General features: G+C 40.9%; 1 protein-coding gene across 1 annotated transcript; it reads right to left on the bottom strand.

Annotated features, from left to right (window-relative positions):
* Nucleotides 1–20,379: 20,379 nt before the first annotated feature.
* Nucleotides 20,380–62,765, bottom strand: LOC149524194 (potassium/sodium hyperpolarization-activated cyclic nucleotide-gated channel 1-like). The gene is made up of 5 exons (XM_089779543.1): nucleotides 62,228–62,765; nucleotides 29,021–29,444; nucleotides 26,118–26,126; nucleotides 24,659–24,724; nucleotides 20,380–20,529 (listed from the first exon to the last, which is right to left on the bottom strand). The coding sequence occupies exons 1-5, from the start codon at nucleotides 62,590–62,592 to the stop codon at nucleotides 20,380–20,382; spliced, it is 1,014 nt and encodes a 337-aa protein (XP_089635669.1). The 5' UTR covers nucleotides 62,593–62,765.
* Nucleotides 62,766–72,089: the final 9,324 nt, after the last annotated feature.

Genomic DNA, 72,089 nt, shown 5'->3' with positions numbered 1-72,089 from the left:
CCCCGGAGAAGGGGGTCGGGGTGCTTTGTGGCTGCATGTTGTTCAAACAGGCAGCTCCCAGAAACCAGCCAATGGGATTGTACTGGGGGTGGGAGCAGTGCATGAAGCCTTCCTCCCTTCCCTCCGGGCTCACGGTTTTAAAGAGAAACCACACCGCAGCTGTTTTTCTGAGAGGCATACAGGTATGGGAAGGCAAGTGGGGAACCTGCTTGGCGCTCCCCACAGCATCTGCAGTCCAGATTCAGTGGCTTGCATTTTTTCCAGGACTGCCTTAACCTTTGAGGAGAGGACAAGAAGCAATGGGTTTAAACTGCAGCAAGGGCAGTTTAGGTTGGACATTAGGAAAAACTTCCTGTCAAGAAGCCTAAGCAGTGGAATAGTTTTCCAGGGAGTTTGTGAAATCTTCTATCGCTAAAGATTTTTAAGAGCAAGTTAAACAAACACCTAATGAGGGATGGTCTAGATAATATTTAGTCCAATCCTTTGCAATTGTGGCAGGACTAGATGACATCTTGAGGCCACTACCAGTCCTATGATGATTACTATTCAACTTCCATTTGTCTCTTTTGTTTTCCAAGTATACGTGGTTTACTGCATCATATTTTGAAATGGAAGGTTAAGTCACCAAAGTCCTTCACTGACATCTTATTAATGGTGCAGACTGAGCACATTATATTATAAGTTAGATAAAATAAAATGTGCGCTAACTGGCAGAAATACTATATAATCACTAGTTTAAAAATAGTAACATCTATCAGAAGAGCATTTAATTTAGATGGACTACAAACTACTACCAACATATGCAAAATCTGATTAGTTTGAAACGTGTTTGTATGTTAAAAGGACTTGTAATTGTTCCACCACATAAATGTGTCAATATTATGAGGGCCTGTGATGCTGATAAACCAATTCAGTGTGATGCTGACAGACCTACTCAAATCAAAGCCATAGTCCAAATCATTTGTGTATACTACCAAAGAAATGTTAATGTTATTGTCGTCATTACCTACAATCTGTTTACTTAATGCATCTGAGGGAGTTGGCAAATGTCATTGAGGAGCCTTTGGCCATTATCTTTGAATAATCGTGGTGATTGGGAGAGATCCCGGATGATTGGAAGAAGACAAATGTAGTGCTCATCTTCAAAAAAGGGAAGAAGGATGATCCAGGGAACTATAGGCCCTGGTCAGTCTTACCTCAGTTCCTGAAAAATCCTTAAAGAATCTATTTTGAGGCACTTAGAAGAGAGGAAAGTGATTAGGAATAGTCAGCATGGATTCAAAAAGGGAAAGTTGTGCGTGACCACGACTGCAGAAAAGGATCTGGGGGTTACAGTGGATGAGAAGCTGGATATGAGTCAACAGTGTGCCCTTGTAACCTAGAAGGCTAATGGCATATTAGGTTGTTAAACTGTCACTTGTTTGGAACTTGGGTGCAAAGATAACTATTCTAACAATGAGGGGGGAGGGGAGAGCTAAAAATCCAGTGATAAATTACTTAATTTCAATATTTCTTGATAATCAGTCATTTATAATAACTTAGTTATATCATTGTTAAAGCACCAACAAATCGTGGCATCAGGAGAAATCTTCACCCTTGCTCTACCAACTTTATTCCAGGTAAGACGACCACAGGAGCATAAAGGGGCCCAAAAGTTCTAGAACAGGTCAGGGGAGGACTTATTTGGCATAGAAACTGAGGAAAACAGCTATAAGACCATAGCATATAGTGGTAAGGAAATTCCAGGCAGTGCTGCATGCCACAGGGAAGACTAGGGAGGCTGTTGAAAGTTAAGTCCCCTGTGAAGTCTAGTTTCCGTTAGAAACTGTACCAACCCACAGAGCAGCCCAGGGATAGTTGTGTTCAAAGGTGCCTCAAAGCCATCTGAGTTCCATTCTCCCTATTCCTGATCACTATTCTTGTGCTGCACCATGTGCACAGAGTCATATTCAATGATGCTCCCTGCCCCCAAGGGAGCTTGCAGTGTAAAATTCCAAACCAGAAAACAATTATGTGGATGAGCAGCTTTACATTCACAAGTAGCACTACTGAACTCAGTGATCAAACTGAATAAAAGACCAATCTCTAATTTAAGGCTCATACTCTGCTAAAGAAGAATTCTATGACTTTAGCCAGTTAGTTGTAATGATAATTTAGATATTATTAATGGATCATATTAGGCCACTGATAAATTACACCAGGGTCCATCGTGTCTCTACTTCCTTGAGAGTTGTGTGATATTAAAAAGAATAAACTTATCAGGTGAAATAGTATTTAGAAATAAGTTGATAATATGAACACCAAGCACCGGCAAAAAGATTAGAAGTATTTTAGATAACTTTTTAATTAATTGTCTCATAACTTTATTGAAGTGTACAAAGACTATAATTATTCTACAAGTTAATTACATTTTGTAATGGTAGATTTTCAACAGATATAAGCTAATTTAATATTAGAAATGTTAATGTCCCCATATCATATGTGAATAACTTTTTCATACACTTTGTACTACATTTGTTAGTATAAATAAAAATTAAGCCGAGAATTTCTAAGACCACTTTTCGGTGTTCTGGCAGTGAAGAGAAACTGACAAACAATTTGTTTTTCCACGCAGTTCTGAAAAATTGAAAAAAAAAGATTTCAGGTGAAACTATAAATAAACTTTCAAAGTTTTCAGCAGATCAAACAACTATTAAAAATGGTTTTGCATTAGACAAAAATGTTTCATTTTGGTTTTGACCATTGAAAATGTTTTTTTTAAGATACAATTAAAGGATACTGTATTTTGAATTGAGTTTGTCAAATAGAAATTACAATTTTTGTTTCAACAATTTCTAAGCAACTTATTTTAAAATATTCTTAAAAGTGTACCAGACAAAATAATTCAGAAAAAAACATGGATTTGTAAAATATTTTGGTGTCACTGAATCTTCATTTTTCACTTACAAGTTTAGTGCAAAAGTTTTTCACCCAGGTCTAGTGAAAAGTGATTGTAAAGTGAACTCTTATAATAGCTTTCTTATCAGAGCAGTGTAAAGTTGCCTTAGAGTAAATAAGAGTCTTTTTTTAAAAATAGCTATCATCTGAATTCTTACATTATGAAAAAATTATGCTGATCACAAGACGACATTGGCCTGTCTTTAATTCTTGTTATCCTCATCAGCCATTATAGCATTTGGCTATAATTTATAATAAAAGGTGGGATCTGCTATTTTAATATAAGGTGAACTTCCTCAAATTAAGGAATGTTTAAGTAATGCCTTGAATTACAAATTACTTGTTAGTAATTACAAATATTTGTTAAGGTTGGCTTAAAAGAGGAAAACCTATTTGTAGAGAGAAGCTAATTTGGATCAAGGGTCCTAGAATTTTTACAGATTTAGATACAAGCTTTGTCTGTTCAGTACATAGTTATAGCATCAAAAGATCACCTGGTTCTCAAGAATGCATAAACTTTGTAACTTTGTAACAACTAACAGACACACAAAAGTACCTAGAATATAAAAAAGGAGTAGGTATACATTGTGATTTTTAATTCTGCTATACAGAATTTAACCAAGGGGGTTAGCTTCCCACCTATCGAATGAAGGAAATAGGTTCCCTTCCACTCAATTATACTTCTGTTCTTATATTACCTAATGTTGTGATGGAACAGGCGTTTCAGGCTATGAAATCTATAATCAGTTGGTAAACTGCATAAATGATGTCTCATCCTTATCACAAGTGTAGCAGAAAAATTCAGTTTAGGTAGTCATGCAAAATGGGTGCTCATCCGAAGTCGGGAGGCATGCTCTTATAGCTAGAAACATTTATTTTCAAAAATGATTCTGATATAGTCATATTAATCCAGAATCTGAGACCTTAAGAAAAACATCAAATATCATGAAACACTATAAAATAATGAGAGCTGGCAACACAAGCTAGTTATTCAGAAAGAACCAAAAAAATGACCATGTAGTTTGTGCTACTTGAATATTAATTGGGGAGACTTCCAAAAAATACTTAATGAGGAACTAAAATCTGTAATGAGTATCTAATATGTGATACTATAAAAAGGACAAAAGAGATGCAAACATTTATAACAATTTGGATTTGTTTTGACATGGGCAAAATAAATAGAATGCAATAAAAGACAATCCGTATATGACTCATGCTGAAGAAAAGCCAGCATTTCTTTAATAGATTGGAAAGTAACTGTTCAAGAAGAGAGTAGCTCATCCTTGTGAAAACAACTATAGTAATTCAAGCCATAGGTCTGCTGAGAAAATTGCAATCAGGAAAATTCATTCCCTTTGGGGTAATATCTTAACATATTTTAGAGAAATTAAAACATGTAGCCTACAGGAATATTGACCCTTTTCTAATAATCACTTCTACTTCACTGCCACAACATAGAATCATAGGGTTGGAAGAAACCTCAGGAGGTCATTGAGTCCAACCCATTGCCCAAAGCAGGACCAACTCCCAACTAAAATCATCCAAGCCAGAGTTTTGTCAAGAGGAAACAAACTCTCAGGATGGAGATTCCATTGCCTCCCGAGGTAACCCATTCTAGTGCTTCAGCACCCTCCTAGTGAAATAGGTTTTCCTAATAACAATCCAGACCTTCCCTATGGCAAATTGAGACCATTGCTCCTTCTTCTGTCATCTGTCACTACTGATATCAGCCTTTCTCCATCCTCTTTTGAACTTCCCTTCAGGTACTTAAAGACTGCTATCAAATTCTGCCCTCATTCTTCTCTTCTATAGACTAAATAACCACAAATCCCTCAGTGTCTCCTCATAAGTCATGTGCTCCAGCTCCCTAATTATTTTGTTGCCTTCCGCTGGACTTTATCTAATGGGTCCACATCCTTTCTGTAATGGGGAGCCCAGAATTGGGCTCAGTACTGCAAATGTGGCCTGATGAGAAATGCTGAAAAATGGGGAATAATCACTTCTCTAGATCTGCTGGCAATGCTGGCAACATATGTGGTATGTTTCCCAAGATACAGGCAAGGATCAAAATCATATTGTTCCAATGAGAGTTTTCCCTTGAATACCATCTTTTAGTACAAATTACATGAAAATTAGAGAAGGACAATTAGTCAGGCAAAGAGAAGATTTTTTGTATTTAAAGAGAGTAATATTGACACCCTATTTCTCTCTGCATAAAACTGCATTCTAACCATTTCAAATGCACTAAGAAATATATCTAATGAAGGAAGAAGCATGCATTAAAATAAGTAAAAATTGCCTCATAAGACCACGTCTCCCTTTTTGAACACTAATGGGAGAAAGCATTCTGTACTGCTATCATATCCTGTCAGATGGAGTTCAATTAATGTTTTGTTTCAACATACTTGTTGATCTCTGTTTTTCATGTTGGTTAACCTGTAAACGATTGCTCATGTCAATAAGGGAATGTCTACACGAGGACATTTTTTTAAATAACTTATTTTGAAAGAATAACTCCCAAAGTAACTATTTTGAAATAAGCTTATTCCCCAAGGAAAGCAGAAGTTACTATTTTGAAATAACCAGTTCCTTATTTCAAAATAACAGGCTTGGTAGTGTGGACACTCTGCCTGTTATTTCAGAATAAAGGGAGTTATTTTGAACTACTACCATAGTGTAGACCAGGGCTAAGAGATCTCTGTGATTGTGGCATAACAAGGCTGGTTAACTAAAATGAACACTGGATTTTCAAGGGGGGATGAGAAAACTCTGAGTGGGGGAAAGAGGAATAATCACTAAAAATCAGGAAGCCTGTAATTTATTTTCAAGACTGTTTGAAGTTTTACTCATTCACTTAATTAGACTGTGATCCTTTTGGGACATCTTATCATGTTACTGTGCATTTCCTAGCATAGTTACGGCCCCAATCTTGATGGGCACCTCTTCAGTGCCATTATTGGTATATTATTAAACTATGATCACAAAAGTGAAGGATTTCTTTTTCTGAAAAATCCTCTTATTAACAAGCCAGTTTTCTTCAGGGTTGTTTTGCACAAATTATTTATTCTTTATTCTGGCTGTGTCTAGACTGGCAAGTTTTTCTGCTAAATCTGAGGATTTTGCGGAAAAATTTGCCAGCTGTCTATACTGGCCGTTTGAATTTCCGCAAGAACACTGATGGTCTCATGTAAGATCATCAGTGTTCTTGCGGAAATACTGTGCTGCTCCCGTTCAGGCAAAAGCCCTCTTGCACAAATCATTTGCGCAAGAGGGCCAGTGTAAACAGCACAGTACTGTTTTCCGCAAAAAAGCCCCGATCACGAAAATGGCGATCAGGGCTTTTTTGCGGAAAACCGCATCTAGATTGGCCACGGACGCTTTTCCGCAAAAAGTGCTTTTGTGGAAAACTATCCTGCCAATCTAGACATGCTTTTCCGAAAATGCTTTTAATGGAAAACTTTTCTGTTAAAAGCATTTTTGGAAAATCATTCCAGTGTAGAGGTAGCTTTCGTGTTCTCAAGTTCTGGAATAAAAGCAAGGGATGTTTGTTTTGGTGTGAATACATTCCTGTTGCACATGGAACAGTGTTCCACTTGTATTCCACTTGCAAATAGAGATGTTTTGCTTTTAATGTCTAGTTGTATTAGTACTAATCTAAGTAGCATTAGATATATTCTTGCCAGCAAGTTAAGGGATTGTGGATTGGATAAATGGACGGTAAGATGGATAGAAAGATGGCTAGAAGGCCGGGCCCAGCGGGTAGTGATCAATGGCTCGATGTCAGGATGGCGGTTGGTTTCTAGCGGAGTGCCCCAAGGTTCGGTTCTAGGACCGGTTTTGTTCAATATCTTTATTAATGATCTGGATGAGGGGATGGATTGCACCCTCAGCAAGTTTGCGGATGACACTAAGCTTGGGGGAGAGGTAGATACGCTTAAGGGCAGAGATAGGGCACAGAATGACTTAGACAAATTGGAGGATTGGGCCACAAGAAATCTGATGAGGTTCAACAAGGACAAGTGTAGAGTCCTGCACTTGGGACGGAAGAATCCCAAGCATAGTTACAAGCTGGGGACCAACAGGTTAAGTAGTAGTTCTGCAGAAAAGGACCTGGGGGTTACAGTGGATGAGAAGCTAGATATGAGTCAACAGTGTGCCCTTGTAGCCAACAAGGCTAATGGCATATTAGGTTGCATTAAGAGGAGCATTGCCAGCAGATCCAGAGATGTCATCATTCCCCTTTATTCAGCTTTGGTGAGGCCGCATCTGGAGTATTGTGTCCAGTTCTGGGCACCCCACTACAAAAAGGATGTGGACGCATTGGAGAGGGTCCAGCGGAGGGCAACCAAAATGATTAGGGGGCTGGAGCATATGACTTATGAGGAGAGGCTGAGGGACTTGGGTCTGTTTAATCTGCAGAAGCGAAGAGTGAGGGGGGATTTGATAGCAGCCTTCAACTTCCTGAAGGGAGGTTCCAAAGAGGATGGAGAGAGGCTGTTCTCAGTAGTGACGGATGGCAGAACAAGGAGCAATGGTCTCAAGTGGTGGTGGGAGAGGTCCAGGTTGGATATTAGGAAAAACTATTTCACTAGGAGGGTAGTGAAGCACTGGAATGGATTACCTAGGGAAGTTGTGGAGTCTCCATCCCTAGAGGTGTTTAAGTCTCAGCTTGACAAAGCCCTGGCCAGGTTGATTTAGTTGGAATTGGTCCTGCCTAGAACAGGGTGCTGGACTTGATGACCTTCTGAGGTCTCTTCCAGTTCTATGATTCTATATTTGTTAAGTGTGTCAACTTTTATGTCTTAAGTGGATTCTTTTATACCAGTCTGGAAAGGCATATGATTACATATTTACACTGAAAGTATATTCTTATTAAAAAAAAATCATCTTTATTAATTTTATGTGTATGTTGTTTCTTAGGACCCTATAACTCTGACAAGCCTTTGTTTCCATCTGTTTTGGGGCTTTACTTACTAATATGAAAGTTAGCTCACAAAAGAAATTTTCAACAAACATTAAATCTGAGATCAGCCTGTGTTTTCCCTAACTCTCTCCATCCTATGAATTCACTCTCTTAAACAGATCCTGCTTGTATTTTACTCTCATATGATTAGCCTGCAAACCACATTCACTTAGGATATCACTGGGAGACATATTTCCCAGAATGGAGACCTTGGGGGTCAGCAAGTTAAATTTGCAACACCCATTAATGCAAACACATCTGACTGGTATGAACAGGAGAGTGACCTGTTTTGCTGGTCCCTGATTCAGCAGGATCATATACCTGGCTGCTAGCCTAATTCAGTACCATCCTGTACCATATCAATAACCTTTAAATCACAAATTGATTAAAGAGATACATTCACTGAATATCACCTCTCAGGAACAATAAATGTTCACTATGCCATATTTTCGTTGTGTAACTCTTTTAAATATTTTATTATTTCATGTGGACACTTCCTATTGATTAGTGTTGTACATTCCTAACTACTCTCTTTGCAGCATAATTTGTTTCGAACTAACAATTTTAGGGATTTACACCAGGTATGTGAATGTAACATTTTACAGCTTTTTACATTTTACAGTTTCTAACACCTTTAGGATGATTTGTGCTGATGAAGCACTTCATACACATGATTTATGCCTAATATTAAGTATATATTTAGGTGTGCTCCTGTAAGTTATTCACACCCAGAAAATGCCCCCAGGCATTAATTCTCCTGTAGCCTTTTAGCCACTCAGTGCTTTTTTTAAAAAAAAAGATTTTGTCAGACATATCCGAGACAATATAAGGCATCCTGCTTAAAGGCAAGAGTTGTAATATGTCAGAACTGATGTAGGGCATGGAAAAACTTAAAAAACAACAAATAGTCTTGCAGCACCTTAGGGACTAACAAAACATGTAGACGGTATTGTGAACTTTCGTGGGCACAACCCACTTCTTCAGATGAATGTTACTGATATAATTGTTCTGGGTCCTTCCTCAGCATGGAAACTGGAAGATTTCAGGTGACAACTATTTGACCAACAATATAATAAAGGTTTACTAACAAGGCATGCTCATTTTTATTTTTTTCTATTAGCTGTCAAGAGAGCGGATTAGATTCTCTTTTATATCTAGAAAGCAATCTGGATTTACTAGCATATTAGCTTCAACAAATGAGATATGCATTCCAGATGAAAGTGTACCAGTACAGCATTCAATACTTAGAGCTATCACAATTTCCCCAATGTGAATTCTCTCAAAAAATGGCATTGTTTCATCAGACTAGTATAACTGATTTTACATTACTCAATAGCCAAACAACAAGGACTTTGTGTCCTAATTTAGGCTATGTGTATGCTAGCACTTTTGTCAGTCAGAGATGTGGGAGTGGGGAAAGAAACACATACACATCACACACACACTTGACCAAAAAAACTACACATGCAGAAGTGGTAATGTGAACAGCACTACATCAGCAGGAGATGCTCTCCTGCTGACACAGGAGAGCAGCACAGAGTACAGCAGAGCAGCTTCATCGGTATAGATGTGCCACTGTACAGTCTCTGGTATAGAGACAGCTTAATATACTGTAGATATTCAGGTTTTCAGTGAAAACTTGCTCGAGTCTAATCATCCCTTCCTATGGAAAAATATCAGATAAGCAGTGACTATAGACACATTCAACTAAAAGGGGTACACATAAGAGGGGGAGGGTGCCACGCCATTAGAGCTAGAAAATTTTTTTTCAAAAATGATTCTGATGATTCTGATATAATCATATTAATCTAGGAGCTTAAGAAAAACACCAAATATCATGAGACACTATAAAAAATGAAGAGTTTGCAACAGAGAATGCTTTCCAAAAGAACCATAAATACACCCACCTTACTTGTGGTACTGGAATGTTAATTATATCCCTATAGGACAGGGGATGGCAATAAGAGGCCTGTTGTAGGAAATGTTTTTCCCTTTTGGACCCTTCTGCTCCCAACTTTCCAGCTGGGCTACTAAGTACTGTAGCAGGGATGTGAACATGCAGTTGACTTACATGATTAACTGATAAGGCTAGGATTATCCATTAAGTCTATCAACTACACGCACCACCCCTCTCCACTGCCTCTGTATCAGAGGCCGCAAGGGGAGTGGGAGGTGGAAGCTGGTGCTCATGGAGCCACCTACCTTCCCACCCCCACACTGTTGCCTCTGACAGCAAGTGAGCAGCACAGAAGGTAAGGAGGGCAGATGGGAGCCAGCACAGGTAGGGAGTTGGCTTTTAAATTACCTCTCTGTACAGGCTGGCTTCATGGAGCCACCTACCCACCCCCCTTGCTGCCTCTCACAGCGGTAGTGTGGCAAGCAGGAGCCAGTGCTCGGGAGGAGCCATTTTAAAAGCCAGCTCACCACAAGCACCAGCCCACCTGACTTCCCGCACAGCTGCCTCTATTAGAGCTGGCTCTATCAGAGGCAGTGCATGTAGGAGGGCAAGGGAGGCTGCCACATAGCAGCCTCTGTCCAAGGAGGGCCAGGACTCACCACAGACAGAGGCTGCTCCATGGGATGGAGGAGCAGCCTCTGTCTGCAGGGAGTTCAGACCCACTCCAGACAGAGGCTGCTGCTGCTCATGCTGCTCCCTCTGTGTCTGCATGGGTAGCTGTTTTTTAAAACATAGGCAGCAACCCACAGTCGCTGATACAAATGCAGCAATGCGGAGATAGGGGGCTCCCCGAGAATGGGGCTGGGAGCACGCTGGCTGCCAGCCCCAACCCCGGGGACTACCAAATATTTGTGTAACCAATAATGTTTTTGTGGGTACATTCAATTACACACTATCTAACGCCCCTATTAAGATTCGCTTCTGGAGGTTTATCACTGTCCAATTGTAGGCCAAGTCCCCTGTGGCATATGGAGAATGGGGGAAACTCAGGCCTGCCCACTACTCTGAGTATAAGTCCAAGGACCTTAAGAAAAGCAGTCATGTGCCTTTAAAGAAACTGCTTTTAGTTCCTAGCCCCCTTCTCCAAAGCCCTGGACATTTCAATGTTTCACCCTTACCTCTGGGCTCTTGTATGTTCAACCCAGCAGCCAGCCAGGATCTCTCTCTCTCTCTCACTCCCCATCTCCCTGCCAACAGTGAGCTGTCCATGGTGTGCAGCTCTCTAGCCAGCCAGCCAGGAACACCATCTACACCCGTGATGGACAATCTGTGGCCCATGGGCCCCACACAGCCCATTAGGGTAAGCCACTGGCAGGCCACGAAACTGTTTACATTGAGTGCCTGCAGCCACAACCTTCCTCAGCTCCTAGTGGTTGAGGATCCCCATTCCTGGCCAATGGGAGCTGAAGGAAGTGGCACTTGAGAGGGATGTGCTAGCCCCAAATTTGTGCAATTTCCATTGGCTGGGAATGGTGAACCACAGACACTGGCAGTTGCAGGTGGCAGTGCCTACAGACACCCAACAAAAACAAATGTCACGTTGCCTATGCCAATGGGCCACAGGTTGCCCACCACTAATCTACACTACAAGCTCCAGTGAGGAACTGACTCTAGTCCAGTAATGGGTAGTCAGTGGACCATATATATATCTCAATGAGCTGCAAGACTATTGTAACCACAGGAATAGGGTAGTTCTGCTAACTGCACTTGTGTGCCTACAACTGCAGATAAGAATGTGAACTGGTTACCCAGCCCTCCTCCCGCCCTCCCATCTGCCCTCATTTAATCAGTTAAACAGTTAAACTTAATGTTTTACATCCCTATTTGCAGGGTGTCGATTGAACCTTTTTGCACTTTGAGAGGATGCAGAGGGAGTACACAGCTCTCACAGTCAATGTGTGCAATCAGCATGCACCTTGCACTCTGTGGGTGTCATTTTAGAATACCAGTAATTTGTCCATGACTGCGTGAGTATACAATGTAGCTCCTTGTATAGTCTAACACTCTGATTGGATTACCCCTTACAGCCTCCCCTCTTGATTGGCTGCTTCCTGTGCAGTCTCTTAAGTCCTCCAAGCAACCTTCACTCCACTGCTCCTTTCCTGGGATGGCTGTGGCAAGATCCTGAGGCTTCCAGTAGTGGCCTCTGGGCCTAATCTGCCCCACCACACTAGCCCTCATGGCTGTAGAGAAAAGTTTACAAAACAAAAAAAGGTTGAAAAATAAGGTAATTTCTTATTTTTTTCAACATCTGAGGTTAGCAAAGCTGCCTATGATGCATCTTCCCCATCTATACTGTGGCAGTATCAACAGAATAAATGGAAAGAGCAACTTAATGCCCCAGAAGTGGCTGCATCATGTCACACTGCATTAATACATTGTCTATAAATACCTGTGTGCCAATGAACTACTCATCTGGCAGGAGCAAAAGAATAAAAGAAGATGCTTGCTGTATATAATGTTCTATTTTCTGGCATGGTCTTAAAAAATATCTGGGCTGATATTGGAAACATTTTTAAATGATTATTGTTTAAACTGAATCCATAACATGACCTTACATTCTTGAAAAAATTGGGAGAAATATAGATTAATCAATAAGTTGAGTGTGAAGTATTAAATGGAGAACAGTGATAAAACTAGGGATATTAAAAATTGTGTAGTAGGGTAACGGGATAACAGCTGAAAATCTCAGCAGTTATATTGTTACCCACGCTGTGGGCTCTGCAGTATAAAGCTTAGCCAGGAGTCGGGCCACCATCCCCTACCAGCCCAGCTCCAAGGGTAGAGACATGGCTGCTACAGTGAAACCTCCTCCCCAGGAGCCGAGGCAGCAGACACACTCCCTGAGGCTCCCAGGGATGAAGCTTTGCTAAGTGTAAATGACACTGATGCTTATCGGTTAAATGATTAGTCATTTTCACTCAAATATCCCTAGATAAAACATCACACTGACTAGATAATATATTCCAAATATTCATTGGGACAAATTGTGTTTGTGAATGCAAAGCCTAAGACTTGTGTATCTGAGTGTATTACAGTGTATGCACAAGTTAAAAGTGCAGGCATATGTATGTGCATGTGCAATCATGTGAGAAAAAAAGATAGTTGAAAAATATTGTGTCTAGGAAATAAAGCTACATGCAAAATTAAAACCTGGAGGGTGTGAACTGAGCAGCAACTACCTGTACACTGAATTTGGCACCATTTAATTGATTGATTTGCTTGATAGTGACGTGCATTTTTCTACCACAGACAAACTTTGCCCCCGATTTTCAAATCTGAGGCTCCCAAATCACTCACATTCTTTGATGGTGGAGATATGCAGTTAGATTAAACAGGTGCAAACTGTACACAATCAGGTATTGTCAAGAATCAATAACCAAGCAAAACTATAAATAATCTGAACACACATTCACCCAGTTTGCAGTCACATGGAAATTGCATGCACAATTTAGGCATGGAATTATGCATGCATTTGTATAATCAGTTGTGCATAAGGCTATGAAAAAATAAGGAACTAAATAAAGATCTCCATGCTAATAATTTTCATGCACATAAGTTAAGCGTTGTTTCCCAGATCATTGAAAGTTATGAAGAAATCTGGTTTAATAAAACAAAACACATATGTACATTACAGTTATCCTAGTTGCTATAATGCAATTCAAACAACGTAAAATATGCTTCTCTAATATCAAAAAGACCATTAAACTTTCATATGCAAGTGTTAAAGTATGTCTAATTTCACTCACCTTGATAGTGCCCCTTTAACATTCAACTGAAAAAATAAGATAATCATAAAATACATTGTCTGAAAAATAAAGTATGGTTCCTTTCTCCATCTCTAGCCAAGCTAGGTCTACTCTGTGGGGGGAAGGTTGGCTCAAGATACATTATTTACATAGCTCAAGTTGTATAACTGGAGTCGACATACCTTAAGCCAAGCTTGACATCAACTTCACAGCGGGAAGTCGATGGGAGAAATGCTCTCATCAACGTCCCTTACTCCTCACAGCAGTGAGAAGTACTGTCACCAATGAGGGTACTCTCAGCATTTGGTTTAGTAGGTCTTTATTAGACCCACTAAAGTGAACCCCAGAAGATTGATTGCCAGAGTCTCAATCCTCCGATAAGAAAAGATGTATGTAGCCTAAGGCATGGAATATATTTTGGTATTAGTGTAATAAGAGTTGGAGCACCATTGTAGCATAATATTTTGTAATACTTTCTCCATGGAAGCAAGAAAATGGTGCCTCGGTGTTTTTATTTTTTCTAGACAGCTGATTGAATTATTGTAATTCATTAAGAAGCATTTTTACAGGAAATCATAAAATTTCCACAGAGGTTATTCAAATATAAGTCACAGAAAAACTTTAGGTGACTTCTCAGTCTGTTTCTTCTCATTGCCATCTACATAGAGCAATACTATGGAAATAAAATGAATTAACATGTAGACCATTTCACTGAATATCTAAATAAAAAGTCAGTACAGACCTCACTGGCTCTTGCCAACTTATTTAATTTAAATCAGCTTAGCTATTAAATGGGACCAATGATCCAGTTTCAAAATATTTAGCAGAATTTGAATTTGGTCATAATTTGAGTCACTAGTTAATGAAAAACAAATGTATTATTTGAATTCAAATGACATAGCAATTCCTGTGCTGTCTGATTTTAGACAAATTGCTGGTGTTCTGAAAGGTGATCAAGTCCTTCGGACAACTTTGATGTTTGCCTCAGGGGTTTATCTTTGCCCCCTTATTTGATATATATGGCTCCCCTCTGGACTGACAGTCAGACCATGTTCATGTAGCACAATGTGTGAAATGCTTTAACTATATGACTACAGTTCAAAGTACGTTTTAGAAATTTAAAAAAAAATCTGAAATGGTCAACATGGAATATAACTAGGTGACAACAGCAGTGCATTTGTACTTTATATGTCATATTGTGAATTGTTTGGTGAACATTTTATTGCTCAGGCTTTCCATTTTTTAAGATCCTATCACATTTCTTCTCTCATATTTGTGGGCAGGATTTGCGAAAGAAAGAGAAAAATACATAATCAATTGAAAGATCTTGTTACAATTACAATATACAAATTTCAATCCTGGATGAATGTAGGCTCCAAAATGTGTATTTAGGTACCTAGGACCAGATTTTCAAAGGTGCTTTAGAGTAAAATTTCAAAAAGCATCTAATATTAATAGACAAATTCCCATTTTCAAAATGACTTAGACACTTAGGAGGTATCATAGAAAGAAGCCCCTTGCTAACATAAGGTTCACTGTTGTGTAACAGCAATTCCTAACAGGTTTGACAAAAATCACTATGCCTAAAAGTTGCTACACTTAGGGTATGTCTAGACTGCATGTCTCTGTCAAAAAAGAGAATCTAGACTACAACCAGTACTGTCAACAAAGCAAGCCACTTTTTCCAAAAGAGAGTCTAAACACTCTCTTTCAAAAAAGCACAGTCTGCATGCAATAACGCCTTTTTTCAACAGAGTACTATCGAAAAAAGGCATTATTCCTCATAGAATGAGGTTTACCATGGTTGTCAAAACTGCCACATTCTGTCAACTTGAAGTAGGAATAAGAGATCCTCCGGAAAAGGGCTTTATTCCAGAGGATCGCGCCAGTCTAGACGCTTTTTTTCCAGCTTTTCCCCAAGCCGGAAAAAAAGCGGCGGACATGTTTATTTAAATCCGCGGGGGATATTTAAATCCCCCGCGGATTTCCCTATGCTGACTTACCTGATTTGCATCCCTTTTCCGGAATTTGTGGCCAGTCTAGACGTAGCCTGGGAGTAAAGCACATCAGCACTTCTGAAAAATCCTACTAGGCACCTGTACACATCCTTAGATGCCTGACTACCTTGATAAATACAAATAAGTTAAATGATTTGCCTCAGTTCACTCAGCAAATGTATGCCAAAACCAGGAATAGAACTGACATCAACTGATTATAAGGCCTATATTTTAGGTACCATCTTCTGGAAAACTAACATCCTTAATCTTGCCATAACAAAACACAACAACCTCATGGCTTTGCCAGTCACCGCCATAATTATATTTCTAAGTTTAGCCAAGACTATTAGAATTAGGTAAATATTCCTCTGTCTGAATGCTCCCAGAAAGGATGCAGCCTGGGGTGAAGGGGCATAGCGAGGGGCAGCCAGCCCTCAGTGTCACCAGGGCCACAGCATGGCCACTTACCCTTAGCCTTCAGCACTGCGTGGAGCATTCCACATAGCACTCCAGCTGTGATTTAAGAGGCCCAGGGCTCCAGGCTGTGACAGTGTCCAGGAGCCCCAGGCCCTTTCAAACTGCCAGACCCTGTGGCAGTTATTCTGTTCCCCCCCACCCACCTGCATTGGCAGGCCTGGCTACTCTAGGTAAGATACAAAGAGGCAGTGTAATGAACCCATGACTGCAGACAACAGACAATATTAGTACATAAAATCACACAGTCACACATTTGGGGGATGAAAAGCGCTACTGGAACCCTCATCCTTCAATTGCCAAAACAGAGATTAAAGGGAAATTCCCATGGTTGCTTGTATTATTGGCCCTTCTCCTTTGTGGCTCAGCTATTGGAGATGTTATAGTTTTACAAACATATACAAATTATAAACTAAAGGAGGCCCAGTTCAAATAATCAAAATGTAGCATAAAAAGATTATGTAAGAAATTATTATGCAATAATATCTCATATTCAATATTTTAATTTTGAGGAGTAAAAGGAGGTTTCTTTCCCCCTCAGAAGAGCAATTATGCTTAGATCAGTTCTGTGAAAGGTATTAAAAAAAACCAACAATTTTATTGGTCTTTCCAGCATTTTATTAACTCCTTGCTACAAAAACCAAGCTGTGTTGTGCCTTTTTTAAATCTGTTATTTCATCAAGGGGATTTTCATGGATCATAAATAAGAAGGCTTCTAATTCTATTTTCTAGCTATGTGGGTTTTCATGAATTTCAAAAAATACAGTTCACGCCAAAGAACATTCCAGTAACTCCATAAATCATGAGTGTGCATTTCTACTTCAAAACTAAATTCTCCTTTTGGTTAGGCCAATGTAACTTCACTGATGTCAATGGAATTGTTCTGGTGTAACTGGAAGAGAATCTATTCCATAATATGCAAAATATGATCAGTTTCCCAGAAGACCAAAATAGTTGAAGAAAAGAAAAATTATGATTATGTCTCATTTGGAACACTACCAGATTGTTGAATACGGCAGTATATGTATTTTATGTAATTATATATAAATTAGAGTTCTAAACCATAAAACACCAAAATTTAACACAGCGGAAAAGGAGTTAAGATTTGCATACTTTTATATTTAGGGACTGATTATTATTCATAGAGAAACTGTGCATCTTTTGGATTCCTCCCATTCTATGATATTATATTTATAAATTTGTGGATTTTTAAACTATACCTACTCTTTAAGGGTATGTCTGCACTACGCTCCTAGTTCGAACTAGGAGGGTAATGTAGGCATACTGCACTTGCAAATGAAGCCCGGGATTTGAATTTCCCAGGCTTCATTTGCATAAACCGGGCGCTGCCATTTTTAAATCCTGGCTCGTTCGAACCCCGTGCCGCACGGCTACACGCGACACGGACTAGGTAGTTCGGACTAGGCTTCCTAGTCCGAACTACCGTTACTCCTCATTCCACGAGTAACGGTATGGAATGAGGAGTAACGGTAGTTCGGACTAGGCTTCCTAGTCCGAACTACCTAGTCCGTGCCGCATGTAGCCGCGCGGCACGGGGTTCGAACGAGCCAGGATTTAAAAATGGCGGCGCCTGGTTTATGCAAATGAAGCCTGGGAAATTCAAATCCCGGGCTTCATTTGCAAGTGCGGTATGCCTACATTACCCTCCTAGTTCGAACTAGGAGCGTAGTGTAGACATACCCTAACTCTGCGCACACGTGGCATTTAAAAACATAAGTGAATCATACTAACTAAACCAAAAACACAGTCTGAACTGTCCTTAGCCTTGCCACCTATGTGGCTAAATAAATACAACCTTCTTTTACTCACTTATAACTAATCCAGCTGCTCCATAAATGCCCAGAAAATAAGATGGAATTTGTACGTAACCTCACATTCAACAGATTCTGGTTCTGTAGGATTGAGACTGGTGGATTTCAAATGCTGTAAATAGCTGAGAATCTGTCAAGACCCAAAATCCAATAATAGATGAGTAGTACTGTAGCTTGCATCAAGAAGTGAACTGGCAATTACTGCAGAACATGAGCAATTTTTTTCCTTACAGGAAATACTGCTAAGTAAGGCTAAACAAGCTGGCTCCTGCACTGTGCACTCCTGGGAGCTTCTAAATAATCTTTTGGGGTAGCCCCAGGTAGAGTATAGTAATCTGATCTTGATGAGCACCTATGACAGAATATACCCTGTATTCACAACCTACATGCTATTATAATAATCTTTGTCCAAAGTATGACTTGTAAGGTATCATCCGAAAGTCAGGATTATCCTGGTACAGTATGTGGCCATACTATATAGGAAGTTATAAGATCCCCTTGTATGGTGTTATTAAATGTGTTCCAAATCCCACAGCCCTGTCCATGCAGAAGTCAAATCTCTCCTAAAAGAAAGGAAGGAATGTGTGCTTGCCCTTAATTTGCATTTAAGTAGTAAACGGAATTACGAAGCAGGGAGGAAAAACAAAGGTAGCTAGTACAGGTGAAAAAAAATCAGCAGAGAATACTTCCACATATACTTTGTCTCCTGGGTGTCAGATGGAAACATTTTACAAGATGGAGACTTAAAACTATAAAAAGGAGGACAAGCAACCCAAAGGCATTCCTCTTTCTCCCCTGCCTATTGCTTTCACTTCACTTGAAGCATGAAAGGAAGCAGCTTTCATTCTCTGGAGGAGCAGTCCTGTCATCAAGAGTATGATGTAGTCATAAAACTTTGCTTTTATCTAATTTAGTTTTATTTAGGCACCAGTTATTTTATCTTTATTTTTGTAACCATTTTTTACTTTTTTGACTCAGTTCTATGCATTTAAAATATCTCTTCATAGTTAATAAACTTGTTTTATTGTTTTAGCTAATTTAATGTATTCACTTGCTTCATTTGGGGTAACAAATTGTACAAATATAATTCCTTTACAGGAATATTGATTTATTGTGTTTATGCTCTTCAAGGGGGGGCTGAACATTACATTTCTGGGAGAAGATCCATGAACGGGGTATTGAGAGACAGCAGCGGGATATAGGGCAGGGCGAGCAGGGCAGCCGCCCTGGGCCCCGCACTTCAATAGGCCTCGCGGGGCAGACTGGCCCTGCAGGATCCTGGGAATTTCCCAGTGGGCCGTCTGCCGAAGGGCCGGCAGGTGGCTGCTGGAGGAGGAGGGGGATTGTGACAAAGCGCCACAGCCCTGCACTTTAAATTCCCCAGCGCCAGCCAGTAAGGGCCATGTGGGGTCGGGGGAGTGCATGCGCGGTGTGCTGAAATGCTGGGCAACAGCTGAGAAGGGAGACGCTCGGGCGTGGCATGATGCCACGTCCCGGAACTTTAAAACCACGCAGCCCAGAATTGCACTGCTCAGTTCGGCACATGGTCTGGAGCCTGGGCTGGGGTTGCAACCGCCCTGCAAACTGAAAGACAGAAGGTGGATGGCAGAGGAAGGGGCTTGTGCTGAGAGGAGGGGGGCAGGTCAGGAGAAGAAAGGGGAAGGCACCAAGGGACAGGGTGGAGGAGAGACAAATGCCAGGGGGGCAAGTGGAGACGATGAGGAAAAGGGCAGGAGGGGAGGTGTCAGTCGGAGCGGGGACAGGGTGATGCTGGGAGAGGAGAGGGTAAGGGCATTGGGGGCTAAAGGGAGGAGGGGGAGGTGCTGGGAGAAGACTTCAAAGGAGGGGTGGGCATGAGTAAGGTGGGGATGGAGCAAGGCATGTGTGAGGGCACAGGGACATGAGAGGAATGGGTGTAGAGGGTGGTGAGGGGATGGGCATCATGGAAAAAGAGGGCAAAGAGCACAGGGGCAGTGAGAGAAGGGGGAGGCACCAGGACGGTGCAGGGGTAATGGAAGGTGCAGGTGCCAGGGAATTCTGGGGGTGAAGCAGAAGGGCAGACACCTGCAGGGGAGGAATCAGCACCAGAGGAGAGAGGCAGGGCAGGTGTGTAGAGGGAGGTGTTAGGGAGAGGGGATGAGGAGGGGTAGCTCACATGATCAGAGTGGGGCTACTGGAGGAGTGGGCACAGGAGGAATGCTTTTTTTCAATTTTTTCTCCAAGGGGGGCCCCACAAAATTGTGCTGACCTGGGCCTCTCAAAACTCTCATCTGCCCCTGTTGAGAGGTCATTCTGCAGCATAACCAAGGCTCGTGAGAGCCAAGGTCTGGAGTAGCTGGATACAGCACTCACAGAGACATTGCTGAGGGTAACATATATGATGAAAATTATTTGTGAGTAGTCCACATTGAAGCTACAGCAGCAAGGCATTGTAAATGGCATTCCAAGTTATAGGGCAGGCATGACACAGCTATTCGTTAGTCTGGATTGTATCCTGGAATGTCTCACAACCACCATAACCAGGTGGTTCACATACTAAAAAAGGCTGAAATCTTCTAGCCAAATACCCATACAAAAGTGGATTTTGGTGATACATGCTACCTGAACATTCAGGCTTGGTCTACAATACAGCAGAAGGTTGAATTAAGATACACAACATCTACGTTAATTATGGAACTGGAGTACATGGATCTTAAGTCACATTTCCATGCAGCGCACACAACAGAAAGTCAATGGGAACAAATGCTACTGTCAGCTTCCCTTACTCCTCGTGAACTCCTGGTGCACTCTGAGTTCAATTTAGTGTATATTCACTAGACCCACTAAATCGAACCCTGGAAGATTGACCACTGCAGCATCGATCTTCCACATAATGAAGCCATGGCCTCAGAAGCTTTGGGGGCGAACTGCTCCAAATCAAGACAGTTTATTTTGGGTCTCTCAATACTTCTGAATGCTTTTTCTAGACGACAAGCATGAGCTGTTTCAAATGTGGACACCCCACTATCATGCAGCTTATAAAAATCAGCTATTACAACACTATGGCAATCAGTAAAACAGTAAGATATTTTGTGAAGTTGTGATTTGCTCTGATATATTATTAGCAAAAGGTAGAATTAAAATAATCCTCTTGACTCATCTGAAGAAGTGAGTTGTACCCATGAAAACTCATGATACCGTCTACACGTTTTGTTAGTCTTTAAAGTGCTGCTTAGACTATTCATTGTTTAAGTTTTTCCAATTACTGACTAACTTGGCTACCCCTTGAAAGCTTGAACAGTTCAGGTAAAATTTAAACCAGATGTGATCCATATTTTATTTTGGCTTTACTTAAATTTAGTTACTTTTGGTATCTGAATTTTACAAAACACAGCCTTCTTTGCCCATCCCCACTCAGCTGAAGTTAGCAGTTGGTTAGCATTTTAAAAACGTGTTTATATCCCGAATAAATGAGATGTTTCAACATCACAGATTTATGGTGTATTTCTGGGAGTATAGTTTTATTTATTGTTAGTCTGGAAGGTATTAACACCAGCCATCAAGTGGGTTTTTGACTCATAAAAAATCACAGACATGGTTAAAACTCAATGGGTGTGCTAGGAATTTTTTTTTCTGGATACAGGGAAGGTAATTAAGTTCCTTAATGTACTTCAATCACCGGAAACAACAGAAGCCACCTCCCAAGTCAATGGACCACATAGCAAGAACTGAGCAAATGCAGAGGATAAAGGATGGTTTGGCATGTTTTATGAACATGTTAGGGGGGAAAAGGCAGGAGAAAAAGTGAATAGACAGCAAGTGAAGCAATCATGAGCATGGTACTGAGAGGGAGGGACTAGACAGGCCTTGGGGGAAAGTCCAATCCTCGCCTACAGACAACTCCCTAACCTCAAACAAATTCTCTCCAGTAACCACACAACACACCTCCATCATAATCATGCAGGAACCCACCCCTGAATTAGCCCTGGTGCCAACTCTGCCCACACATCTATACCAGCAATTTCATCACTGGACTCAACAACATCAGCCACCACTTCAGGGGCTTATTTAACCACACATCCACTAATGTGATCTATGCTATCAAATGCCACCAATGCCCCACTGCCAAACTGGTCAATCTCTACGGGAAAGAATTAATGGACACAAATCAGATATCCATAAAGGCAATACATAGAAACGTGCTGGAGAACACTTTAACCTGCCCGGGCACTAATTAGTAGATCTCCAAGTCACCGTGTTGTTTCAGGCCAATTCCACAAGCCAAATACATAGGGAAGGTATTAACTACATTTATAGGTTTAATTCTTATGTGAATGGAATGAACAGAGACATCTGCTGGCTTGCACACTACCTTCCACATCCTAATGACTTAACCAAACAACCAAACAATAAAGGTGCTAAATGTTCTTATCAGCCTCTTGTAACTACTTGAACAATCTACTCACTGTCTCCTTTTTTCCCCCTGTGTCTCTTTTTTCCTCCTTCCCCTCTTCCCTTCCCTTCCCTTCCCTTCCCTTGTTTATTCTTGGATCTGGACTTCTAATACTCCAGTCATCTGAAGAAGTGGGATTTGCCCACAAAAGCTCATGATACCATCTACATGTTTTGTTAGTCTTTAAAGTGCTACTAGACTATTTGTTGCATTATAGGCAAGAACTGCCTTATATTGTTTGTTTCTACTATGTTAAAGGAAACACTGTTTTATATCTTTTTGGTAAATAAACTGCCTTGATCACAAAAATATACCTAATTTGCATCATAAAATTTCTCCTCTTAACTGAAACAAACCTAAGAGGACTCAAACACTGCCTAAGCTTTCAGCCTAAAGGAGCATATTATTGATGCCTGTTCTGTAATTACAAGTAACAGTATAAAAACAGACGTTCCTATGTCCATTACAAATCATGTTTAGAAGTACCTTGCTGAAGAAAGAAGAAGTTTGAAAGAAATATATCCAACCAAAATAGCTGAATAAAAACTCAAGAATAACATACCAGATTCACAATAAGAACTGAAAGTCTTGTCAGTAAAGTAGGAATTATTCAGGAGGGGGAAAAAAAGTAAAACCACAAGCCAAACTACATTATACTCTACTTAACAGCCCATCCCTTTAAGCTGACAGAAAATTTTCTTTAGTAGCTGATTAGTCCATACAAAACTCTGAACTATTCAAAGTAATCTGATCCAACATACCCCATTTTCTACTGGACATTTTACCATAAAAATAATAATTTTAAAATTTGTTTATTGAAATTTTGTGAATATTTTAGGTGAATAAGTTTTCCCCATCAATTTGCTTCTGAACTATTCATTGTGACAACTGCATTTGATTATTCACTTTCCATGATTCAAAATCTGTGCTGTGTGATCAGTCACTTAAATTGCATAGTATTTAGTCCTGGGGAAATTCTGAAATTGCTGCATTTGGGGTCACAATAAAATTGCAGAATTCCCTCAGGACTGAGTATTGATCCTTCTGTCCAACTCTTTTAATTCTGTGAAGTTATACTAGGTAGAATCCAAGAGAGCTACATCCAAGATACTACTTGTATGGCCCTGTGGATGTCACATGGGCCACTGTTGTGGGGTGTTTAGGTCACAAGCAGCCCACGAGCTGCAGGTTGAGAACCACTGATCTAACTACTAACATAACTTGACATTAACTATGCTCAGGTGACAGGGTGTGCTGAGTCAGGAGCAGGATGTTAAAAATTATTCAATATGGTTACCATGGAACTACTGAAAATCTTAGCCTACACTGCAGGCTCTGCAGTATTAAATGTTAATACTGCAGAGCCTGCAGTGAAGCTGCTTCCCCAAGAGTGGAGCCAGCAGCCCCTGCCCACCCAGCTCTCCAGAAGGAGGCTTAGCTTCCCTGCCACAGCAAAGTCTCACCCCCGGGAGCCAGTTGAGTTTAAATAATATCATTAAGCAATAAGTCTCAGCTTATCGGTTAAACCATTAATCCGTTAAACTCTAACAACTCTAGACGGGAGCTGTCACTCAAATCCCCATTAATATTGGTTAATTGGGACCTAACTGGAATGTCTATCAACACAGAGTTACTGCTAAGGGGTTAAGTAGAAGGGGAAGAAATCCCAGCTGCTGAGAGCTGGAAGAAGGAAAGGGCATAGGTGGTGGAAGACAGAGCTGGCCTTGCTAGCACCATTGTGTTTTCAAGAAGAAAGTGGGAAGTACTAAAACAACAAAATACAACACAGTGGTGGTTAAGGTGACCTGAAGTATTGTGGCCTGTACTAATTCATGAAGGACTAAGGAAATACCCCATGACAGCTAATTGGAATTTATGTAAACTATACTGCAGGCTGCAGCTGTTTTCCTTTGTAATAGTTAAAGTTTAAAAGAAAAGGTTCAGGACTACACACATTGCTGCCTCAAAAATTGTTGAATGTGGCTATTAGAACTGGATACTAAATTATGTAAAAAAAATCAAGAAAGAGAAAGAAGAGTAGGTGAACATGTGTGAAAAATATCCCATAAAAATCCTTTTATAATAGCAGCCTATTCATCTTAGAGTTCTGGAAATATCTCAAACAATTCTGATTTGTCTTTTGTAGCTTAGTGCTATAAAAGAAATCTCATCAGGATAAATGTTATTATCCAAGCTTGTTTGTCTATTACTGTTATCCTGAATGTATTCTGTTGGCAGTTTATTAAAATAAGGACTCACTTATGGCCCGTCTAGTGTTTTTGGTCTAGTATTCACCATTCTTGATAGAAATACATACCATTTCTAATTTTTCTAAATCACATTTAAAATCCCACATCAGCCCATCTGCACAAAGGATCAAATCCTTTAAACGGTAAACAGAGAAACAAATTTTTATTTTGTGTCATTAACAAAGTTAACAACTGTTCTCTCTCAGGCGTGCTTTTAATGCAGTGTAAATAAATACCAGCAAAGGTCAAAGAACTGATCACTTTGGGACCATACAGCTAATGTTCTTTCAAGCACAGCTCATCCTACATTTAAACTATTTTTGTTCCCTTTTAAGCCATTATCTTATCCTAATGTAGTCTATAATCTGTAGCTGAGATAATGATGTAGAACACTGTCAAAGAGTTCACCAAATTTAAAATAGCAATATGCTATTAGAGGACATGAAAGCAAAGTATGAAAATCCATAAGAAAGTTAACTAAAATGTCAAAAATGCATACAATGGAAAGAGAAATATTTTTCATTGTATACATTTCATTCTTGCATTCGTCAGTACTTAGGGTGACAATTTCTGATTTAGTCCACATTGTTAATACATTTGTACATTTTCAAGGTCACTGGGGTCTTCTCAAAAAGTGAAGTGTTTGTTTATTAAAAACCATTAATAGGTCATTTGGGTTTTTTTTCCTATCTTCCTGGAGGTGCTCAGATATCAAGATGATAGAGAGGCATGGTAGAAACTCCCAAAGAAATGGACTGCCATTGCCTATACGTCCAACAAGCACAACAACTATCAACTCAAAAACATTTCTGTGGTATCAACAATGGAGTTATGATTTGGCAGCCCAAGGGTGAGCTTGTTTGCCATGGGGATTCTCAATGGCTGCCAGTTGAAAATGGAATGAAGCATCTACTCAATTATCTCTGCTTTGAATTCGTTTGTTGTTGGTTTTGGGTTTTGTTTTGAGGGATTTTTTTTTTTTTTGGGTGGGAAGGAATGTTGTTTCTGCCATTTTAGTGGCCAAGATAAATGGCACAAAAAAGTTGCCTTTTGAATAAGAAACCTTTCTGAGTACAAACATTGTGGGCCCATGTTGGATTTGAGATCTCACTTCCAATATTAACGGAATATATATAATATATATGTCATTAACTCATTTTGGTCTGAAGCAAGATAATGCCATTGAAAACAATTCATAAAGATGTCCATCTAGAAAATACTGCAGAGGTAAAAGCAAAGGTTCATGGAAGGTCTGAAAGAGTTTCTTAATCACTTACCGTAGCTAAAGCACAGTGTATTGTTAATATATAAACAGTAATTACTCTGTAATTTGGCGGTCATTAGAGTTGCCAGGTGTCCAGTTTTGAACCAGACAGTTCAGTATTTGAGCTTTCTGTTCAGGAAACAAATTGAGAAAATATAAACGTCCAGTATTTTCTAAATAAGATGTAATGTAGATTGACGTGTAATGTCAAGTGTGTCCGGTATTTTTGTTGAAACAATCTGGCAATCCTAGTGGTCACCTACCATGTCATTCTAGAAGGTAGAAATAACCAGATTTCATAAAGATAATTTAGGGACTGATTTCAAATGGAAATGCATCAGCAGTTCCCGTAAACCTGCTTTTTGTTTTCCAACCACCACCATGGACCTGAACTAGAGATTTATACTCTGCACTTCTCAGGGTCAGGCCTGATTTGCTTGCTGGATATTATGAACAAATTCATTGTTTAAAAAGGAGACTTTAGTATATTTAAAAGGATACAGCTGATAAACATATGAGATGGAAAAGGCACCAAAATATCCTACAACAGTGGTTTCTAATCTTTTTGATACTGGGGACCAGTAAAACCCATTCACAATTTTTTGGAGGACCAGTAATATTTATTTGTGTATTTGCATATTCATTAAGCAAATGATGAATATGCAAATAAATTGTTTCTGGTCCTCCCAAAGCCCCCAGTGCCCACAGGAGTGGGCCGTGTCAATGCCCTGGGCAGTTTCCCGACCCCAACCCTGAGGTATCTACTTTACTCCCGTTCGGGACTGGTAAGGTTAGAAGGTCCCTCTCAGGCCTGCCGGGTGACTTGGCTCGTATGGGCCCTGGAGGCCGGGTGAGTAGCCCTGTGTCCTCTCCCCCACTCGCACCTGCGTTCTGGGTGAAACCACAGGCCACACCCTGCCCGGGGCATGTCGCTGGCCTTACCTATCCAGTGGGTTGTTCCGTCCCCTCCCTCCCTGGAACCCAATCCCGGCTGCTTTATCGGCTGCATCCAGCATTCTGCGTTGGTGCACACGGCCTTCTCCTTGGGTCCTAGCGCCTGCCTAATTTAGACCCACCACCTGGGAGCATGCCCAGCAGAGACACTGTGGCAGCGGGCTCTCCCCCAAGAATTATGCGTGAAAATTTTTCTGAGGACCGGTATCTTTTTTCCGAGGACAAGTGCTGCACCGCAGACCACACTTTTGGAAACGCTGTATTACAAGATTCATTTCAAACAAATATTCTTTAGAAACAAAACCTTCTTCATGTTTCTTGCTTAACAGAAGTCTTAAAAGCCAACAGTTATGTTTTGCTGTTACTTTTAGAAGTTCCCCTCACACTGGGAAAAACAAAACAAAAACACTCATGGTTTGCAATTTCAGAAATGGAGATAAGCAAGAAACTAAATGATTGATTTATAATGTGTGTAGAAACTCTTCAAATACTTTTGCTGGCTATGATATTTCCTAGCATGCCAAATAGTAGGGGAATTCCTTCATTCCAATCATTCCTGTAACTCTGGAAATGTAACCTCTGCCAAGCTGGCAGACAGCATGAGATCATTCCTTAATATATTATGTTAGAAATAAGTAGTTGAGAAAGTACTAATTCAAGATTGTGGCAATCACCTTTTCACAACCAGGTCAGTAATCAAAATATTCAGTCTCCACAAAAGCCTTCAGACATAGGGATGTAATCGTGCAGTCGATTAACCAATTAACCGATAAGCAAAAGCTTACAGGTTAATACTATAGACTACATGCATTCCTTCCTCCCTTTTCCAGTAAACTTTTTAGCAAGCTGGCCAGCAGCCTGACTCAGTCCTGGCTCATGCCAAGTCTGGGACTTCCCCCTCGGCAGCTCTTCATTTAAAATATATTAGGAGCCAGGCAGGCAGGCAGATGGGCTCAGTTTTGGCTCACCCCAGATTCATGATCTCAGCCCCCAGAGGCAGTTGCCATCCCACGCTGCTGCCTCTGTATCAGAGGCAGCAGTGTGGAGCAGCAAGCAATCAGTCTGCGAGGGGAGCTGGTTTTTTAACTGGCTCTCATCGCAGACCAGCTCCCGCCTGGCACTGCGCTGCTGCCTCTGATACAAATGCATCAGCATGTGGAGTGACAGGGAGCTGCTCAGGAGTGGGGCTGCAGCACACTGGCTGCCAGTCGTGCCCCCGGGGACTATAGAATAGTCAAGTAACTGATAAGAAATCATGAGGTTAAACGACTATTCAATTAACCAATATTTAACATCTTTATTCAGGCATCTGTATTCTAAAAGACCTGCTAGACTGTAAATGTCTTCCATTTTCAAGGTCATAACATGGAAAGTTTATAACACAGCACAAGTAAAAACTTTTGACATTAACAAAATGCCTTAGTTGTGCAGGTCCTATTGATTTTTATGGACATCAAATCACAGTGGGCGTCTCTACTGCATCTGAAAGCAAGTCTCCCAGGATTGGTTGATAGACTTAAAATATCTGTGTAGATATTGTAGTTCAGGCTTGAACCAGACAAGAGGTAGGATGAACTTGAGAGTCCAAGTCCAAACTGAGCAACAATGTTTATGTAATGACAAGCGGAATCTAACCTGGGACCTTGAGAAGCTTAATACATGAGCCTCTAACTTATGAGCTAAAACCCCTCTCAGCTAGGCTGTAGAGCAGACTCATTATTCTCTCTGTAAGTGGTCTTGGTGCCACTAAGTGGGACAATACACCACACCTAGATTGTGTGTTGGTTTCATCTACACAGCTATTTTTGGTGTGCTAGCATAAGCCCCACTAATGCAAATCTGTCAACCTAAGCTGAGAGGTTCGTTCCCAGATGCCATGTAAACATACCCTAAATTGTTTGAAACAAACAAATGGGGATAGTGTAAAGAAACAGTTTTACCAACTGGACCCTGAATTTTACAAAAGGTTCAGACTTTCTGCCATATTTAGTCCACACTTCTCTTTATAGAAGGGACAGAAACTGGTAACACCACTATGCCACCTTCATACAAATTGGCACATCAACTAGCCCTTATGTGTATGGGCAGTGAAGATGCCTTTTTCCGATTCATTGATTTCACACTTTGTTTATTTATAACTCTTTAAAGAGTTCTAATTCTTTATTTTTTAAGGAATAAAACCACAGTGAATAGATATAAATATATGCCTTACCTCCTCCCACTGGTGTATGTATCGAATTAATCTTGAAAGTCGTAATAAACGTAACAGGCTGAGGATTTTTGTAAATCTCACAATGCGAAGTGCTCTAGCAGTCTTGTAAACCTCTGAATCCATCCCTTTTTCTACAATGAGAAAAATATAATCCACTGGTATTGATGAGATGAAGTCAACTACAAACCAGCTTTTTAAGTAATTCATTTTGATGACTTTAGGGTCCAGTATTATTTCAGAGCTGTCTTCATTGACAGTCCCAGTTCTAAAATTCATGATCAAGTCCAACAGAAAAACAGTGTCTGATGCTACATTGAAAATAATCCATGGTGTTGTTGTTTGCTCTGTAAAGAATGTGATTCCAACTGGTATGATGACAAGATTTCCAACCATCATTATAAGCATTATTAAGTCCCAGTAAAACCTAGAAGAAATAAAATCACCATCAGAATTATTTATGCAATTATAAAATTCAAAAAACATCAATTTAATGTTGAGTATTTAGTTGTATAAGCCCTTTGGGATCATGTATATGTCTTTGCATCTGTACATTACAGGTAATATGCAAACCAGTCGCAATTTTGCCTAAGTGAGGACTAATGATGAGTCCTATATACAATAATAGCTCTTCTGTATATTTTATTTATTTTATTAAGGCTATGTGAGTTCTTTCTTTTAACCTATTTGAAACATGTAGAATCGCTGTAAAAACTAATAATTATATAAACATTCCACAATCCGCCTGCTAATGACTGGCATCTGGGATAAATGAAGGATTGTGACAAGGCATTAGTTTATTTCCTCCATGGCATATCTGAAAGGTGAAAATGTGATTCAATAGATTTCCCCAGATTTCCTGTCAAAACCTATCAGCGTGTTTACATAAAAAGCACTGATGCCTGGTGTCAATCATGAATGCTTTAGCAAGCTAATGAAATTCTTTCTTGCCTTCTATCCAAATGGAAACCCAAAAGCTAGCAGATAATGTGCCAAGGCACCCAGATAATGTACCCACATCATAACTACATTGGAATGCAACTGTAAACCCAGAAGCAAAAATAAGCCCCAAACAACAACACCCAAAAATCTTCATCCAATATTTCAACCTGAACAAAACTATCTTTTGTGAGGCACTGAAATGTTTGGACAGTAGAGTTGTGGAAAATACTTTTGGGAAATAATTTATTTCCTCAGAAATGCATCATTGATCATCCAAAAAACTTTAATGAATGTATGTGGAATTCACTTAATATTTTCAGCCAAACTGATTATCTCTCACGCTCTTCTCCCTGTCCCTATGACAATGAATTGCCAGTATGAATGAGAAAAGTCACTGGAACAGCTTCAACAGGAGAGACTGGGAAAGACCAATACCTAAACATTCCAGAGCCAGTAGTTAGATTATTCATTTGAAAGGTGGGAAACCAATATTCAAATTAGGGATGTTAAATTTAGTTTAATCAACTATTTGACTAGCCAATGGATTTTCCATTGACTACAGGCAGTCCCCGGGTTATGTACAAGATAGGGACTGTAGGTTTGTTCTTAAGTTGAATTTGTATGCAAGTCGGAACTGGTACATATTGTAGGGGAAACTCTAGCCAAACATTTCTCCAGAGCTCAGTTTTATTCTCCCACACCTCACTTCCCTCAGTCCTTTATTCTCAAGCTGAGGTGTCTGCTGAGAAAAACCGCTCCGCGTCTCCCTGGTCTGCTGTGGGGGGTGCTAGCTTCGCGTCTCCCTGGTCTGCTGGGGGGAAGAAGCTAGTGCGGGGTTGCCTCACTCCCTTTGTAAGTAGGGATCTGATGTAAGTTGGATCCATGTAACCCGGGGACTGCCTGTAGTTGATTAGTCGATAAGCCTGTGGGCTCTTAATACATTTAAAAGGCTAATGCACAGCAGGAGGGACACAGTGCGAGCCGGGACACCTGATTCCCGGCTCACACAGGGCCTACCCTCTGCCACACACCAGCCTTTTAAATGTATTTAAAAGGCTGGTGCGCAGCAGGAGGGACCTGGCACAAGCCAGGGTTCAGCTGTCTCAGCTCACGCTGAGTCCCTCCTTGCCTTTTAAATGTATTAAGAGCCTACTGGCTAATCCTGGGTTCCCCCTGCTGTGCTTCTGATTTTTAAATGTATTAAGAACCAGCAGGCCTTAATAAATTTAAAAAGCAGAGGTGTAGTGTCTGTGACAGGCGCAAGCCGGGAATCAGCTGATTCTTGGCTCATGCCTCATCCCACTATTGCCCTGCCCCCCCGCAGAGATTGTGCTAGAGGGAACCGGCTTTAAGCCGGCCCCTCCCAGCACTGGCTCCTGCTCCCACCACTTGCTGACTCTAATAAAGTTACTTACATCCCTAATTCAAATCACTTCTCAGGAAGAGATGAATACTGACTCCAGAGCTCTCACATCTGGGGTGAGTTTCCCAACCTGCAGGCTCAAAGTTATAAGAGTTAGCCTGCTCCATTTTGTTAATCTAGGCCTGTTTTCTTTTGTCAAAATATCCAAAATCTAAATGAAAAATTCTAAGTTGGCTTGAAACAAGATATTTTGTTTTAATTCAACTTGAAAATTTCTTGAACTTTTGATTTGCTGAAAATTTCTAAACATTTTTGGTTCACCCGTAAATGAAACATCATGATTTCTCAGAATTGCCAATGAACTGAAAACATCAATTATTCACTCAGTGGTATTAAATAGTTGTAGGTCTCCTGTGTCAAAATCTCACAAGTTGCATCTTCTAGATTTCTGATAGGTAGCATATTACTCCATACTGCAACAGAAAGATCCATAAAGCTCTTCTGGCCATTCTACTGCCCAGTTTTCTTGACCTTTAACATTTTGAGGATGACACATTACATTTAGGTACAATTCTCCATCTCAAATCCCTAATGTTTGCTGCAGAAATGTAGTCAGGTCAGTAACCTACCATGCAGAATATGCATCCATGGGTTTGAGGTGGAAGGCCTTAGGCTGGGACATTAAGTAGAAGGATGCATGATTCCCCACCCCACCCCCATCCAGAACACAACTCAGGGAAGATAGTCTTTGTCCAGTACCCTCGGGACCTGACTGGTGTGGAACCAGAGAATTTGCTGGGTCAGAGGAGGTCAATAATGTCTAGCAGCATTTTCAACATTTCCACTGTTTACTAGGCTCTTAGAAAACAGTTAGTGGTAAATTAGAGCTAAATAACAGCAGGGAACACTATGAGCTAGGACTAGCAGCCATAAACAAATTTTATGGGACTGCGAGAATCTAGGCCAGACCCATGGTAAGTGGATATCCGGCTAACTAAAATTATTCTGGACCATGGATGTTGCCGGACCAGAGAGTGCTGGAGTAGAGACGTTCAACCTGTAGTACCATATCTTAAGGAACTTGAGAACAGCCATAGTGGATCAGTTCAATGGTCCCATCTCTGACAGTGCCAGTGCCAGATGCTTCAGAGGGAATGAGCATAAAACAATTTTGAGTGATCCATCTCCTGCTAACTTCTGACAATTGGACAGTAAGGACAACTGAAGCATGGGTTTATAGGACCTATCCTCAATGAATTTTTCTAGTTATACTTTTGGCCTTCACAACATCCCATGGCATCTTGACAGTGTGTTGTGTGAAGAAGTTCTTTCTTTAGTTTATTTTAAATTTGCTACCTATTAATTTGGATATCTATATGAGGCAGAAGATAAATGATTTAACTAATTATACAAAGGATTAAAACCAACTAGAAAATACACTCTAGAGCAACCAGAAAGATTCCATATGTGAGAAATATTTGCTCCAATGAAAGTCAAAATAGATTAGTCTTTATTATTAAAGTAGCTTTAAAGTGAAATTCAAAAATTCACACAGATCAGACCCTTGCAAATAATCCCCTATCTATTTTGTGCATCCTTATTTCTTTCCAGTGCATTTGTAAACTTGCAATAAACAAAGCATGATAGCAAAACTTTAAAAAAAATCTCATTTTTTCCAGACAAATTTTGTGGCTCCAATTTGATTAATAACTTGATAAGATTGCTGGGAGAGTGCACATTCATTGGAGTAAATGCCTACCAGTCCATTAGCAAAACCAGTACAAAGGTTCTTGAACTTGTATAACAATGGGGTTTTTAGATATGCTAGAATCACTGAATAGATGAGAAAGCTGATCTACTTTCACAAACAATAGGGCTGTAGCCCATAATTACTATCCCTGCATCACTTCTACAGAATTCTGTGCTAATGATTTAACTGCTTTGAAAGAATTTATGAACCTCCCAAGAAATCCTGAAAACTATCAGAACAGAACTAGAATAATCACATAGAATAAGCATATATATCTATAGTTCATTCCTAAGCAAGTTATTGCTTAACTTCTAATTGACCTTGAAGCTTAAGAGTCACAGGAAGTAGGTACATAACTAAGCCCAAACAGAGCCAAGCACCAAACAAACAAAACCCAGAATTCTGAATGGAGAAATTTCATCCCTAAACAATCCACCATACAAATGAGTTAATTATACATTATGATTATGCAGACCACTATGCTCTTTCTAGTACTGAAGGTCAGCAAAAAGTTTTATTAAAATCAGGCTTTATAGAACAAAATAAGATTAAAAAACCAAACTATAGGATTGTACCAAAGTTCTGACTGTTTTTATTCCAAAAAAAAAATGGAATCTGAGTAGCTATTAAGAAAATGGATGACTATCTCATTTGAAAGTATTTATTTTCCTTTAGAAAATTCTCCAATACCCTTCTGTTTGTTTTTTATTATATGATATCTCTCAGAAAAAATGAATTGGATGGACACACATACCCTTGCATCTAGAGTCATTGATTCTAAGGCCGGAAGGGATCATTTTGATCATCTAGTCTGACCTCCTGTATAGAATAGGCCACATCGCTTCCCCAAAATAATTCTGAGAACAGATCTTTTAGAAGAAAAACAATCCAGATTTTAAAATTGTCAGTAATGAAGAATCCATGATCCTTGGTAAACTGTTCCAATGGTTAAAATGTACACTTTCTTTACAGTCTGAATTTGTCTCGTTTCTGCTTCCACTCACTGGATCATGTTATATCTTTCTCTGCTAGATGAACTTCTTCCGTTATCAAATATGTTTTCCCTATTTAGATACTTATAGGTTGTAATATTGGCACCCCTTAATCTTCTCTTTGTTAAGATAAATAGATTGAGCTCCTTGCATCTGTCACCATAAGACATGCTTTCTATGGGTATGTCTACACTACAGAGGAAGATCAAAGCTGCTGCTGTAGATCTTCCAGGGTTCAAATTAGTGGTCTAGTTAAGACAGCTAATTCCAAGTGACAGGGGCAATCCAGTCAATGCCGGTAACCCTACTTTAACGAGGGGTAAGGAAAGTCAAAGGAAGAGTGTTCTTCCTTCGATTTCCTGCAGAGTAGACAGCGCCAAAAGCCAAGTTAAGCTACTTTGACTTCAGCTACGCTTAATTTGACTTTGTCCCATAGTGAAGACATACCCTAACATTTTAATCATTCTTGTGCCTCTTCTCTGAGCCCTCTACAATGTATCGACATCCTTCTTGAATTGTAGAAACTAGAACAGGACACACTATTACAGCAGCAGTCACAGCAGTGCTAAATAACCTCTCTACTGTTATCTCCGATTCCCCTGTTTATGCATCCCAGCATGTTTCATTAGCTCTTTGACCACAGCATCGCACTGGTAGCTCATGTTCTGCTAATCATCAATCACAACCACCAAATCTTGTTCAGGACCTTTTTTTATAGTCTCTACTGCAGAAAGACAAAGGAAGCAACTAGAAAGTAATAAAGTGCATATCCCACCTACAGTATCAGACCATTCTATTGTTCAGGTAAGAGAATGCATGCTTAAATGCTTCATGAGGTAGTGCTGTGAGCTGCCATTAGAACAGAACACTGCATTTTAAAACACCATTAGTTTTTTTGTAAACCAAACCCTCTTTTTAAATTTAGAGTTCCACAAATCCTATAAAGATTCTTCTTCACCTAAAACAACACTAAGATTCTATGAGAGGACAATTTGAGAAGAACCTGTGCTGCATCTCGTTATACTCTTAATGTAAAATTAAATTTGAGTCATTATTTTGAATTCATAGTAGAAACTATAAAATATCATATTAGCATAGGGCAATCATTTTTGACAGGGGGCCACTCCAAGAATTTGGGAAGTGTTTGAGAGCCACCCTCTTCCACTATATCAATGGAGGAGGTGCTGGGCCTGGGATGGAGGTTGTGTTCAGGAGGGAGCCTGGGGTAAAGGATTGGGGTGCAGGAGGGAATGTGGGATCTGGGAGGGAGTCTTGGTGAAGGAGACAGTTGTGACCTGGGGCACTGGACTGGAGTGCAGAGGGGTTGGCTGTGACCTAGAGCAGGGAATTGGGTACAGGAGGATGTGCATGGGACTGGGTTGTGAGCTTAGGGCAGGAGAGGATAGTGATCTGGGGCAGGGAATTGTGGTGCCAGATCTGGGAGGGGATACGTGTTCAGAAGGAGGGGGAAGAGGGTTTTGGTATATGGAGTAGGATACAGGAGGGAGGCAGAGGGTTAGGGGAGGGAGAAACTGAGGTGTCAGAGACGGGCTCTTACCAGGAGACTTACCTGGATGACTCCTGACCAGAAGCCCCGCATGTTTCTGAAGCAGGTTCCCTGCCTATCCCACTCCTGCACAGGCTGAGGCCATGTGCTCTGTGAATAACTATGAGCTACTGCGGGGAGGGGGCATGGTGCTTCATGGCTGCCTATTATTCAAACAGGCCACTCCCATTGGCCAGTTTCTGATCAGTGGAATTATACTGGGGAGGGGATAGCACCTGAAGCCTCCCCTCCTCCCCTCCAGGGCTTACAGTTTTTAAAGAGATACTGCCCCACAGCTGCTTTTCTGAGCTGAATGCGGGCAGGGCAAGGCAATCAGGGAGCCTGAGTGGGGCTGCAGTGAGCAATCAGGGAGCCTGCAGTGTCCATGGGCTGGATCCAAGGGCTCGGTGGGCCGGATCTAAGGGCTTGGTGGGCCGGATCCAGCCCGCTGGTCGTATTTTGCCTAGGCCTGGCATAGGGTATTGTACAGTTTCTCATACTCAATTATTGCATTAAAAGGACAAATTCTGATAAAATGTTGAATCTCCATGGAGTTCTAATTAAGTCAGTGAAGGCTGAGCAGGCACAGAAGTCTGAGCTAGAGAAATCATTGGCAGGATCAGGGCCAATTGTGTGTAATGATAAAGCACATATTCAAGAGTGCACGCCCTGTGAGGAGTGTGGAAGTACCGCATGCTCCTGGCAGGAAGGGGTGAAGAGAGGAGGAAAACGGGAGGAGGTTTTGCGCACTCCCCCACCCCCAAGCTCTGATTGGCCTGGGGGTGAGGGAGCATGTGTAGCCTCTTCCTGCCCTGCCAGGGGCATGGGTGCCTAGTTGGAAGGGAGGCAAAAGCCCTGCCCTGACGAATCATGGGGACGTGGAAGCTCAGAAGCATTCTGGCCCCGCCCCTTCCAGTGTAGGCCCTGCCCCTTCTGGCCAAAAAATTATTGCCCACCCCTGTTCCATTCTATTACTAAAAGCCAAAACTTATTACAAGAGTATAGCATATATAAGGAATTCCAAAGAAAGATGGCATCTCTAATGAGAACCAAATTCTGATGCATAAGAGGAACATTTGTATTTATTAAAACATTTTTTAATAAAGATTTCAAATTACACGTCTTTCTAGCAAACTTGTTTTGCTCTACACAGAACATTGATTTCATTGTTTCAGGTGTTGGTCATTCATCAAGCAAAAAGTAAAAATTGTACTTTAAGGAAAAACTGGCCAGTTGGAATATGCTAGTCGTGAAACCAAGGGATTTAATCAAACTAGAGACAAGATTTGTAGAGTAAATCTTTGACAATTTCCTAAAATTCCTCTTCTCTGCTATGGATGAGGAGCAAAGTCCTGGCTCATATTTAATAGAAAGACTGGTTGAATTATATTCAACAAATAGTTTATTCATTTTTTCCTCATTATTTTAAATTAACCTTTCATAGGTTTTTTTTCCCCAATTTATACAACTGGTTAAACATGAATTTGTGACTACAGATTTCTTGCAGGGGTATTTTTTTTCAAATAAAATGCGTACCCCTGTTTTTGTTTTCCTCGGCTCTGAAAATGACTTCATATTGTTGTTATTCAGTCTGCCAAAGTACCATATGATCAGTTTCTGAACAAGGGGATAGTTGAGTCTCTCACCTAATGTCTGCTCACCTGTAAGTGCTCAATAGACCTCAGAGCCTTTTACTTAGTAACATAATGTATCCATCTTCTACATGAAAGATATTTCTGTGACCCTGTGTTATAATGAACTTACATGATAAGTAAGTAGGTGCCAAAGACTCTTACCTTAAAATTAGGTAGGATATTCACAGTGTATACTGCTGAGATATTGCACCTGATAAACCATAACACAAGTTTTACCTTCACAATATTCTGCTACTCTATGGAATTAGGACAAGTATAATTATAGCCAAAGCCCTTATTGTTGTGTAGCCTCAACTCACACTAACCTGTGCCCTATTAGAAATGCAGCCCTCTCTGCCTATTAGAATGGTGAGCCTGCTGACAATGTAATTAGATCAGCCTGGAAGTGCCTTAAAGAAGAAATCATAGATTGAAAATAAACATAATCAAGGGCATTGTGCATTGCTGAAGCACTCATTACTCACCACGCAGCAAGAAAGTGGAATATTGTGAGGAAAAGCAAATCTGAGTGATTGTTCCCCCAAATATGTATGGCCCTTTCAGTTGGGATAAGCAGGACCTCTACAAATAAAATAAATGAAAACTGAAATCATTTTAAATAAAATTCAGTTTCCCCCAAGCTAGTTGAATAAAGTAAAAGAACAAAATGTTACATAGAGCTCATATACTGCTTTGCAATTCAAAGCGCTATACAAACATTAAGTAATGCTAATTAATTCTTAATCACTATTGGGTAGGCATGCATTTTAAATTGGTTCTTCCTCTTAACTAGGATGTCCTGTGGCAATAAATTAACCAACAAAGTCTCAGTAGATTCCAGAGGTGTCAAAATCACTATGTCATCAGTAATGTAGAAATATCTGTCATGGGTTTGGCTGTCCAGCCAGTCCCGGTTCTTGCCCTGCACTCTAACTCTTTAATACACCCGTTTCGCTTCTCCCTATAGTGGTTCCTAGTCCCAGTCTGCTTGTTCAGCCCATCTATTTCTCCTCCTCCCGTGGCTGCTGGGATAAACTCAATACCTCCCCACTCATTCTGCTCCCTGGCTTCCAGTCAGCTGTCTTTCCCAGACACTTCAAATCTTTCCCCAACTCCCAATCATTAGATTTATTTTGCTAGGAGAAGACAGGGGCAGGGGAGTCCTAGACCTAAGGGCTAAGCAATGTACTTTTCCCAGCCCTTGTTCTTGCAAATTGTTGAACCAAAAGAGTTCAATCTGATGCAAACAGCCATGAAAAATTGCAGCCCAAATATTTATGTTGGCAACGTTATAAACAACTGATAACTAGGTCTATAAAGATAAGTATCAGGCAACCATAATAGGAGGGGTTACCAACCCAAACTGGAATAAATAAAAACATATTTTAACAGGTACAACAACATCTATAATATACTGAGAATGGCAAATAATGAAACTGACATTTTAGAGATAGAGATTGAAATGATCAGTTAGGTCTAGGGATGTAAAATCCCATTTAATTGGTTAATTGATTAAACATAATGTTTAATCAGTCAACTGACAAGGCTGCTTTGGCTAACCAATAAGAGCAGCCCCTGCCTGCAGCAGAGGGCAATGGCCAGTCAGAGCAGCTCCTGTCATGGTGTGCCTCCTGGGTGGGGAGCTACTCCAGCCCCTACTAGTTAACCAGCTAACCATTCACATCCCTAGTTAGGTCCAAAAAAACTTTAATTGACTTAATTTTTTAAACTTTGAATAAAAGGTTCTAGAGATAGTGCTGACAGATCCATAACTACATTGTAGCTATTGCTGATATGCAATGCAAAAGTGCTGAAATTAGAACCTCCGGGACTCAGCAGAGACATTTTTAAGTTCATTTGGCTCTAATTACTCCTTACTGCAATATTTTGGTAACTTTATATTAGTACTCCCAATGCAGAGTCATAAAACTCTTGGAAGCTTTTTTTTCTTATTGGATATGTAGACCTTATTACCCTTTGTACACTCTAGTTCAGGGCGAGGCAAAATATGTCCACATTTCTGGATCCAGCCTACAGACACAGTGGGAGCCTCAGTCAGACTCCTTGTCTGCCCCTTTCTCTCCCTCCCCACATGCCACTAAAAAAAGCTGGTTATGGAGCCCTGTTTGTTTGTGAACACCTGTGAGCCCTGGGGAGCTGGGTAGAGAGGTTCCCGCTCATTCCCCTCCTCCTCCCCAACACAATCCAGCCAATGGGAAATGCTTGTTTGAAGAACAGGCCTGGTATAAAGTATTCCCTCCATCCCTGCTCCCCTCAGGCTCGCAGCTGTTCACAGACACACCTGGCCCCACAGTCGGCTGATCTGAGCAGCCTTCCGGAGCATGGAACCTTGCTGAGCTGCTGGCCAGGAGTCACCCAGGCAAGTGTCTACTGGACAGCGCCTGCCTCTGGCATTCCAGCCCTTCTCTTCTGCTAATCTTCTGTCTCCTCACTCCTGTCCCCCTACCCCACATAATCCAAACCCTCTGCTCCCTCTCCTGAACCCATACCTCCTCCTAGACACTGTCTCTCAATCCTCTGCCCCAGGTCACAACTCCCTGTTGTCCTAGAACACAACCCAAACCTCTGCATTTCCTCATACATCCCAGTCTCCTGTGCTAGGTCACAACCCCCTTCTTACCCAAACTCCCTCCAAGATGCCACCCTCTCCTGCACCCCAGTCCCTTACCCAAAGCTCCCTTCTGCACCCAACCTCCATTCCAGACCCAGCAACTCATCCATTAATATCATGGAAGAGTTCAGCCCCTGAACATTTACCAAATTCTTGGAATGCCCCCCCCCAAAAAAAAAAATTATTGCCCACCCCTGGTTTAGAGATACCTCTGCATATAAACCACAGGTTTTGTTTCCTACGTTCCATTCTCTCCTTCCTTCCATAATGATTGAACAGGAACTGCTGGTGGGAACAGAAGATGTAATGAAGCAATTTTCTGCTTTTAAAACTTTTTAATTCTGTTACATTGAAATGTCATTGTTCTTCATCTGCTGTGGGATTCAGATTATTTTGAAAGTTACTATTGATATAATAATATCCTTCTGTATTGATCAAAATTTCTTTGTCTCTCCATTTCACCTTGCAAAAATGTAGGGAAGATGACATAAATGGGTCTCATAACTGTGACCTAGAATTTCACTGCAACTTTTGAGTTTTAATTTCTATGTTTCCTCTTATTACTATTCTCTTATTTTCTATTTGCTGAGATAGAAATACACATGTAGACAATGGGAAGACCGAAGCAATAAAAATCCCTTTCCACTACTTCTTCCTACTATAGATGCTAAATATGCTAAATAAAAGTTTATCCATTCACTTCAATGGGTTTTGGATCAAGCCCATCACATTTCTAAGATGAATTCTACACAAAATGTTAATGCTAGGAAAACCAGCACCAGAGTGTTCATGGAAAGTGAATAGAAAATGGACATGAATATGGCACAGGCATACTGATATTTACATTAGAATTAACTATTAGCAGAAAAATTCACCCAGCTCTATGTATTTTCTACAGCAGTCTGTTCAGATATTCCAAAAAATAAATAAACTTGGAACAGTAATTCATAGGGTATAGTATGTGTCATCTAAAATAACACAGAGCACTTCATAAAAAAGATTAGGCTTCATGTGTTAGAAAAGAGATGGTTAGGTATCATGCCCATTTTACTGATGAACAAACTAAGGCAAAAAAACAGTAAATCATACAGTGAATCAGTGACAGAGTCCAAAATCATACAGTCGGTCAGTGACAGATCCTAGAATACAAACAATGAATCTCCTAATGCTTATTCCTATCCTCTAACTTAATTAAAATCACACATTGACAGTTTGCTGATTTCTTAAATGTCAGTAAAACATCTGCAGTATATAACTTGTAAAAAGCATTCTTACTGTCAAATTAGAATGACCAATCTACAAACATTAAATACTCTAATTTTAGAGCGGCGAGGAGTCCTGTGGCACCTTATAGACTAACTGAAGTGTTGGAGCATAAGCTTTCATGGGCAAAGACCCACTTCGTCAGATGCATGTAGTGGAAATTTCCAGAGGCAGGTATAAATATGCAGGCCAGAATCAGGCTGGAGATGACGTGGTGGATCCAATCAGGGAGGATGAGGCCCACTTCTAGTAGCTGATCTGGAGGTGTGAATTCCAAGAGAAGAGAAGCTGCTTTTGTAGTTAGCAAGCCATTCACAGTCTTTGTTTAATCCAGAGTTGATTGTGTCAAACTCGAAGATGAACTGTAGCTCAGCAGTTTCTCTTTGAAGTTTGGTCCTGAAGTTTTTTTGCTGCAGGATGGCTACCGATAGGTCTGCAGTTGTGTGTCCAGGGAGACTGAAGTGTTACCCTACAGGTTTTTGTATGTTGCCATTCCTAATATCTGATTTGTGTCCATTGATTCTTTTACATAGGGACTGTCCAGTTTGGCCGACGTATATAGCAGTGGGGCATTGTTGGCACATGATGGCATATATTACGTTAGTAGATGTGCAGGAGAATGAACCAGTGACAGTATGGCTGATCTAGTTAGGTCCTGTGGTGATGTTGCTGGTGTATATATGTGGGCAGAGTTGGCACCGAGGTTTGTTGCATGGATTGGTTCCTGAGTTAGAGTTATTGTGGTGCGGTGTATAGTTGCTGGTGAGAATATGCTTCAAGTTGGCGGGTTGTCTGTGGTCAAGGACTGGCCTGGCCTGCCTCCCAAGGCGTGTGAAAGCGAGGGATCATTGTCTAAAAATAATTCATCTGCAAATACTCTAGCTCCTGGTTGCATTAATTAAGAATTTTGTGGTATCTAATTTTAAAAGTCTATTAGGAATTGCACAAATAGCAACAACCCACACTTGGGAAAGAAATGGAAGCTAAAGTTGGGGAAAGCCTCCACAATTCTTGCCAACAAAGCAGCTCAATGCACAATCAAAGCTAAGACACTCAGTATGTCTCCATATCTTAGAAATTTGTAGTTCTATGTAATGTTTTAAAGACTAACAAGATGGTTTAAGTGCTACATTGTCCTGTTTTTTGTTTCAGCTACACCAGACTAACACGGCTACATTTCTATCACTATGTAATGTTTGTAATTGATAAAAACTATGATTCATGGTATGCAAATGTTAATACACCTCATTCCATTTTTCCATTTCAGAATTCCAACACACACTTCTTTTCTAGAATAGCTTTCTATAACCCATTCACTGTCCTTTCCCAAAACACTCACCACCACCACTGTTAGTAATCATTGAAGTTCTGCCACAAGGGAAAATACATGTGCTCTGTGTGTCCTCACAGTCAGCAACAATGGAATCACCAAAATGCCTGAGCTCTCTGCTAATAACACCACTTTGGTGAAATTAACATACTTTTGATATTTGCTGCCTCTGCCAACAACTTTTATTATGTGTGCTAAGTTGTTCACTTCAGTGTGTTTTTCTCATGGACAGAAGTGTTAATATAGGCCACCAAAGAACCATGAAGTGGTAACTACTTTTGGTTGATAATAACCTAGCCTGAATATAAAAGTATTCCATACCAATCTAAGTCACCAAGTAGGATCTACACAGAAATGACAAGCAATTGTCAATATATGTCTTGCTGTCACATAGTAAAACTGGGCCTGTTACATGCAAAACTAAATATAAAGCAAAGAGCACACTAAAATGGTGTTACACCATAAAAATGAATAAGACTTTCATATATTTTGCATGCTGCAGAAAATATATTACACACTGCAGAAAACAAACGCAAAACATATTCAACATGTTTATATTATTTACTAATCATATTAAAATCCATAAAGCTCTAGAAGGCAAATACTCCCAGGCTACGTCTAGACTGGCCCCAAATTCCGGAAAAGGAATGCAAAGCAGGTAAGTCAGCATAGGGAAATCCTACCTGAAAGTAGGAATAAGAAGATCCTCCGGAAAAGGGCTTTATTCCGGAGGATCGCGCCAGTCTAGACACTTTTTTCCGGCTTTTCCCCAAGCCAGAAAAAAGTGGCGGACATGTTTATTTAAATCTCACGGGGATATTTAAATCCCCCGCGGATTTCCCTATGCTGACTTACCTGCTTTGCATTCATTTTCTGGAATTTGGGGCCAGTCTAGACGTAGCCCTCGTGTTGTTTGTGGTGCCCTACCTATTAAATAGACACACCTGTGGCTGAAATGTGATACATTCATTCACATTCTGCATTAGTAAGTAGCAGCATGATACTATTACATCAAGTTACATGATTACCTAGTAGATTAATTTTATGTGGCTGCTCATCTGCTCTGAGTTCCTTGTTACTTTGAATGTGTCAATAAATATAGAGACTGTAATACAACACATTTTCAGATAATCCTTTCTGTATTATCTTCAACATATTTAATTAAAGGCATCATTGAAAGATCAACAATTTTTTTAAAAGTAACCCTAGCTGTTATAGGGTTATAGTGCCAGATTTTGCATCCAATGGCACTTTTTATAGCCGGGACATTGAAAGCCAGTTAATGAATCTGTAAGTCATGTGTGTTCAAAAGCAGTGTGAAAAAGCAAAATTTCCATTCACACCACAGGGGTGCAGCACAGTTCCAGAATTCTAAAGCACAAAATAATGCTGAGTTCTTTGTGACAGCACCGTCAAACTTTCCACAGTAAACTGGTGGTGCTGCAACACCTGCTGGACTTCTAGTTTCTATGCCTATGTTTGCACATGCAAACTTTAAATAAAAGTAACATATCTATTTGTTTTACCTTTTGCAACCACTGTTTGGTATTTTAGCCTCAATCTAGTACTACCTTAGAATATACAAATTAATATTGTTGTGCTTTCAGTGGATGGAATGGTTTTCACAGAGATATTACTTTATGTCATTCTCTGACAGCAAAGCAATAAAGAATATTAAAACTATACATAACACAATAAATCATACAGGAAATTACAAAGTTAAGGTTGTATAAGCAACCTTAACTCTGCCCTTTGATTTATTCATTATGATGCAATTTTATTACATGATGACACTATATTTTCTGCAGGAATCCTACCTTATTCAGTGTGTAGGATGGACAATGTATAATGGCTAACAATACTCCAGCACTTAAATTTATTCTAAACTTTCAAAGCTGGACAAAAGCTTCTGGATCACAATTTTTGTATATTTTCAGCCCTTCTTAAAACAGAAACATTCTGATAAATCACTGCCCTTTCTACCCCAATATTGATCTTTGCAGCACCTATACTGCTTGGATTTATTAAAGATGTGTATAGACTGGTTCCTCTCCTCTTCTCTCCTCCCTCCCCCCCATTTTCACAGAATTATAGGACTGGAAGGGACCTTCAAAGATTATATATTTCAGTCCCCTGCATTCATGGCAGGACTAAGTATTATCCAGTATTATCTAACCTGTTCATAAAAACCTCCAGTGACAGAGGGCTCGTCTACACTGGCCCCTTTTCCGGAAGGGGCATGGTAATTTTTGAGATCATAATAGGGAAATCCGCAGGGGATTTCAATATCCCCCACGGCATTTAAATAAAAATGTCCGCCGCTTTTTTCCGGCTTTTAGAAAAGCCGGAAAAGAGCGTCTACACTGGCCAGATCCTCCGGAAAAAAGCCCTTTTCAAAAAAAGCCCACTTCAAAGTAGGAATAAGAGATCCTCCGGAAAAGGGCTTTTTTCCGGAGGATCTGGCCAGTGTAGACGCTCTTTTCTGGCTTTTCTAAAAGCCGGAAAAAAGCGGCGGATATTTTTATTTAAATGCTGCGGGGGATATTTAAATCCCCCGCGGATTTCCCTATTACGATCTCAAAAATTACCATGCCCTTTCCGGAAAAGGGGCCAGTGTAGACGTAGCCAGAGATTCTACAATATCTCTGAGTCATTTATTCCAATGCTTAACCACTCTGACAATTAGGAAGTTTTTCCAGATGTCCGAACTAAACTTCTCTTAATGCAATTTAAGTCAACATGTTAAGGAGAACAGTTTTTCTCCCTCCTCTTGTAATTAGGAATCTATCTATCTATCTATTAACCATGTAACCAATATAAATTCTATTGGTTGCACAACTAACTGTGGGACTCCCAGCTCCTGAGACCACAGGGCTGTCAGCTGCCATCCCTGTGGTGGGCCTGGCTGGACCAGAGCAGGTCTCCACCCATGGCATGCCACAGGTATGGGGCTGCTCTTGCTGGGCCAGTTACCAGTAAGCATAACCTGGTAAGGTTAACCAGTTACTCATGTACATTCCTACTTGTAATAACCTTACATGTACTTGCAAACAGTTACCATGTTCCTTCTGAGTCTTTTCTTCTCCAGACTAAACAAGCTCAACTTTTTCAACTTCCTCATAGGACATATTTTCTAGACCTTTAATCACTTATGTTGCTATTTTCTGGACCTTCTCCAATTTGTTCACATCTTTCCTGAAATGCAGTGCCCAGAATTGGACACGATACTCCAAGTGAGGCCATATCAGTGCAGAGTAGAAAAAAATAATTACTTTTCACATCTTGTTTACAACATTCCTACTAATATATCCCAGCATTATGCTTGGTGTGTGTGGGGGGGTTTTTTTTTTTGTTTTTTTTTGTTTTTTTTGCAACAGTGTTACGCTGCTGATTCATACTTAGCTTGTGAGTCACTATGACTCCCCCGGATGCCTCTCCGTAATACTCCTTTCTAGGCAGCCATTTTCCATTTTGTATGTATGCAACTGATTGTTCCTCCTAATGGAGTACTTAGCATTCATCCTTATTGAATTTCATTCCATTTATTTCAGACCATTTCTCCAGTTTGTTCATATGATTTTGAATTTTAATCTCATCCTACAAATCATTTGCAAGCCTTCCTTGCTTGGTATCATCTGTGAACTTCATAAGGATACACTCTCTGCCACGATCTACATTATTGATGAAGATACTGAACAGAAATGGACGCAGAACTCATCCCTACTGAACCCCACTTGATACGCCCTGCCAGCTTGCTTTTGAACCAATGATAATCTGGTCTCTGGGAATGGTTTTCCAATCAGTTATGTACACATCGTATAGTAAATCCATCCATTTCCCTAGTTTGTTTCATAAGAAGCTCATGCAAGACTGTATCAAAATTCTTACCTAAGTCAAAATATACCACATCTATCACTTCCCCTCTATCCACAAGGCTTGTTATCATGTCAAAAAAAACCTATTATGATGGTTTGACATGATTTATTCTTGATGAATCCATGCTCACTATTACATATTACTTTATCTTCTAGGAGACTAGAAACTGATTACTTAATTATTTGCTCTATTATCTTCCTGGATACTGAAATGTTGTACCTATTCTTTTCATTCCTTCTCCTTGAATGCAGGATTTTATGTTTATTATTGCGCAAAACAATATCATCTTCTGAGGGAAAGCTGACAGATGCGGAGGAGCACATGGATCAGACAGACACATCAATTAGGGAAAGTTCTATTAACAGAGAGGCTCTGTGTTCTAGTCAGGAGAAGAGGATGGAAGTATGGGTTGGATCAAATGAGACACAATCAAAAGAAAAAGAGTCTAACGCATCAAGAAATAGCAGATGGATAAATAGGGAGGGTACGTCTACACTACAGCGCTAGTTCGAACTAACTTAGTTCGAATTAGTTAATTCGAACTAAGCAAGTTCGAACTAACGCATCTAGAACTAAAAACTAGTTCGAACTAGCGTTTTGCTAGTTCGAACTAGCAAGTCCACATTGAGTGGACTCTGAACAGGGCTTAATGATGGCCGGAAGCAGTGCCGGCAGGGCATAAAAGGAGGACTTAGAGCATGGAGATACTGTCTCAGGCTAGCCGAGGGCTGCGCTTAAAGGGTCCCGACCCCCACCCCGGACACACAGTTCTAAGGGGTGCCCCGCTTGCAAAGAAGTTCTGGCTTGGAGTGCCCTGAGTGCCCACACTGGGCACATCACACCACTCGGCCATCAGCCCGGCTGCACTTGCCGCAGGCTGCCATCTGGGGAGAGGGAGTAATTGGGGGGCTGCAGGAGAGCTTCCACCCCCAGAAGCCCGCAGAGCCAGCCCAGTCCTCCCCATCGGGGGCTCGTACCCCATTCCTCCCTCACCTCCTTCCACTTGCCCTTCCCTAGCCCCCCTTCTTATTGATGTACAAAATAAAGATAACGTTTCTTCCAACATTGACTCTGTCTTTATTGAAAAAAACTGGGGGAGACTGGGAAAAGGAGGTGGGAGAGGGGAAGAGAAAGGCTGGGAGAGGGGAGGGCAACTAACATGATCAGGGGTTGGGAACAGGTCCCAGATGAAGAGAGGCTACAGAGACTGGGACTGTTCAGCTTAGAAAAGAGGAGACGGAGGGGGGACAGGATAGAGGTCTCTAAAAGCAGGGGTTGGGTGGAGAGGGTGCATTCAGAAAAGTTCTTCCTGAGTTCCCATAAAGAAGGACTAGAGGACACCAAAGGAAAGGAATGGGTAGCAGGCTTGAAACTAGTAAGAGAAAGTTGTTGTTCTTGACAAAGCAAATAGTTAACCTGTGGAACTCCTTGCTGCAGGAGGCTGTGAAGGCTACAACTAGAACAGAGTTTAAAGGGAAGTGAGATCAAGTCATGGAGGTTGGGTCCATGGAGTCCTATTAGCCAGGGGGTAGGAGTGGTGTCCCTGCCCAAAGTTTGTGGAAGGCTGGAGAGGGATGGCACGAGACAAATGGCTTGGTCATTGTCTTCGGTCCATCCCCTCCAGGGTCCCTAGGGTTGGCCGCTGTGGGCAGACAGGCTACTGGGCTAGATGGACCTTTGGTCTGACCCAGGACGGCCATTGTAAGCTCAGGGCTCAGTGTCGGGGGTCTCAGTGGACCCCCTTGATTTTCATGCACACCTGGTCCTGGGTGGCCAGGCTGGCAGCTCTCCTGCCCTAGACGGCCACTTTCCTGTGCCTAGTGCGGAGATCGTGGACGAGGTCCACGATGTCCGCACTAGCCCAGGAAGGTGCCCGCCTCTTGCGGTCCAGGGCAAGCTCCCGGGAGCCGCCAGCCTGGTCCCGGCAAGAGGGGGTGGGCTGGGGGGCATCGGGTGGGTGGCTCTGTGCCGTGCCAGGTGCAGGGTCTGCTAGCTGGGTGCTGGCAGGCTTGCACCTGGCACGGGCACCGTAGCCAGCCCGTGCCCCTTTAAGGGGTCCGGGGCCGGGAGGGGGGCATAGAGTTTCCCTGGTGTTGGCCAGAGTGGCCACCAGGGAAACCTGGGGAGGGCTAGCCTCCCACTAGTTCGAACTAAAGGGCTACACAGCCCTTAGTTCGAACTAGCTAGTTCGAACTAGGCGTTAGTCCTCGTAAAATGAGGTTTACCTAGTTCGAACTAAGCGCTCCGCTAGTTCGATTCAAATTCGAACTAGCGGAGCGCTAGTGTAGCGCATAGGAAAGTTAGTTCGAACTAACGTCCGTTAGTTCGAACTAACTTTCTAGTGTAGACATACCCTGACAAATTATTAAAGTGCTTATACACAAATGCTAGAAGTCTAAACAGTAAAATGGGTGAACTAGAGTACCTAGTTTTAAAGGAGGATATTGATATAATAGGCACCACGGAAATGTGGTGGAATGAGGACAATCAATGGGACACAGTCATACCGGGGTACAAAATATATTGGAAGGACAGAACAGGTCATATTGGTGGAGGAGTGGCACTATATGTAGAATCAAATGAAGTAAAAATTTTACATGAGCCAAAATGTTCCATAGGATCTCTATGGGTAGAAATTGCATGCTCCAATAATAAGAATATAGCAATAAGGATATATTATCAACCACCTAATCAGGACAGTGATAGTGACTATGAAATGCTAAGGGAGATTAGAGAGGCTATCAAATTAAAAAATTCAATAATAGAGGGGGATTTCAACTATCCCCATATTGACTGGGTACACGTCACCTCAGGATGGGATGCAGAGATAAAATTTCTTGGTACCTTAAATGACTGCTTCTTGGAGCAGCTGGTTCTGAAACCCACAAAGGGAGAGGCTATTCTTGATTTAGTCCTAAGTGGAATGCAGGACCTGGTTCAAGAGGTAAATGTAACTGGACCGCTTGGAAATAGTGACCATAATATAATAAAATTTAATATCCCTGTGGTGGGAAAAACACCTCAGAAGCCTAACACTGTGGCATTTAATTTCAGAAAGGGGAACTACACAAAAATGAGGAAGTTAGTTAAACACAAATTAAAAGGGAGAGTGACAAAAGTAAAATCTCTGCAAGCTGCATGGAAACTTTTCAAAGACACCATAATAGAGGCCCAACTTAAATGTATACCCCAAATTAAAAAACACAATAAGAGAACCAAAAAAGTGCCACTGTGGCTTAACCAGGTAAAAGAAGCAATGACAGATAAAAAGATACCTTTTAGAAAGTGGAAGTCAAATCCTAGTGAGGAAAATAGAAAGAACCATAAACTTTGTCAAATTAAGTGTAAAATATAATAAGAAAAGCCAAAAAGGAGTTTGAAGAACAGCAGCCAGAAATTCAAAAAGTAATAGTAAAATGTTTTTAAGTACATCAGAAGCACAAAGCCGGCTAAACAACCGGTGGGGACCTTGAACGATGGAGATGCTAAAGGAGCACTCAAAGATGATAAACTCATAGCAGAGAAACTGAATGAATTCTTTGCTTCAGTCTTCATGGCTGAGGATACTGGGGAGATTCCCAAACCTGAGCCATTCTTTTTAGGTGACAAATCTGAATGAGGTGTCATTAGAGGAGGTTTTGAAACAAATTGCTAAACTTAACAGTAACAAGTCCCTGGGACCTGCTGGCATTCACCTGCTGGCATTCACCTATGAAGCCAGGCTTCATGAACTGGGCTTGTTTAGTTTGGAAAAAAGAAGATTAAGGGGGGACATGATAGCGGTTTTCAAATATCTAAAAGGGTGTCACAAGGAGGAAGGCGAAAATTTGTTCCTCTTGGTTTCTGAGGACAGGACAAGGAGTAATGGGCTTAAAGTGCAGCAGGGGAGGTTTAGATTGGACATTAGGAAAAAATTCCTAACTGTCAGGGTGGTCAAATATTGGAATAAATTGCCAAGGGAGGTGGTGGAATCTCCCTCTCTGGAGATATTTAAGAACAGGTTAGATAGACATCTGTCAGGGATGGTGTAGACGGAGCTTGATCCTGCCTTGAGGGCGGGGGGCTGGACTCGATGACCTCTCGAGGTCCCTTCCAGTCCTATGATTCTATGATTCTATAAAAGTTCTGAAAGAATGCAAATGGGAAATTGCGGAACTATAAACTGTGGTTTGCAACCTATCCTTTAAATCGGCTTCCGTACCTAATGACTGGAAGATAGCTAACATGACGCCAATATTTAAAAAGGTCTCTACAGGTGACCCTGGCAATTACAGATCGGTAAGTCTACTGTCAGTACCAGGCAAATTAGTTGAAACTGTAGTGAAGAATAAAATAATCAGACACAGGGATGAATATAATTTGTTGGCGGTAAGTCAACATAGTTTCTGTAAAGGGAAATCATGCCTTACTAATCTGCTAGAGTTCTTTGAGGAGGGTCAACAAACAGGTGGACAAGGGGGATCCAGTGGATATATTATACTTAGATTTCCAGGAAGCCTTTGACAAGGTCCCTCACCAAAGGCTCTTAAGTAAAGATCAGGGCAGGGGGCTGGACCTGGTGACCTCCTGAGGGCTCTTCCAGCTCTATGATTCTATGAAAGTAAGTTGTCATGGAGTAAGAGGGAAGACCCTTTCGTGGATTGATAACTAGTTAAAAGACAGGAAATAAAGGGTAGGAATAAATGGTAAGTTTTCTGAGTGGAGAGAGGTAACTACTTGGGTCTGTCCTGGGACCCATCCTATTTAACTTATTTATAAATGATCTAGAGGAAGGGGTAAACAGTGAGGTGGCAACATTTGCAGATGATACCAAACTGCTCAAGGTAGTTAAGACCAAAGCAGACTGTGAAGAGATCAGAAAAGATCACACCAAACTAAGTGATTGGGCATCAAAATGGCAAATTAAATTTAATGTTGATAAATGTAAAGTAATGCACATTGGAAAAAATAATCCCTATTATATGTACAATATGATGGGGACTAATTTAGCTACAACTACTCAAGAGAAAGATCTTGAGTCGTTGTGGATAGTTCTCTGAAAACATCCACTCAGAGTGCAGCGGCAGTCAAAAAAGCAAAAAGAATGTTAGGAATCATTAAAAAAGGGAAAGAGAATAAGATGGAGAATACCTTAATGCCTCTATATAAAACCATGAATACTGCGTACAGATGTGGTCACAAAAAAAGATATACTGGCTTTGGAAAAGGTTCAAAAAAGGGCAACAAAAGTGATTGGGGTTTGGAATGGGTCCCATATGAAGAGAGATTAAGAAGACTTGGACTGTTCAGCTTAGAAAAGAGAAGACTAAGGAGGGATGTGATAGAGGTCTATAAAATCATGACCGGTATGGAAAAAGTGAATAAGGAAAAGTTATTTACGTATTCCCGCAATAAAAGAACTAGGAATCACAAAATGAAAATAATAGGCAACAGGTTTAAAACAAACAAAAAGGAAGTTTTTCTTCACTTAGCACACAATCAACCTATGCAACTCCCTGCCAGAGGATGCGCTGAAGGCTAGAACTTTAACAGTGTTTAAAAAATGCTAGATAAATTCATGGAGGTTAGGGTCCATCAATGGCTATTAGCCAGGATGGGTAGGAATGGTGTCCCTAGCCTCTGTTTGTCTGGAAATGGATGACAGGAGAGGGCTCATGTAAGGATTACCTGTTGTGTTCCCTCCCTCTGGGACATCTGGTATTGGCCACTGTCGGCAGACAGGATACTGGGCTAGATGGACCTTTGGTCAGACCCGGTATGACCATTCTTATGTTCTAATCTCCTAATATTGCCCATAACTGACTGCTCAAACCTTTCTTAGGTTACATATCTATGGTCCCAAAATACACAAGTATTTAGGCACCTGAATTCCACTGAAATCAGATAGTCATTCAAGTACAAAGAGGCTCTTGCTTGGATTTTATTAGTTTAGAGGGAGGAAGGATGTAATCAAAAAGCCTTTTAAATCCAGAGAAAGTGTCAATACTCAAAGGTTAACAAACTCTTCACTGTGGTGAAAGAAGCAAATCTGTAGGTCATCAGTGTGTTATGTACATAAGCTGAGATTCAGGCTCGATATCCTACAAACACAGGCTTTCTTAAATCCAGTGGAACTATTCATATTCTGAAAGTTAAGCATGTACATAAAATTTGGCAGGATTTGAGCCTAAAATTTACTATTAAAAAGAAAAAACATTCAAAAGTTAACAAGTCATATTATTTTTTAAATTGGTTTGCTGTCAATGGTGTTGTAAATGTGTAATTGAAAGCAGAAGTTGGTCCATGGTATTTAGTATCATATTGTTAAAGGATATTTGAAATGCTTGCTTTCCATATTTCCTATTTTAAAAGATAAAGGGAGAAAACTGCAGAAACATTAGTTCCAATTACTATCAAACTTGACTCTATCTTTTTCTATAATTAAACTCTTTTACTGCTTTGTCCATTTATATTATCATATGCAAAGAAATCTGTCTTGTTTCAGCATTTATCTATTCAAGAAAAATTATGCTACATGGCATAAGTATCCATTGTAATGTGCTTATTTGTGATATTTTTTCATATTTAGAAAATATGTTGATGTAACTTAGCAGTGTGTTGAAATCTATGAGGATGGCAATCAACTTACTAACATACTTTGTTGGAAAAGATTTCCATATAAGATTGAATAGAAGAGACAATAAGGGCTACATTCTGCTTTCAGTTAAACAGCTACAAACCCAAAGGGAATTTCAAACCCAGTATAACTGAGATCAGAATTTGGCCATAAATTATTTTATTCTGAAGATTGTTGGAAAATATGCCTATGGAAATGGAAAGAACATTTTCCAAAAACAGATGTATTCTGGCTTTGTTCTAAGGTGTGCCATGAACAAAGGCAGTAACGTTAGCGATCTAGAAAAGAAAAGTATGTTTCAAAATATCTATACTCCATTCATATGCAATTTTTGTAAAAGTTATATGACAGTGTCTTTGAAGTTCCACTGATGTTGACTCTAGCTGATACAATTTTTGGCCATTAACTATGCATATAGAATGAGCCCTCCAATAACTAGAATGCTCTAATTTTTTAAATTAAATCAAGTCTCTGAGAAAGAACTAACGAAAAGCAAAATGACTTTCAAGCAATTAACAAGCACTGTATTGTAAGGTTAAAAATTAAATGTTGAAAAGTAGGTTAAGAGTTTCGTCTCTTAAACATTTCATGTTGATAGAAAGGCAAAGCTCTCATGCATTTATGAATGAAAGTGCAAAGATTTAGTAAACTGCTCGAAGTTTCATACATCAGCAAACTAATAGAATTTTCACTATTGTTTTAAAATGTATATTTTCCCCATAAAAATAATTATTTGCATGTATTGCTTTTCATCTAAGACTCTCAAAATAAATTTACAAACATTAATTAAGCCTAATAATATTCCTCTTAAGTATATAGATATTATTTCTGAATGTCTTGAGACACCTACCTGTCTCAGATTGGACACTCAGAAGAGAGACATCCAAAATTAGATGTCATTTTAGAAAAGCATGAGCCTAAATAATTTGCCAAAGATCACACACAGCAAGTTATGGGTGAAGCTGGGAATAAACCCAATTGGCTCTCAATTCTGTTCTCTAATCACTATGGCAGGCATTCACCACACAATACACTAACTTCAAATTCCTCCAACTGGGTCACTCCAGAAATACCTTTATAAAACGGCAAACAAGGACAGAGATCTGCTGAAGTGGATGACAGTGCTACCTAACATAATTGGCCAACACAAAGGTTGCAAAATACAGTGACTATCTCACAACATACAAGTTTCAAAGTTTAACATAATTTCAAAATAAAATCAATAACTTTATATAACTGTAGTCCAAACAAGTCAGCAAACAGCACAGGAAGCCAAGGTGAAAGATTACTGTGATAAAATTAATCATCATGCGCAAAATTTTGAAGATTCAAAACTGCCCAAGAAGTACCATGTTCTAGAGGCACAAAGGAGAATAGTACACATGTTTATTTGTTCAGAATATGCAGAGACAGGCTGAATACTAAAAGGTGAACATTTCCTCAGAAGAACAAGAACTGATGTGCACTTTCCACAGGTGCTACAGAATTTATGGGAAAAATCTAAGTTAAACTAAAAGTAGATTGAAAAAAATAGAGTTGGGATTTTGTTACAAGTTCCTACTGTGACTGGATATATTGCTTACTTAAATTACCTTTCTTAGAATTTGTTTTTAAGTTAGAAATACTGACTTGCCTGTCAAAAAAGGAAAATGCTAAAGGACATTGCATATTAATTCTGAGAAGCAGTGTAATAAATGTATTATAATACAACAGCACTCTATTGAAATAGTGCTTCAGCTGAGGACATGCATTTTATCTTCAGCCATAAGGACAATATATCAGTTAAATGACACTTTTTTAAACAAATCAAGGCATAGCCCTTCCCAGAGCATTATGTACTGAGGGTGTTTGCCCCCTGCAGTAGCCTTAGGTCAGGGAAACATTTCACTTGCATGTCTGATCAGCTGTGCTGAATGATGGTGAGAGCACTAAGGGCCAAGAAATGTCCCTCATTTCCATGGGATATTACAGATGCAGCTACATTTTAACAAAAGCATTTGCAACTGGTATTTAGATGCCTAAAATGACTCTCAATGATTAACAAGTCAGTCAGGTTGGATAATTGAGCATAATACAAACAAGTCATATAGCCACTGCCATCAGTGAGGCATTATGTAGATTACAATTATAGAAATCAGAGATGACGACACCTATTGTGTCATTAAGTACATCCCTCCTCCATGAAGACAAGATTTAGGGCCTACATTACACTTCCTATTCTTTGCCCAGTCTACTTTGAAATATCAGAAATGACAGGGATTCTGCTACTTCACTTGGGAAACTATTTCAAGGCCTAATAGACCTTATTGCCCTGATATTGAGGGAATGCTTCAGTAACTGAGTTAAGGCTGCAATTTTGTCATGTCAGCTCTTAGCAAATGTAGTAGGATGAGCTCAGTGAAAAGTACAAAAGGAAGAATTCATGTACTGTACAAGTTTTGTTCATAAGAATTCCCATATTAGTGTTAGAAAATGAGAGGGAAATCAAACCTGGTTTGCCCACTTTCCTTGTACATGGTCTAACTACTGGGCTAAAGCATATAATAAATTGGGTTGCACCACCACCTCCTCTGACCGGATTTCAATGGGATCCAAACTAACAGGAAGCCTATGAGCATAAATATTGGCTCAGGCTCCATATGCAATTTATATCAGCTGGTGTCCATATGCAGCCGAATGTTTATCTTCCTTAGGTTTGTGAATTGCTCTAGGGCAACAGTTCTCAAACTTCAGCAACCTGAGGATCCCTGTTTTGATTTACAATTTTTCAGGAACCCTCAAACTCCTACTCAGCCCTGCCCCTTTCCCTGAGACAACACCCTACACTGAGGCTTCTCACTCCCTCCATCCCCCCTCCCTCCATTACTCTCTCTTCTCCAACCTCACTCACTTTCACTAGAATTGAAAAGGGAGTTGGAGTGCAGGAGGAAGTGTGGGGTGCAGGCTCTGGAAGGGAGATTAGATGCAGGGTGTGGAGATGCAAGAGGGGATGCAGTGTATGGGCTCCAAACTGGTGGCACTTGCCTCAGGTGGCTCCCAAAAGCAACTGACACATCACACTGGCAGAGGCTCCTACGTGAGGGAAAGGGTCTCCATGCACTTCCCCTACCTTTAGGCATTGCCCCTGCAGCTCCCATTGGCTGCAGTTCCTAGCCACTGGGAACTGTTGAGTTGGTGATGGGAGGGAAGGAGTTGATGGACAGGGCTGCCTGGGGTATTCTCAGGGATTCCCAAGTGTCGCAGACCTCAGTTTGAGATGCAGTAATGCACAAGCTCAGAGACAGACTGATGGGCACCTAGAAAAAATTTATTCCGAACACATCAAGTGAGTGTGAATCCCTACTGGGTTTAGCAGGATTTCTGTGGATCACAATGAAGCCAAAACTTGGACTAAGTGACTTTTCTGGATCTAAGTAGATGCAATATAAACAAACACCACTACTATTTAATACTAGTTGCATTTAAGCTTTAGATTTGGTACACCCCATTTCCATTTACAAAACCCAAAAGATTTTGCTGAAGTGTTAGAACTGGCTTTATTTTTTTTTTTGTCAGGTATCATAAAAGGAGAAAGAGGATTTGAAGTCCTAGGCTACGTCTAGACTGGCACGATTTTCCGCAAATGCTTTTAACGGAAATGTTTTCCATTAAAAGCATTTGCGGAAAAGAGCCTCTAGATTGGCATGGACACTTTTCCGCAAAAGCACTTTTTGTGGAAAAGCGTCCATGCCAACCTAGAGGTGCTTTTGCGCAAAAAAGCCCTGATCGCCATTTTCGCGATCGACGCTTTTCTGCGCAAAACAAATCTGAGCTGTCTATACTGGCCCTTTTGCGCAAAAGCTTTGCGCAATAGGACTTTTGCCCGAACGGGAGCAGCATAGTATTTCCGCAAGAAGCACTGATTTCAGACAGCAGGAAGTCAGTGATCTTGCGGAAATTCAAGCAGGCAGTGTAGACAACTGGCAAGTTTTTCCACAAAAGCAGCTGCGGAAGACACAGCCCTAAAATAGAAGATTTCAGTATTGGGATACTGACAATTAATACTACCAAGAATTTAATGCCATTTTTGTATAGTGGAAGATATTCACCATGGTAAATGCTAAGATTCTCTTGTGTTTCCTAATTCACTCTTATTTGTATATTGGCTGATATTATATAATCTGTGCACAATTGCATAGATTCTATGAAGATGTGAGCTGAGTTGTGATTCTGTCTTATGTAAAAGAAAGATTTTATGGGGCTTGACCCTGAGGCCTTAACACAAATTAGCAGTCCCAATGATGTTAAAAGGACTACTGATGGCTCTAAATATTGAAAGATTGAATAATGGGGGGCAAGCACCTGACTGAAAATCAGCCATATAAAACATCCCTAATAGAGGAAGTGAATAATGAGTAAGTCACAGTACCTCAAGGTTAACCATTAAATACAATAATCAGCATACTATCAAATGATTAAAGCATACACAAAAACAAATGAGTCATTCAAAGTAACACAAATGTCTCCTCATCTGTGTTCTATTTCACAGCATGCTTGATAGATTAAGCACCCAATCCTGCAATTCTCATTTACCTGGGTAACCCTTTTGACTTCAATTGATCTGAGCATGCTTTACATCCCACAGAAGACACACTCATCATTTCAACAAACACACAGTAACCAAAACACTTGTATGAGTTACAACAGTGTGTTTATCGCAGTCAAATGGAAATTTTATCCAGAGTTACAGATTCAGTAATTACTGCTAGATTGTGAAGAAATAAATGGAGGCATTTTACAGAGTTTCTGACATGAATTTAGTACACAGCTTACATAATGGTTTGCTAATTAGACATTAAACCCCAGAAGATTGAGCTGTTCTCTTGCAAGAGACTACCGGAAACAAATGGTCCCTTTACGGGGAAACTACGTAATAGTTATGGAACTTCTTTCCCCAAAAGCATACACAGCTGATGGAGAACACAGACTTCTCTGGGAACAGAGATAAGTTAATGCTTTCAGAAAACATGATGCCAAAACACAGCAAGTATTTTAGTAACTGAATCAAATTACTGAGTTTGTACATATTCTGCAATGAGCTTTCCACACTGCTGTTCACACCATTTAAAAAATGTCAGGAAGGCGAATGAAGGACTTTAAGAGTATGATATTCACACAACAAAATATTTTGTAGTAGGTAATCTTACACGAAAGGTAAATGTGTATTTTTAAGGGGAAATGTTATTAATATTTTATCTAAAGCAAAAAGGAATGCTACAAACAAGTGTGATTCACTGAAAATTTTCCGCAGCAGAGGAAAACAACAATACAAACTTACATCAATCCAGTTCAGATTTTGCCTACATTTGACATGTTTTTTAAATTCATGCTTGATGGCCAAATTTATTTTGTATAGTGACATTTTAAAAAATCCCTATACATTTTGTATTATTGATTGCATTAGTCACTAATAATTTTATTATTTTAGGAGCTATATTATTCAGTATTTTTCCAGACATATGCTGGCAAATATTTAGTTTTTATAATATTTTCTTGGTAGTCAAATTGAAACATGAAGAGGAAAGTTAAGTAGGAACACAATGAAAGGAAAAATGATTGTATACCATATTATCAATGCAATTCATAGTGCAATTCTGAGTCCAAGGTATCATCAGGTCTCATCTGCACACAAGAATTGCCCTACTTTGCAGAGTTAAAGTGGTTCAGTCATCCTAAGGATACGCAGTTATGTTAGTATAAAGGTCTATATATTGATATCTCTATTTCTAAATAGAAAGGGAAATAAGCTATACCTATATAAGGTCTCTTTTTATATGTACAACTGCATTCACACTAAGGCAGTTGTACAAGTACAGATTGAACCTCTCTAGTCCAGTATTCTTGGGACTAACCTGGTGCCGAACCAGAGAATTTGCCAAATAATGGGAGGTCGTTATTGTCTAGCAGCATAATCAATACTTCCACTGCTTGCTGGGCTCTTAGGAGACATTTAGAGATAAATTAGAGCTAAATAATAGCACAGAACACTGAGACCCAGGACTGGTGATTGTAAACAAACTTTATGGGACTGTGGGAAACTTGGCCACACAAATGATAAATGGACATCTAGCTAACTAAAATCATGTCAGACCACAGATGTTGCCAGATTAGAGAGTGACGGACTACAGATATTCAACCTGTATATCTATTCCAATAAACATCATACCTCTAGCTGAAATAGTCATATTCGTATAAAAATTGTATAGAGCTGGCCTGAGAACCACCGCTAAACTTCAGAAGAGAAGCTGTAGAACTAATCCGCATGAATGATTAAAGGTAGTTTTGACATCATGAAATATATTTCTCTCCCGCCCCTTTCTTATTTATCTATTTGCAAAGTACAGCTAGTATAAGCACATATCAAACCCAATACTACCCACGGTAGAATACCATTTGCTTTCCTTGGAAAAAAAATTGTGAGGATCCAGTCCTTACTGCATGTTAGAATACCATAAGTATACCTGTCATCTACTTCATCTGAGCCTATCAGCATAAAATGTTTCTATTTAATTCCTAAACTAATATCAAATAAAATATTATTCTGAGTATATCACTTACTGACCCATTTCTGTGACTACTTATTCTCCTAAATAATTTTCATCACAGGAGTAGTCAACTTGACTTTAATAGGAATAATCATATCAGTAAAAGATACTCACATTTTATATTAGCCTAAAATTTGAGACTCTGCCACCATTACTCATTTCAGTTTGAACTGTGAGTCTGGCTGCTCACTCATATACAGAAACAAGTGGATATAATGAACCTCCTTAACTGCCTATTCATACTATCCACAGACCCTGTGCAGACTGTTACATCCCTCGCCATGGCAGGAAGGGTGTGGGTGGACAAGAGGAAAATAGGTGGAGCCTTGACTCCTTTCTCCTCTCTTCCCATGCACCTGCCAATGCAGCTGAGCTAGCATGGAAAGGAAATACAACTATTCCAAGAAAAAAAGCTAATGCAGCTTACTTCCCATAGTGATCAAGGCCAAAGTATAACTGTGCTCTTCTTTACATAAGCTTGAATGCAAGGTTCCAGTACATCCTATTGAGTGACACATCACTCTCCAAATAGTCCCTTTGGAACCAAGGATTTAATAGGAATCTTTCTTTAGCTTCCTTTGGAAAATGTACTATTTAGCTTATTTATTTCTTTAACAGAACAGTGTAACTATCCGATTTAAACAAGTGTATCCCTTCCTATGACAGACACAATTCTGTGCATATGCACAGACTTATAAAATTGCTTACTTATGCAATCAACCCTTTTAAACACAATACTAATTTTAAAATGTACTACTATAATTGTGAATAATAAATGTTATAAATAAATCCAAACAATCCTTACTAAAGTTGTAAAAGTGAACTATTTTTTATTTTAATTGATTTTAACAGCCATAGTTCTCCCTATATGTTTATTGTTGTATCTTTTATAAATATATTATATGTAATTGTGTATTTTCATGTTTAATATCCAATCAAATAAATTAACATTCTAACTGAATACTGCATTTACCATTTTAACTATAAAAAGGTCATATTGTACTCCAATTTTATTTGATTTTATTTTTAAGTGCATTTGCAGTTAAAGTCTATAAGATACTTAAGTCATATGCAAATTGTGTATAGTATGTGAAAAAAATATAAATGAATAAATGATTTCTGAATTCCTTAGAAGCATGTGCTTAAATATATTCCTGGCATAATACAATGACACTATGTGAAACAAAATAATCTATTCCTGGTAAGGGCAAGGTCATTTTTCTCTACTCTGAGAATACTAAAAAACCTTCTTGGCTTTGTGTTATCTGACAGAGCTCGTGAATTTGGAAATCCACTATCAATGGATTCAACTGAAAAGGTCAGGGATTCTTAACATTACCTCCTTCTTCTGCATCCTTTCTGCAGCATTTAAAGGGCTAGGAAAAGCACAGTTATATTTTCCACTGTATACAGTATATGGACAGAGATCTACTCTATATTCCAGGAAACACAAGGGCAGAGATTCCAAGGTTATGCTCAGCATTGGCTAGGAATTTACAGAAACCATCCCATTCAGCACCACGGCTAGCTCCCGCTTAGGGACCGGGTAGAAATTCTACCTGTTTTCTATCTCTCCAGGATATAGCATTGTATAGCTCAAGAAGGCGAGTGCTCGCTAAATGACTTTCAAGCGCGAAGTAAATTAAGTAGGAACAAAACCTTTTGTGAAAAGAACCTGAGCAAACTTCCATTCCCCCTCAGTCCACCTAGTCCCTGTTCAAGTCCATGCCTTTTATTCACATGAATATATAATCTTTAAATCTTTCTGAGCAGCTCACGCCATGTTCAGTATGAAACAGCAAAGCTCGAACCGCAAGTTCTCACTCTACAGGAGCTTTAAGGGGGTAGCCAAATTAGTCTGTTACAGAAAAACAACAACAAATGGTCTGGTAGCACTTTATAGACTAACAAAACATGTAGATGGTATCATGAGCGTGGCTGTCTCAAGTGGAAGCTTTAGTGTTTGCAACCGTCACACAATGCCCTGATTGGCAAAAAGTACCCTCCAGATTGACTATTTCCGCACCAACTGTCGTCTTGAGCGTCTCCTCTCTACCCGGTCTGTTTCCGATTTCCCCCATGCAGCTCTATTAAACAGATCTGGGACCGGATGAGACCCCCTAAAGTTTTAATCAGCGACTGGTAGCCAAGGTCGCCGAGCGTTTGGAAAGGCTGGGGAGGGGAAAGGGTTGGACTCCCCCGCCCCTTCCTCCCTCTTTCTCTCGGACTTGCAGCACAGCGCTGGGTTTCTGGTCCTGCCCTCGCACAGCCTGCTGGCCATGCACTAGGTTCACAAGGCGCCAGAAGACAAGAGCTGCCAAACGACACGCCGGGCTCTCCCGGGGCGTGCGAGTGGTGGACACAGACCCAGCCACCCTTTACGCACGGCCATGCCGCCGGCTCCCAGATAGCTCCTGCCTAGCGCCCCACACGCCTCTCCTCCCGACCCCACGCCGCGCAACCCTGAGACACGCCGTAAGGGCACACAATGGGGGGCGGCGCGCTGCACGCCTGGCCGCGCTTCTTCACGTGCCAAAGTTTGCCCAGCGCGCTGCCCGGGGGGAGGGCCCCCTTCTTTCTCCGCAGGGGGAGCCGCCACGCTGGAGCGGGTGGGGGCCCTGGGTGCGGAAGGCAGGTGCCGGTGCGCCTGGCCCCGAGGGATGGGGGGGGGCGCTTACTCACCTGAAGTCGCTGTAGGGGTGTATGATCCAGAACCCCGCAGTTTTAACCCTTTCCTGCTCCTTCTCCACCGCCTTCTGGCTGCCGAACATGCGAAGGGAGAATTTGTTGACCCCGGGCTGTAGCATGGAGGTGAACTGGCGCTGCATGAAGCCGTACTGCCGCCCGGCCCCCTCGGCCTCCTCCACGCCTGCCCCGGGCTCCTCGCCGCCGCCGCCGTCCACTTTGAAGCACACGGAGTTGCCGTGCTCCTTCCCGCCGCCCGGGCTGCCCAGCGCCTTCTCCGCCGGCTTCGCCTGCAAGGCGTTGGCACTGCCGCTGCCATCGTCCCGGCTGCCGGGCGAGGAGCTCGGCTTGCCCGCCTCCATGCTGCGGGGGGAACGCTCTCCAGCCTGGCCCCGGCTCCTGCGGCGCTAGGGGTCCGGGCAGCGCAGCCAGCGGGCCGGCCGCCTCCCTCCTTCCCGTCCTGCCGCCGCTGGTGCCCTTCAGCAGCTCAGCCCCTCTGCTGCTCCTGGCATTGCGCGCCCAGTCGGCACTGACTCGCCGCGGACAGAGGGAGGGAAGCCGCGGCGCTCGCACCGCTCCCTTCTCCTGCCCTCTGCTGGCGGCAACGCCGCACCGCGCTCCGCCAGGCAGCCCGCTTCCCTTGGCCTGACATTGAGCGCCTCGCAGTCCTTGAGGGGGTCGGGAGGGAGCGGAAGGGCGTATGTCTGTCCCTCGCTCCCGTGTGTCTACCTTTAACTGCACGTGTCCCCCTCGGGGGGAGGGGGAACTGCGTGTGTCCACGCGACTGGGAGCCACAGACTCTAAATTGTTGTGTTATGCCAGGTGATCGCAGAGCTGTGAGTGTGTGTGTGCGCAGCACTGGCGCCTACCCCTGCCTGTGTTGCACATGGGCCTGTTTCATGGTGTAGGGTCCACAAAGTAAGGCCAGAGTGTGTCTAGTGTCTGGGACTGCTCTGTGTCTCTCTGTGCTTAAGGGAGAGAGAGAGACTGCCTGTGTGCATCTGTGTAACCAATTTGACTAGAGAGAAACCCAGGAAGAGTGGAGATTTTTAATCCTGTGTCTGACGTATGTGGGAGGCCTGGTATTAAAGTTATCACAGATGAAAAAACATAGGAAAATTTAAGCTATCCCCTGGGAAAGAGGAAAGAAATAGGAGGCAGGGCCTAGCATGATATAGCAGCCTGCCCCCAGAGCAGAAAAGGACACTAATGACAAATGGACGCAGAATATGAAACTCCAAATATTGTAGGAAGCTGTCCTGAGCAGGTTGTACCTACCTGACAGATCACAAGGAATTATGTTTCCTGGAAACTTTGACAACACTTGACAATAAAATATTAGTGACCTGAACTCTTGTGTTATTTTATGTGTGAGAGAAACAGCAAGAGATGTATTCTAATATAAAATTACAAATGTTATTCCAAAGAAACACCATTCACATCAATGACATTACTTTGCATTTACAATGTTGAAAATGAGATGAGAAATTGGCCCAGTCTTTCCACAGCTTCTGTTATGTGCATGAGATACTTAACTGCTGTTATTTTTTTCCACCTACAAAACAACTTGAACAGTGAAAAAAAGTCACACGTGACTGTAACTTTTCTTGGGTGTTTTTGTAACTGTCGTTTGGTAAAACAGTGTATACATGTTATTGTATTTTGCACTATGACTTACAGTATGTTATGTATGAGAGAAGGTATTGTGTGTGGGGGGGGGTTCATGTACTTTTTATGTAATACTATATGCATGAGCAAAACTTTATCTGGATAATATTGAAAATATGTATTACTGTGTTCCTACGTGATTGTGACTCAGTGAATAAATGTGCTTTTTTGTGTGAAATTCTGAGTCTCTGTTTGACCATGCACTCTATTGTATATGTGAAACTGTAAGAGTGCACAAATGAGTGATGCCTGTAGGTGGACCTATCTGTGGTTTCTTTCTATGAGCAGAACCCTGAAAATCCCCTGGGGCGTCTGCTTTGTATCCCCAGATATCTGCATCCACGGATAGGGGACCAACAGAATTGCTGGGCCCCTGAGCAAGATGCGGGGGGGCTGGCTCCACCCTCCCAGAAATGGTGGAGACTCGGAAGGGATGATACTAGAGGCAGACAGCTCATGGTGCCACTTTGACTATGTCACATCCTGCCCCCTCCCCTGCCATCCCTCAGAGCCACCTGACTCATGCTTCACAGGGCTCCAGAAATTATATAAAAGGTCTAGGGCTCCGGCTACCAATGCTGCTGCTGCTGCTAGAGCCCTAAGCCCTTTTGAATCACTTGGCTCTGAGGCAGTTGCTCCCTTGCTCTCCACCCCATTGGTAGGCCTGTCCCTGGATGTAAATGCAGACATCTGTGGCTCATTTTTGCAGATATGGATGTGGATACAAATTTTGTATCTAGAACCTTCAAATTTGTGCATATCTATGGGTATTCCCATCTGTGGATGAAGATGCAGATATCCATGGATAATTTTTGCAGATACAGATGTGAATACAGATCCAAATTTTGTATCTGTGCAAGGTTTTATCTATGGGTAGTAGGGCATGCTGGCTTTTTTAAGGGTTGGCACTGGCTCAGCACACTTTTCTATCCAGAATAAAAAGGAGTCTAGAGCTTGTCTTTCAGAGGCACTCTTGAGTAAGTCTTACTGGGATGGATGCAGCCAACATAAAAGAACCAGATCCTTGCTGGTATGGAGATAGGACATGTTGTTGGGTAGTAACAAAAAATACCTGCAAATGATATATTGAAAATACTTAGAGGGAAAGGGCGAGGAAATTTGCTCAAGGAAGTGTTTTGATTTAGAAAGCAAGAAGGGATGGGATGAGGAGGGGAAAGCAAAAGCTACATACTTGTAGAAAGCAGGAGGTGTTTGTAGGTCCATTTTTCTTCCAAAGAGTCACAGAGCTCTGTAACCAGATGTGCAGTGCTGTCTTTAGGGATGGTGTTCATGATAGCCTGTAATCTGTCTTTATGTGGAAAGTTGGTGTTAAGAGCTTCTACCTCCATGGGGGCCAGGATGGTATTTTCAGGTAGACTGCTGGGCTGTGTCTACACTGGCACCCTTTTCCATAAAAGGGATGCTAACGAGACACTTCGGAATTGCAAATGCCGCAGGGGATTTAAATATCCCCCGCGGCATTTGCATGAACATGGCTGCCGCTTTTTTACGGCTCGTGGTTTTGCCGGAGAAAAGCGCCAGTCTAGACGGGATCTTGTGGAAAATAAGCCATTTTCCAGAAGATCCCTTATTCCTACTTTCAAGGAATCCCTTATTCCTTTCAAGTAGGAATAAGGGATCTTCCGGGAAAGGGCTTATTTTCTGCAAGATCGCGTCTAGACTGGCGCTTTTCTCCGGCAAAACCCCGAGCCGGAAAAAAGCGGCAGCCATGTTCATGCAAATGCCGTGGGGGATATTTAAATCCCCTGCGGAATTTGCAATTCCGAAGTGTCTCGTTAGCATCCCTTTTATGGAAAAGGGTTCTAGTGTAGACACAGCCCTGATGTTTTGTAGCATCCTCAGGAAGTTGGTAGTATCTCAAAGGTAGCTAGGAGTGCTGGTAGCATAGGGTCTGAGGAAAGAGTTAATATAGCCAGATAATCCTGTTGTAAATGTGCCAGTGCTTGAGATGATGGGTCTTCCAGGATTTTAAGGTGTGTGTATCTTGGGTATCAGATAGAAGACTCCTGGGTCAGGGACTAGGGGGAGTGCTAGTGTAAATTTGGTCCTGAGCAGCATCAGGGAGCCTCATGAGCAGCTGTTTCAGGGTTTTTGGTATTCTTTAGTGGGGTCACAGGAGAGAGGCTTGTAAAATTTGGTGTTTGTGAGTTGTCTGGTGCCCTCCTGTTCATAATCCATTCTGTCCATGATGACTACAGCACCCCTTTGTCAGCCTTTTTGATTATGATGTTAGAATTTTTTTTTGAGGCTCTATATAGGATTATGTTCTGCATGGCTGAGGTTATGTGTTATATGTTGTTTGCTGACAATGTCAGCTCGAGCATGTTTGCGGAAGCAGTCAATGTAGAAATCAAGGTTCTTATTATGACCTTTAGTAGGAGTCCACATAGAAGCCTTCCTCTTGTGGGATTAGCTGGGGGAGCAGCCAGGTCAGTGTGTTGTACATCGGTGTGTTGGAAATATTCCTTTAGGCAGAGGCAGCAAAAATAGATTTCTAGATCTCCACAGAACTGAATCATATTTGTGGGAGGTGAGGGTGGGGCAGGAGAGCCCTCAAGATAGGACAGATTCCTCTGCTGGACTAAGATTGTGGTTGGATAGGTTGACAATGTTGCTAGATGAGTTGAAAGTATCGGGAATGAGAGATCCTGAGGCATATAGGAGTTTGGATAGTTTATTGTCCTTTTTCCTCTGAAGGAAAATGAAGTGATCCTTGCAGGTGGTTTGTTGAATTTTAGTAAAGTCTGGAAAAGATGAAGTGTGCATAGAAGTTTGGTTTTTTATGATAGTTTCTAGTTTTGAGAGCTCCTCCTTGATTTTCTTCTGTTTGTTGTATAAAATGCTGATAAGGTGGTTCCTGAGTTTCTTGGCGAGGGTGTGGCATAATCTCTGGCTGTAGTCTGTGGGATACATTGATTGCAGTGGGCTTTTCACCCTTAGTCCCTTAGATATGATGTTCATCTGTTCTCACTTGGAAAGGAAGATGATGTCTGTTTGGATCTGTGTAAGTTTCTTTGTGTAGTTGATGGATTTCCACTTCATACGGCTGAATGCACTGCCTTACATGTTCAAAAGCTTCAGAGGGTTAAGAGTAAGCAGTCATAGTCCAAACAGCACCACCACCATCAGTGCATGATGAGGACAGCAGATGGCAATATTGTCCCTATTGAAAATCAGCCACATGTGTCCTCTGATGTTGCTGTGACATGGTAAGTTCAGGCAGTCAGTCATTCTAATAAGCCTACATAGCCCCATGCTCTTGGAAATGAGACCTTTAATGGCCAATCAAGCAGAAGTCAACTGTAATAGACCCAACAGCAGTGAAGGCAGATATAAGCTGCTGGGGAGCAAGATCCCCAATCATCTTGGTTTCCTTGCCAGTGGATTAAGATCTTGCACTATCAAGAATCTGTGGAGAAACTGGTATTCAATAGTTTCTTCTCATTAAAAGAATCCATGCACAGGACTCTTTCATTCAACCACTATCTACAAGCATATACCTTAAGTCTTTCAGCAACTAGCTAATGGCAACAGCAGCAGGATCATGATATCTGGAAGCTCCTAGTCATGTACTGGCATGGAGACAACAGTTACAAGATGGTCATCGAGCATTTTGATGAAGCAGGATTGCTTTCTTGCAAGTTATAACTGTGACCGAGCAGTCATTTTTAGGATCCACTGTGCTTACACTCTAGAAAATGTGCCCCAAACATAGCCTGCCTCACACTTATCTGGATTACTGCATATAGAGGAATCATCCTGTAGCAATCAAAATCAGAAAAGTTGTTCAATCAAATTTGGAACTTGGAATATTAGATCTCTTGGGTACCAACCTAATACTGATCACCCAGAGCATAATATTGCGATTATGGCCCAAGAACTCAGGCAATAAGATATTGAAATTGCTGCCCTGAGTGATACCTGGCAAGCAGGAGAGGAACATCTTAAGGAACAAGGATATAGGCCTTCTTTTGGAAAGGAAAATCTGAATTGGAATGTCAAACTCATAGTGTTGGGTTTGGCATCAAAACAAAACTTGTCCCCTACTAGAATCAATTAATGCTTCATGATGCTTCTATTTTAAGCTTGTGGAGAACCAATATGCTACTGTAATTAGTGTGTGCCCTGACAATGCTGCTGATACCAAAGAAGAATTCTACACCAGCCGTGACCAAATCCTCTCTGGTGTATCAATAGCAGATTGGATTATTCTGCTTGGTGGCTTTAATGATAGAGTTGGATAGGACTCAAAACAATGGAATCATCAGCAAGGAAGGTGTAGGAAAGAACAATTCAAATTGCACCCTCTTTCTGACTAAGCATTCAGAACATGAACTCATTGTCATTCACACCTCGTTCTGCCAGGGAAACAATGTAAGACACCATGGCAATATTTAGAATCCAAGTAATGGCATCTGACTATTGCTATTATCCAGATCAGGAATAGCAAAGACGTCCACATTAGTCAAATCATAACTGGTGGTAATTACTGACCACCGTCCAATTCACTCCATTTTCATCAGTGTGGCCACTAAAATAATGGCTGCAATGGAAACAAAGCAGACAGAAAATCAATATAGAGGCACCCAAGGATCTGTAATGTTTTCCATCAATGCTTTAGCAAAAAAACTGACAAATGCCAAAGACAGACTAGTGGGATGTATCAACAGTAACTTGGAATCCCTCCATTCTAGCATGCGCAGCATCTTGTGAATTGACTCTAGGATTATCTTCTAGGAAGCATCAGGATTGGTTTGATGAGATATAAAGCAGGATATACAAAACATAATCTATCAAAAACATTAGGCTTTTATATCTAGTAGAATTATATTAATTCAGTGCAAAAAGAAGCCAGCTCAACAAAATGCAAAGACAGAGATTCACAGAACTCACAACATGAAGAACGAGTGGCTGGACAAGTTGAATAACTTCAGCTCCTCACTGTAACCCATGATATGTGACTTCTTTAATCCTGTTAAAGCCATTTATGGCCCATGCAGCTGAAATCCAGCCAACCTGAGATTGGTGGCTAGAGAGAAGTTGATCAAATAAATGGAAACAATCAATGTACCCTGAAAGGGACATTTTAGAAGATCTCCTCAATTGGGACTCTGCAGTTAATGACAGTGTCTTCATCTTTATCCCCCTGATCAGAAATGAACTTGGAATACCTCCAACCCTGGAAGCATGCAGCGCTATTAAGCAGATGAAGAACAATAAGACATCTGGATAGAGTCCTAGCAGAAATTAATAAGTGGGACTCACCTCACACTTTTATTTTGAAAATTTGGAAACATGAAAAAACTCCAGATGAATTTAGAAATGTTACAATTGTGATGATCTTTAAGAAAAGTTTGACTGGAAATTGTGTAGAGGAACCTCTCTGCTAGCCACTTCAGGAGAACTCTAGAAATGACCTGAACTGTTTTCTTCCTCTTGCTGAAGACATTCTTTCTGAATCTCAGTGTGGGTTTAGACCATCTAGCGGCAGTACTGATATGACCTTTACGATTCATGAGCTGCAGGAAAAATGTAGAGAACAACATAGACTACTATATTGGACATTGACCTGACAAAAGTCTTTGATTCTGTCAACACAGAAATTATATGGAATCTTTCTGAAGTATGGCTGTCCGCTAAAATCTGTCACCATTCTTCATCTGTTTCATGATGGCATAAAAGCAGTGACTCTTTTTAAAGGATCTACTACTGCTCCTTTGAAGGTCAAGAAAGGCCTGAAAAAGGGAGGTGTCATTCCCTGAGAGCTCTTCTCCACCTTCCTTGCTGTGATGTTCTATTTGATCACCGACAAGAGTCTGGCAGTAGCACAGCTAATACATCAAATGGATATTAATCTACTCAATCTGGGTTGCTTTCGATCCAGAACCAAATGTTCACAAATTTTACCCTACTTTACTTAAAAGGTCTGAAACAGTTCAATCTTTAATTTAAAAATATGTATGTATACTTCAGTTTAGATATAAGGAGTTGACAGAATCATCAAGGTGGCAAGGAGAAGAAATGGCAGGAAACAGAACAATTTGCATTTCAGCAAACACAAGTGGAAGAAGAAAGTGTGGAGCCTCATCTAGCACTAGGCTCCATACCTCCTTACTCGCTGCTTAAATAAACTTTACTTTTGAGGGGTAACCTTCAAAAGAATCAATTTCTAAGGTTCACTGGAATATACAAAAACAGGGCAGAAAACACCAAGTTACCTCTTTCTCTTAAGATGACAAAGCACCAGCATCTTTGGTACTCTGAAAAAGATCTTAACCCTTCAGAGGGTCATTCCTTGTTGCTGGAAGACTGGAACTAGGAAAAGTCAGTCTGAGCAAAGCCTTGAAACAAAACATGATAGATTAGAGTTTTATACTTTTAGATGTGTGTTTTCATTTTCTTTGCTGGTAACAATTTCTAACTTCTCTCTTAAAGTGCCTATTTTTTGTTAATACATTTGTTTTACTATTGGTTTAAACCAACAGTTTTGTGTTTATATCAAAGTGGATGTAAACTTCAGTTAATGTGACAAACTGGTGTGTTCTATCTCCTCAAGAAACAAACCGTACTATTTCTTTCATCTGTCCAAAAGAGGGCTAAACATTACAGGGCATACCATTTGGGGACAACCTAGGCTGGAAGTGTCAGGGAAACTCTTCAAATAGTAATCAAGTCTGGTACAAGCCAGCATGGGACTGTAGACGGGTTGCTGGGTTGGCTAGTGCACACGAACAGACATCGGGTGTGACCTGCATCCTAATAGGCTGGTTGAGCAGGACGTAGGTTGGAAGCTCCTACAGCAAAACCACAGTGAGGTGTCCAAGGTGACAAGGCAGGCTTGATACTATTGCTCACTAGTCTGGACTGCACCCCAAAATGTGACTATGAAATCTGAAGTCTAGCAAATAATGTATCCACCGTTGGCATTTGTCATCTCTGTTTCCTAACAATCTCTAAGTGTGCACTTGTAGCCAAGAAGGCTAATGGCATATTAAGGTACATTGGGAGGAGCATTGCCAGCAGAACCAGAGAAGTGCCTTTTATTTGTCACTGAAGAGGTCACATCAGGAGTATTGCATCTAATTCTGGACACACACACACTCATTACAGAAAGGATGTGGACGCATTGAAGAAAGTCCAGCTGAGGGCAACAAAAATGATTAGGGGATTGAAGCACATGACTTACAAGGAGAGGCTGAGGGATTTTGACCTTAGTCTGCAGAAGAGAAGAATGAGGGGGGATTTGATAGCAGCCTTTAACTAACATGAAGGGGGGTTCCAATGAGGATATCAGGAGGCTGTTCTCAGTAGTAACAGATGACAGCATAAGGAGCAGTGGTCTCAAGTTGCAGTGGAGGAGGTTTAGGTTAGATATCAGGAAAAACTATTTTACTGGGATGGTGGTGAAGCACTGGAATGGATTTCCTAGGGACATGGTGGAATCTTCATCTCGAGAGTTTTTTTAAGTTTCATCTTGACACAACCCTGGCTGATGATTTAGCTGGGGTTGGTCATGTTTTGGGGAGCGATTGGACTCAATGACCTCCTGAGGTCTCTTCTAACCCTATGATTCTATGAATGTAGTTAAATTTGCAACACCCTGCGTGGTACTACAGTTCCTACTTTGCCGATACTCTCTGGCTGTGTCTAGACTGGCAAGTTTTTCCACAAAATCATCTGATTTTGCGGAAAAACTTGCCAGCTGTCTACACTGGCCTTTTGAATTCCCGCAAGAACACTGACGATCTCATGTAAGATCGTCAGTGTTCTTGCGGAAATACTGTGCTGCTCCCGTTCGGGCAAAATCCCTCTTGCACCAATCATTTATGCAAGAGGGCCAGTGTAAACAGCACAGTAGCGTTTTCCGCAAAAAAGCCCCGATCGCGAAAATGGCAATCGGGGCTTTTTTGCGGAAAACCGCGTCTAGATTGGCCACGGACGCTTTTCCGCAAAAAGTGCTTTTGCGGAAAAGCATCCTGCCAATCTAGACTTGCTTTTCCGAAAATACTTTTAACGCAAAACTTTTCCGTTAAAAGCATTTTCGGAAAATCAGGCCAGTGTAGACGTAGCCTCTGTGTCTAAGTGACTTGCTTAAGGTCACTAAGGAAGATTATGGTGGAGGAGGGAATTGAACTGGGTCTTTCCCAAGTCCCAGTTGAGCACACTAATG

Source organism: Pelodiscus sinensis, chromosome 6 (assembly GCF_052426305.1).
Source record: "Pelodiscus sinensis isolate ZL-2025 chromosome 6, ASM5242630v1, whole genome shotgun sequence".
NCBI classification, from domain to species: Eukaryota; Metazoa; Chordata; order Testudines; family Trionychidae; genus Pelodiscus; species Pelodiscus sinensis.
This window is presented reverse-complemented; position numbering and strand designations above follow the sequence as displayed.

What these genes read in the sequence shown, in the direction of transcription:
- LOC149524194 (XM_089779543.1), bottom strand. Translation starts at nt 62,592, where the DNA reads ATGGAGGCGGGCAAGCCGAGCTCCTCGCCCGGCAGCCGGGACGATGGC. An exon ending in CACCCCTACAGCGACTTCAG is followed by an intron (nt 29,445 to 62,227) that starts GTGAGTAAGCGC and finishes TATTTCTTCTAG; the next exon opens with GTTTTACTGGGACTTAATAA. An exon ending in ATTTAGAAAAATTAGAAATG is followed by an intron (nt 20,530 to 24,658) that starts GTATGTATTTCT and finishes GCTGTATTGTAG; the next exon opens with ACCAAGCCTGAATGTTCAGG.